This window comes from Euprymna scolopes, chromosome 7 (genome assembly GCF_053919585.1).
Source record: "Euprymna scolopes isolate OS-2025 chromosome 7, ASM5391958v1, whole genome shotgun sequence".
Taxonomy (NCBI): domain Eukaryota; kingdom Metazoa; phylum Mollusca; class Cephalopoda; order Sepiida; family Sepiolidae; genus Euprymna; species Euprymna scolopes.
Genome location: NC_136488.1, coordinates 97,738,540 through 97,810,628, shown reverse-complemented (window position 1 = coordinate 97,810,628; position 72,089 = coordinate 97,738,540). Strand labels below are relative to the sequence as shown.

General features: G+C 41.1%; 1 protein-coding gene across 1 annotated transcript; it reads right to left on the bottom strand.

Annotated features, from left to right (window-relative positions):
* Positions 1-23,234: 23,234 nt before the first annotated feature.
* On the bottom strand, positions 23,235-25,822 carry LOC145279853 (uncharacterized). The gene is made up of 2 exons (XM_080131298.1): positions 23,604-25,822; positions 23,235-23,560 (listed from the first exon to the last, which is right to left on the bottom strand). Exons 1-2 carry the CDS (start codon positions 24,257-24,259, stop codon positions 23,371-23,373), a joined length of 846 nt encoding a protein of 281 aa, XP_079987424.1. The 5' UTR covers positions 24,260-25,822; the 3' UTR covers positions 23,235-23,370.
* Positions 25,823-72,089: the final 46,267 nt, after the last annotated feature.

The following is a 72,089-nucleotide window of genomic DNA, read 5'->3' as shown; positions in this document are numbered from 1 at the left end:
GATCAATTATGATTGAAACGGCCCGCACATCGTAGCAAGATATGACTATATATATATATATATATATATATACATATATTTCGGGGGTCTTAATCTCCTCAATGGGGAGCAATAACTCACAGCTATATATACACTAATAAAAACAAGGTAAACCAACACACACACATACACAATGCCATGCTGCTAAATACTCACATACATTATTATTTACACACACATATTCATGCTATATGTACTTTTAAAGAGGATTTTAGTTGAAAATTATATATCCATATTAGTGATTGCTAAATAATAGATAATTTTTGTTTTAAGTGCAACAAAATGCATATTACATAAAATAAGCCCAAAGTAATTTTTAGATTCAATTTAAATTAAATTTTTATACTTTACTTTGTAAAGTTTATAAAAGTGAACTTGGAAAATTGATTAACTCAAATGAAATCTTTCATGACTTACAAGAAATGCTTTTCTAATCTGTATGTATGTATGTATGCATGTATGTATGTATGTGTGTATGTATGTGGTGTATGTATGTGGTGGTCAAGGTTTGGTGTAGACGTGTCTTAGCATTATACTGTGCTTCTCCCAGACAAATCAACTCCACGTGCACATTGTGACCACTGTCATGCAGACGGGGCTCTGATGAACGGCTAGTGTCCTGCGCCATATAACTGGACCTCCACTGCCTTGTGGGCCAAGGTTCTTTTAACCAAAGGCTAAGAGTGAGGTAACCCTGACAGAAACCTCCAGAGGAGCTTAGGCCCTCTAAGCTGTGGCATACATGACCCATCGGCAGGTGGAATATGCTCTGGTGCCCAGCAACCTAAGTCTGAGTCATGGATCAAATGGTGTGATGGGTGGAGAGGGTGTCGTAAGCCATGGTGAAGGCAACCTCTCTAGGAGAAGGAAAACCTTGATATAAAACCTGCGGTGACTGCTGCATCCAATGATGTTGACTTGCTCTTCTTTTTGGATCAATGTGGCAGTTGTTCAGAGAGTGGGATTGTCTCGGTGCAAAGTCTTTCCCCACTATAAAGAGCTTCAATCACAGGCATTGCTTGATATGTAATGGAATACACATTTTACCATCAGTGTGTATCAAAAAGGCTGACTCTAGCCTAAAACGGCTAACAGACACTCAATGAGGACTGATACGGATATGGGTGTCAATGGAAATAAAGGATCTGGAACACCCAAGGTCTGGACCGGTAGGGGTTCAGGGCACCACAGCCTAGACCTGGTCATCATCAGATGTGCAGGACTGTAGAAGGTTCATAGAAGTGACTGTCCGGCACATGCTGCTAGTGGTGCTCATATCTGCCTCATTTGAGCCAAAAATGTATTAAGTAATGGCAATACTCGAAAACGAGTTTGCTGCCATCATGTATGTATGTATGTATGTATGTATGCATGTATGTATGTATACATCTACAGCTTTCTGTTGTTGAATATTCTGTCAGACTGTAAACTGTGAAAACCTACCGAAACTGGAATTCATAGGTAGTTTCTTTTCCCTCTATTTACGTGTTAGTTGCACAAAAAGACGCCAGCCTGCTTAGTTAGGGTGGCTTTGCTTATTGAGTTTGAATCTACTTACACTGATGATTGCATAAGCATAAAACACGAGTGGATATAGGTACAAACATTGTTAGTCATTTTCAAATATTATATATATATATATATATATATACACATATATATATATATATACACATATACATATATATATATATATATATATATATATATATATATATATATATATATATATATATATATATATATATATTAAAGGATTGTGTTCCAATGTAAACCAGAATTTTAGGTTACCTGATACTGTAGTTACTTGACCAAAACATTAGCATTATCTTCGTCGTAATTATGTAAATTGTTTACTTGAAAATTAAATAAAAACATATTTTGCCCATTTTTATTGAGCACTATTAATAACCTTGTTAAATTCATTGGGTTTTTTTTATCTTTGGATATCTTTAACCTGGAATAATTATATATATCATTCAAACACTACCGTGTTTTAATATATGGTTAAGTGGCAGTTTTAGTCATTTAGAACTGCTTTAAGCTTCACCACCCACTTATTTTTCGACCAAATTTTAAACAATTATTACAGTTTAAAGATCACCTTCTCAGCTATATTGTGAAAAAAAAAATGTTCAATTTTCGTTCAGTAAAACAAAAGATACTGGTGTTAAAAATCGTAAAAAAACGTGACCAACGTTTTTATGGCTGGTTTCCATAGCAACCACGTCGCTTCAGCGACTACTGTTGCTACCAATTCACCGCTCTCACGAAAAGAGAAGTAGCAAATGAAACAGAGAATAAAGAATGAAAGGGAGATAATTGAGGGGATTTTATTGAAAGCAGACGAGTGTCGTACATTGTTATTACATATGTGTATGTTATATTCATGGGGGCAAAAAAATAAGACTGAAATTGAACAAGTGAATTTACTGGAAGTCTGGACAAATCATGGATTACAATAGGAAAAATGCGAGCATGAAAAGAAATGTGGTTAAACTTAAACATGGAAAGTAAAGGACTAGTTGTTGAAACTGGAAAACAAAATGACAAGATATTCTAGTAAAAAATATAATACGTTTATAACTTAAAATATTGCAGCATTAAGAATTGATTATATAATTTTATAAATTGAATTAAAAAAAAATCTTAATGCGACAATATTTTAAGTTATAAATTTCTTATATTTTTTACTAGAATATCTTGTCCTTTTGTTTTCCAGTTTTAACAACTAGTCCTTTCCTTTTCCCATGTTTACGTTTAACCATATTAATTTTCATGCTCGCATTTTTCTATTGTAATATATATATATATATATATATATATATATATATATATATATGAAAGAGAGGGGGGAAGTGGGACTTAATAGAAGTTTACAACTTCTGATATCTTGCATTGTAGGTAACTTGTAATTAATTAATTAGGTCAAATAAATTGTCAATCGATGGGGAAAGGTGTTAGTGGAACACACTCTTTGAGAGTTGAACTGCAAAGAATTGATTTCTTTTAATCCTATTATAAAAAAAAAACTTGATACATCAAAGATTATTTACCTTTTAAGGTTTCATTGTGCCTACAAAGTAGGTATCTTTGCTGTCACTGTAGGTAAAAGGAATCTAGATGTTTTTACAAGTTTTGGAAATTTGAAGAAAATGACTCACCTTGCTGACACATTTCATTTCATCTACTTTCGATTTAGTTGTTTTTATTTTTTTTAATGGCGGATCAACACTTTTTAGGTTGTTTGATGAAACTAATGAGGTTGTTGAGAAGTTTTATTACTTTGTGATACCAATGGAGCACAGGGTAGTAGAGGTGCTAGTTTGATGGTAAAAGTGTGGATAGAGTAAATTCAGGGAATCTGAGTTATTACTAACCAGCAGAGTGTTGTCACCATCGATAAAAGAGAAGAGTTTATAAGACATATGTATGCAGAAAGAGAAATCTGGCTAGGGATTAGGGTTAAGGACATGTGTTGCATGGAGAGAACTGATGTTAGAATGATATGATCGATGTGTGAGTCAGGCTTAGATCTGATGGCCTCAAAGGAAGATTAAATCTGGATACACAGCAGAGGGAGATGTGTGCAGAACAGGAGCCTTTGTTAGTTTGATCTGATTAATCGTCTCAACACTAATCCAGACTTTAAAGCAACTGGCATGTAACTAACATGGAAAAGTTAATGTTAGTGTAATTGCAAGAGTTCCAAGTGGAGGGATTAAATTTAAGAAACTTCTGTCATCACTAACCAGAAGAGCATTACCACCGTTGACCAAGGGAAAAGTCTATCAGACATGTGTATGGTGTGTAAACCTGCCCAGTAAGTGTTGAGGACATGCGTTGCATGAGGAGAAAGGATATCAGAATATTATGTTAGATGTGTACTCACTTCGATTCGATGACTACAGAGGAAGATTAAATATGAACAGTATAAGAAAATATGCGAAGAACGGGAGACTTTGTTGGTATGGTCATATTAAAGGAATGGATAAGTGTTTTTGGGATGATAGATGTAGAACTGTTGTGGTATAAGGGTCAATACACAGAGGAAGGAAAAGGAAAATGTGGGAGAAGGAATAAGGATTGAGAGAAAGAGAGATAATAGAGATCTGGTCAGAGATAGGTTAGTTTCGAAGTCAATTTCTAAAAGCCTCCCCAGTATGTAGGATATTAAACTGCTTCTGATGATGATGATGATGATGGTGATGTCAAAACAGAAACCTTTCAGATGAAATATCGACCCAAGAGGATTCTAAAATTCATTACACACCTAAGATTTATGATCAAATGTCCTTAAAGACGATCTATGTTCATTTAAAAACGCTACCCCTATGTAAACAGAAGAACTGTCTGTTATGATTAGATGTGATTAATCTCTAATACATTCTTTATTGTATATATATATATATATATATATATATATATATATATATATATATAGCATAACGCTTATTTTAATTTAAAATATGTAGTTTTGTTTCTTTTCCTTTTTAGCTCTGTAGCATAAGGACGACACCGATCGATTGTTTTTTTTTCCTTACAATAATGGATGATAAAATATGTCTTCCTTTCATACTTGGAACAATGAAATCTATATAGAACAAACTCTTATAAAGCATGCTATGGTGATTTACCTTATAGTGTCAGAACATGGACTCTTCCCGAGACTATGAATAGACAGAGCCGTTTTGACCAATCCAAAAGCAATCTCTGCCAACGCATTACTGCTGTACTTTCTGTAAATATATATTTCTTTTAATAACTTCTTTGTTGCAAGCTCTCAGTATTAATGCTGGAATCCTTCAGGGGTTCATCCTGGGCTCAACTCTCTTCCTGATCTATATAAATGATCTTCCAAATCACATCCTTACATCATTTGTAGACATTTATGCTGACAACACTACAATCTATGGTAGCACATCAAAGACCGTAAGCGACCAATTTCTCTCTGATTCTCTCTCCTCTGATCTTGAGCATATGATACAATGGGGAAAGAGATGGCTGGTTAATTTTAATACATCTAAAACCAAGCTTCTATCTCTACACCATCTATGCTCTGATGCCAATCTCGCATCGATTGAAATGAATGGCTCTTGTCTTGGGAAGGCTTCATGTTTTGACAAGCTTCTGGGCTTGACCTTTATTCCTAACCTGAAATGGAACACGTATATCAAATCCATTGCCAAGGTCGCTCAAAAAATGGTGAGATCCTTCCACCGCTCCAGTAGATATCTCACTGCTGATGCAATTCTCTACCTATATAAAAGCCAGGTATGGCCAACGATGGAGTACTGTTGCCACATCTGGGCAGGAGTTGCTAGAAGCAGCTTATCCTACCTTGACAGAGTTCCAAATATATTTTGTAGCTTAGTGAAGGATGCTCTTTCTCTTCAGTGCAACCTCTTTCCCACAGAAGAGACGTTGTGAGCCTGTCTCTGCTTTATCGTTAGTTTTATGGCAAATGCTCGGCTGAGTTTCAATCTACGGTCCCCACTCGTCAAACTTTCACGAAAAACACTTGTTTAGCCAAAACCACTATCAATAATTTCCCACACACTTTAGCTGTGCCTAAACCTAAATGTAGATTCCATGAACAAAGCTTCTTTCTTAGAACTGCCCGCCTGTTGAACTCTCTTCAGATTGCCTGCTTTCCAGCCAACTACAATCTGATTATCTCCAAGTCCAATGTAAACAAGTTCTTAATGAACCGTTCCCCTAAGTAATCCAATTTACAAAATTCCCACTACATATGTTTACTACGCTACAATCACATTGACTAATGTATACCCATTAACCCTATCCTCGAGTGGCCTCCGGGCCTTGATAAGTGGTGATTTCTGTGTAACCAAAAATAAAAGGCAAAAGTAAAGTAACGTCAAGAGGAGAATGACATAAGTAAAAGAAAAGAAGAGAGAGAAAGATGATAGGAAATGAGAGAGAGAGTCGGATGATGTCATAAAGATGTCATTTATCCTTTATGATATAATCTATTTTCAAGTAAATATATGCATAAACGAATTATTCTTGACAGATTCATTATTACATTGGAATATTTATTTATATATTATATATATATACATATATTTTAAACTAAACTTTTAATTAAAAATCTACAGAAGATATTTTGAAATTATTTTTTTACGAAACTGTAACAATTACGTAGATTTTCATATACAGATATCACTTTCTTAGAAATGAACTCAGAAAACACACACACACACACACACACACACACACACACACACACACACACACACACACACACACACAAAACTAAAAAAAAACAACAATACCAACAACAAACGAATGAAAACTCATAAAAAATAGGGAAATAATGACCCCAAATTTTTAAGTTTTAAATTATTTCCCCCAGCAACGCTGGCTATATTTGCTAGTATTCTAACCATGAACGAATAATTTTTTATACAATTATTCAAAAAGGGTTGATATGCTGCAAGATGTAGAATGCCTTCCCAAGAAAACAAGATGTAACAAATCAAGTTTACCTTCTAACTTCCTGGACACCATATTAAACCGTAATAAAGGATCTTTTACCTTCTATCATAACCCAACCCTCACCTTATTCTACGTCCATAAAAATCAAACCATCTCCACTCAATAATTAGATCAAATAGGATTTAAGGCAATTCGTTAAAAAGCTTACATTTGATAAGAGCTCATTACTTTGTAATAATGCTTTAGCAAATTCAGGATCTTCAGAAAAAAATATTATATGAATAAAAAAAAACTTAAACACGGCTCATAATCCAAAAAATTATAATCCACAATATGACATTAAGTAAACATGAACATAATAATAATATTAAACATATAATAATGATATTAAACATATAATAATAATAATAATGATATTAAACATATACCATAGCATCAGGGCACTATAACCCAGATAACGATAGCAATAATTTAGTGGCCAACAACAAAATCCTTCGAACTATCAAAAAAGAAAAGCAGTATAGTTTAATCCTCCTTGCAGCGACATTATTAAGACAGATATACTTAGAGAATTCTTTAAAAGAGTCGAAAAATCATTTAAACAAATATAGCTCCATATTGAATGCAAATGTGATAAAAAAAAATATCTTACTCCACAATGCCTAACCTAGCTAAAAAAATTATTACTTCTAACGATAATAAAATGAAATAAGCCCAGCTACTATTCTCGGTGTGGTTTCACCAAGACAACCACAACCGCCAAGACAGTCCACGCTATTTGTTATAAAATTATTACATGCGTAATGATGTTGTAACGCATGTACCATAGCATCAGGGCACTATAACCCAGATAACGTCAACTCATCCACTGATCAAAAAGATCCCACTTCTACAAATACTCCTCAGGTAGGCATATATTTTCTCTACCCAATACTCAATGATCCTATAACTCCTATTGTAAATTCTATACATAGTCTTATCTATATAAACCTTGAAAATCCTATTAAAAATAGCACGGTCTGTAAACTGCAGAAATCTCCTTAATTTGGGTTTGTTTTTCTTTTCTTCCTTAAATTTTTTGTTTATTTTGCTTTATCTTATTTCTCGGAAACTGATATTAAGAAAGAAAATGTGTATAATTCGTTATTTGTTTCAAACATAGTTACAAAAATGCCATATTCGATTTTAAAATTTAGTTAAAAAAATATTTTTTAAATTATTATTAAAAAAAATCACTAAATAATTTTTAGTTAAATTTATTGAATCTGTCGCGGCTTGGCCGCTAATCAACAACAACAACAACGACGGCATTACAAACGACCAGCAATTAATAGACTCTACCAAAATCAGCAGTAGCAAGTAAACAACAACAACAACAACGACGGCATTACAAACGACCAGCAATTAATAGACTCTACCAAAATCAGCAGTAGCAAGTAAACAACAACAACAACAACGACAGCATTACAAACGAACAGCAATTAATAGACTCTACCGAAATCAGCAGTAGCAACAGCGCGACAGACGACAACCAATTGAGGGCCTTTCGCCAAAAATCATCAGCAGCAGCAATGTCGGCGGCTGTCACGTGATTTCAGGGCCCCGTTGTAGAAAAGAAATTTAAAAAAAACATCTTTTCTACAACAATAACAAAAACAACAAACTTTAATTTCCTGAAAAAAACTTTGAAATACAAACAACGAAATCCTTCAGCATCGACCGCTGGTAGTTGAGACCTTCTCTTTTCATTTGTTGTTGCATGTTGTTTTTTTTTTTTTTTTTTTCTTCGTTTCGGTCTCACTTCTCGAGACTGGGATGGTCTAATTTCTCACCACTTAATTGCCTGAGCAGCACTCTGACCTGCCAGGCCCAAACTTTTGTCTATCTTCGCTGCTCTCCCAGTGGATCGAGCAGACAGGGCTTTCTTTCTCGCTTCCGTTGGGGTAGTTAGTGGGTAGGGTGACGTGGGGTAGGGCGGGTGCTTCGTTTCTGCTCCCCTCTGTGGGCAGGGATGCCTATCCCCTCTCTCTCTTAATTGCGACGCGGCACTCTGACCCGCTAGCACCCACTGCGTCTTTCTTCTCTGCTCTCCCCCCTCGCGGGGGGATCTGAGCTGCTAACCCGACATCCCCGTGAGGGGAGGTCAAAAACACTATTCTCTTCTGAGTCCGCTTCACCCCCTCCACTCCCCTGGGTTTTCTTTTCTCCCAGCTACACTTTGGGCAGCGGCCAGTGCTACCGCCACGATGCCAGGCAGGAGGGGCACGTCACCCCAAATGCGCAACATCTCCCCCGCAGACGACTCCCCATGTGAGGGAACCAATGCATCTCCCGGCAGGAAGGCGCCAGAAGACAAGGTAGGGCCCCAGCGCGCGGCGACCTTGGTAACTGACGAAGGGGTAGGGCCGCAGCCCGCGGCGACCCCCGAAAAACCACCTACACCTGCTGCTCCCCACGAGGGCCACCCGGCGGAAAAGGCTGTTGCAATAACGCCTGCAGAAGATTATGTAGCGGGAATCTCTCCAGCTGCACTCCTGAACTGCAAAGCAAAGGAACAACGCAACCCCGCTCCCCTAAAGGGCAAAGTTCCAGCAGCAAGAGAGAGGGAGGAAAACAGCACCACCCACCATACCGAGGGGCTGTTTGAAGACACGTTAGCCTCCCTCAAATCACTGTTCGAAGAAACCAGTGATCCGCCCTCCAGCACTCCCCAAGAGGGCAACAACATAAAGGGGGAATCCAGGGATGGGGAGGACGCGCCAACCAGTGTCAACAGAATCCAACTGGTGGGTGCGACACCCCGGTCTGGTGAACCCGCAACAGCAGCCACTAGGGACACATCCCCCGGAGGGGGGATACCTCCGTCTCCCCAAGAGGCAGCCACCCAGCAACTCAAAAAGAGGAAGAGGAAGGAGAACGATCCGGATAGCAGGGAGCGCCAGCACGCAACAACTTTAAATGCGGACTGGCCATCTCTGTCCGGAAAAGGCCAGCCTCCAGGGCCAGAAACACCCACAACGGAGGCAGTACAAGTTGCACCAGCTAAACCCCCCATTCCGGGTCTAGTAAACAGCCAAAAGGATGGAGGATCAGCATGGGGCCCCAAGGAACAGCAGAAAAAGAAGATGACACCGGAAGACTACAGGAGACTCTTTGACTCCACTTACAGGGAGTGTACCAGGGGAAACGAGATCCGGCCTCTCCCGGGTCAGGTGGAAGGACTGCAGCAGAGAGTCCTCTCTCTGATAACATCAGACACGAGGACCAGAAGCCTGACCGGTGTCAACAAAGACACAATGGTGAACATGCTGCTGGAGCAGAACATCCCGGCAAATTACATCTGCAGGAGGAGCTACGCACAATGGGATGTTCTGCTTCCTACCCCCGAAGAGGCAGTCAAGCTGTCCAGGACTTATCACCAGAGCAGAAACATTAAGCTACAACCAATTTACATGAATAAGAGGAGGGCAAATGTTTCTGTTCTAAACGTCCCCTGCTACATGGAGGCTGAACAACTGGGTGCCATCCTCAGCCAGTATGGGGACGTGGAAGAAGTGACGCCGGTCCGCGGTCTGAGGAACATCATGACCGGGGACTACAAGATCCAGATGGTCCTGGACAAAACAGGATTTTTCGGAATCCCCGCCACGCTGAAGTTCGGGGAATGGACGCTCTCCCTGATAGTGGAGGGTAGGAGGCCCCATTGCTGGCAGTGTCAACAACAGGGGCACATGGCCAAGGACTGCCCCAAGAGAAATGGGGGAAAAAACCCAGCCAAGGCAGCGGGTAAGTCGGCAGGACCAGCCAAAACACCCAACCAAGCCGCAGCACCCACTCAATCCACTAGTGCCCCCGAAACTCAAGCAGGGTGGACGACAGTTACCAAGAAAGGAAAGACCGCCAAAAAGCCCACACTGCAGACAGAGTCCACAGACCAGCCTGAGGCAAACCCAATCACCGAGGTGGACAATATGGACACTCAGACACCCCCCTCCTCCAACAAGAGGAAATTACAAGAATCTGAGGAGGAGGAGGAGGAGGCAGTGTCGGAGGAAGAGGAGACAACTCCAGCTCCAGCCAAACTGAGTGCAACGGAGATCAGAAGGGCCAGAAGGAGGAAGAGTCGGAAAACGCGTGCCGACCCCCCTACTCCTACTGAGGAAGACGCGGAAACAGAGGCACAAGCAGAGCACCCCGCCACCCCTCTACCCCAGCAACCAGAAAAACTATCCCCCTCCCCAGATCTCCCCGAAGCCCCCAGAAACCCTGCACCACCCCCATCCTGTGAGAAACCACCCCAGGAAGGAACTGTGACAGCTACACCCACTCCACCCCCCTCCCCTCACCCCCAACCTAAAAGCCCCCCTTCCCCAACAAGGCCAGTTCGCACGGAACGAACTAGAAAACTACCGTTCCTGCCAGGAGGTAGAATTTGCGAGCTGGACCCACACCAAACGATACCAGACCTCAAAGGACAACAAAAGGTCCGGTATAACAAGTTGAGGGGTCTCGCCTACGTGGATGGTGACAGCGTAGCGGACCCAACAAAATTTAAAGACGCTCCCATGTTGACCACCTTTGTGAGGGTCAACAAGGATACAAGAACTCAAGCCCTCTGGGCCATGATTAAAGCAGCTAAGGATGCGATCCCGGGCCAGCAGCTGGTGGACAGGGACCATCCGTCACTGAAAAACTTTTTCTATAAGTGTGAGGGCAGAGTCCCTGTGTATATACACCCCTCATTCTACAGGGCACTCAAACTAACCTTCCCCCTGGACGTGGGAGGTGTGGCCAAGGACGGAGTACCCTCAGCAGATTTACTTACCGGCAGCCTCGGCCAGGCCTGCCACGTCCTCACTGCCAAGGATTTCAGACCCGTCTGTGACACTGAATAAGGTAAGTGAGCATGGCTTTGAACTTGGCTACATTGAATGTGAGGGGCATCAGGTGTCGAAGCAGGGCCTCGCGCGTTGTGAGAGACTTGGTGTCCCTTAAGGTAGATATCGCCGCTATCCAGGAGACCCACTTTATTTGTGACGAGGATTGTCAGGTGCTGGTGAACGATTACGATGTTTACTCAGCATATGGCAATACTAATAGTCGTGGAATCTCCTTGCTAGTGAGTCGCACCCTGTCAGCGTCGGTGAATGTTGTTCACGCAGGCGAGGACGGGCGGCTAGTTGTTGTTGATGTTGCCGTTAATAGTAGTGTGTTTCGGATTGTCGCGGTTTATGCTCCCAATTCTGCTGTAGAGAGGGCATCCTTTTTTCGACGGTTGGAGGGCTTCTTAGTGGATCCGGAACGGTTAGTGCTAATGGGTGATTGGAATGCGATCCTTGATCCCCAAATAGATAAGGTCGGGGGGACTAGTAGGTCGGTGCGGTGTGACAGCACTCTGTTCGACCTGATGGCCTCGTGCGATCTCGTCGACAGATTCCGGCTGGACCATCCGGGGCGGGAGATGTGGACGTGGCATCTTGGAACGCCTTCCCATCCGAGTACTTACTTGGATCGGATGTTAGTTAGAAGAGGTGACGTAGACTTTCTATCGTGCCCCACGTTCCACTGGTTAGGACACTCGGACCATAAACTCGTTATGGCCCGTTTGAACTTAAGCGCTAGGCCTAAACTAGCCGGATACTGGAAGTTCAACAGCACCTTGTTGGAGTTGGAGGACTACCGGTTGAAGGTTACAGAATTAATTCAGCGGGCTTTAGTGGGGGCGGTTACAGGGAGTAAGTGGTGGGTTAGTCTTAAGGCCAAGATTAGGCGCTTCTCTGTCCAATACAGCCAACGCCTCGCGTTAGATAAGGCTAAGGCAAAGAAGCGCTTAGAGGATAAGCTGACCCGGGCGGTGGAGAGGGGGGATCCCCTAGAGGCAGCACTAGCTAAACAAGACCTCAACCGCTTGGCTAGCGAGCGGTATGAAGGTCAAGTAGTTAGGGCCAGATTAATGAAAGTTTCCAACGAGGCTGTGAATGTTGACGCTGTTGAGCGTAAGGCTGCTCTAAGGCGCGGTTCGGACGGGTACATTCGTAAAGTACATAACCTGGAAGGACACGCCCTAGCTTCGACTCGGGAGATCTGCGAGGGGTTTCGGGAGCATCTATCGGAGCGCTTCACCCAACTACCCGGACTCAGGGTCGATGAGTTTGGCAGCTATTTGGCTGACTCGCCCCGCCTCACGGCGGCTCGGGCAGCTAGCTGTGATGGTCTTGTTACTGAACATGAGGTCATTACTGCGTTGAAGCAGGTCGGCTACAACAAATCCCCGGGGCTTGATGGTTTACCCTACGAGTTCTACGTGAGGCTGTCGCCCATGTTGGTCCCTATTCTGAAGGATATGTTCAACCATTGGTTTGCCCAGGGTTCCATCCCTGGACAGGTGACCAAGGGAGTGATCACATTGCTGAGGAAAGGTCAACGGCATGGTGGGAGGGAAAACTTTGATGATTTTAGGCCCTTGACTCTGCTAAACACAGAGTTAAAGATTTTGGCAAAGATTCTTGCGAATCGCTTGCAGGTTGTCATCACTGACTTGATCGAACCGGACCAGACTTATGCTGTGAAGGGGAGATCGATTCAAGACAATTTGCACTTGATACGCTCGATCATAGAGGGGACAGAAGACGACGCCGAAGCCGCGCTGATCAGTTTGGATCAGTCCAAGGCATTCGATAGGGTCGACCATCGGTTCCTAGGATCTGTGCTAGAGGCCGCCGGATTTAATCCGGACTTCCGCAAGTGGATCTTTGTCCTGTATGATAGGCCGACGGTAGCGGTGCAGATCAACGGTAAGCTGTCGGAGTCATTCGCTGTCTCTCGGTCGGTGCGTCAGGGCTGTCCGCTGTCGCCTCTGTTGTACGTCCTGGCGTTGGAACCCCTCCTTCGCAAGTTAAGGGACGAGGCGGCTACACCAGTCCTGCGCGGAATAGCCCTCCCTGGAGGCACACGAGCCAGGGTTTCCGCGTTCGCTGATGACGTCACCGTGTTCGTGTCTTGCCACACGGACGTTCAAGCGGTGGTCGAGGCGCTCGCTCGATACGAAGAAGTTACAGGGGCCATGTTCAACCGCAGCAAGTCTGTCGGCCTGCGGTTGGGGGCCTGGACCGGGGTAAACTCGCTTCCAGGTATTTTCAGCTGGACCGATGGACCGGTCCGTATTCTCGGTATCTGGTTTGGACCGGGACTTCAGCTGGAAAAGAATTGGTCGGAAGTATATGGCAAGGTCAAATCGTCGGTGAAGACTTGGATTGGAAGGAAATTGTCCTTGAAGGGTCGGGCGGAGGCGTGCGCTACATACGTCTTCCCGCTCATCCTTTACCGATTGTCTGTACTTCCTCTCCCTGCAGAACGACTAACCCGCTTACAAGGGTGCCTCGATTCACTATTGTGGAAGGAGGGTAAGCATTATGTCTGCAGAGAGGTCTGTGTCCAGAAGCCGAGCGAGGGAGGCCTGGGTCAGCCCAGTCTCTTGTGTCATAGAAATGCCGAGAGATTGGCTTTCTTGGGTCGTTCGCTTGAAGAAGACGCTCCTTGGGTCCCTGTGGTTGAGAACGCGTTTCCCAATCTCAAATCCAACTCCTCGGTAGAAGGTCGTCGTAGGCCGAGGGGGGAGTCTAAGTTCTTCTCCGAATGCCGGACCGCTCTTAGAGCTTTGCCGGGGACCAGTGTCCTCGATCAGCCAAGAAAGAAACTATATCGGGAGCTAGTGGAGGGGACCGCGAAGGATCCACTTTGTAGGCGGATGGGATGGTCGATGGGGGTTGTCCGCTCTCATTGGAGTTGGGCGCCGGGACGGGAGATTCTGAACAACTCGGAATTTTCCCTCACCTGGCGACTGGTCCGTAACGCGCTGCCCCTTCTCGACGTACTCCGCCGGTATAAAGAAAATACAAGTGGCTTCTGTCCGCGCTGTGACGAACGCGAGCCCGAAACGATCGGGCACGCGTTTTTTAGTTGCAGCCGGATCCAGCCCTTATTGGAGTACGTCGAGGGGGTAACGGCTCGCATCGATGCCGAATGTCCGCTCGATCTCGACGAAGGGTTTTTTGTGTACAACATGGAGCCGCCGTTCCCCAGGGAGGAAAGAATGGTTTTCCTGGCGATCCTGGCAGTAGCGCGCATGGTGATTTGGATCACGCGCCTCAAGTTGGTCCACGAAGGGACATCTGTTCCAGATCGTGATCTGATCGTTTACTTTAAACATCAGCTTAAGGTGAAGATCAGATGCGATTGGAGGAGGTTGCCTAGAACGGATTTCGACAAGAGGTGGGTGCACAGCACTAGCTTGTGCATCCGTCGAGGAGTCAAGTTTCAATACGTGTTCCCTCCTTAAGCATGGCACGGGCGGTGCTGGGGCCTTCGGAACCCACCCCGCTTAGGTTCTAGCTAAGAAAAACTTAAGAAGACTCTTGACTGGTGGTATAAATGAGATCCTGCTCCTGATTTTATTTTTTGGTACTAGAGAACCTCTGAGTCTGCCCATCCCCTTTGTGCCACATCCTTGTTTTTTCAACATCCCCGGTCACTCCCCTACTCAGAGGTCACCTTCCAACCCTCCTCCACCCGTTGCTTTGTCTTCTCCCACTGCCATTAAGATATTTTCCCCAATCCCCAATTAGGGATGCCCTGCTTGTTTTCGGTTCCCCGGAAAACAGTGGGGGGTCTAGTCACCTAGATTAGGACAGGGGGGTCTCACTAACAACTCTGTAGGACTTATTGTTTGTTTTTCATACGAACACTTTTTAGTTTTTTCCCCACTCCACGAACAATCTTTCTCTCAATTCAAAAACTTTTTTTTTTCTAATGAAATTGAACTTTATTTTTTCACACATGCACACACACACCATAAAAAAAAAAAAAAAAAAAAAAAAAAAAAAAAAAAAAAAAAAATGCATACACAAACACACAGACAACTGTTCATCAATTGTAAATATAGTTTTCATTCTTAAACGCTGGGGATTTATTAGTTAGTTTAAGATCCATAGAGTGAATGAGGTATTTTGGTAAATGTTGCCAGTCAAGAGTAAGACTCCAAAGTCTACATTCATTACCTTTTTAATCACTTTAGTCACAAAGACCCTGAACCCTTCCCCTCCCAAACTTTGAGTAGGGCCTTGTGCCTAATTTTGTTGTTTAAGGAATTTTTTGTTAATTGGATTTTCAAGATTTTTTTATTAAGCAATAAAATACATAATCTCATGCAAAGCTCTGTCAAAGTGTAGTATCTCTACTAAACTTGACCCACCACCGGGCTCTCGGGCTAGGTTAAGGTGTTTTTTTATTACTAACCTTGGTTAGTTAGGACCGACCCCCTCCTTTGGGGAGTCAGGACCTAGAGGACCGACTCCACATTTGTGGCAGCTTGGACCCGGAAACCGATCCCCTCTTTTGGGAGACTGGAATCTCGGGACCAACACCACTATCGCTGGTAGTTGAGACCTTCTCTTTTCATTTGTTGTTGCATGTTGTTTTTTCTTCGTTTCGGTCTCACTTCTCGAGACTGGGATGGTCTAATTTCTCACCACTTAATTGCCTGAGCAGCACTCTGACCTGCCAGGCCCAAACTTTTGTCTATCTTCGCTGCTCTCCCAGTGGATCGAGCAGACAGGGCTTTCTTTCTCGCTTCCGTTGGGGTAGTTAGTGGGTAGGGTGACGTGGGGTAGGGCGGGTGCTTCGTTTCTGCTCCCCTCTGTGGGCAGGGATGCCTATCCCCTCTCTCTCTTAATTGCGACGCGGCACTCTGACCCGCTAGCACCCACTGCGTCTTTCTTCTCTGCTCTCCCCCCTCGCGGGGGGATCTGAGCTGCTAACCCGACATCCCCGTGAGGGGAGGTCAAAAACACTATTCCCTTCTGAGTCCGCTTCACCCCCTCCACTCCCCTGGGTTTTCTTTTCTCCCAGCTACACTTTGGGCAGCGGCCAGTGCTACCGCCACGATGCCAGGCAGGAGGGGTACGTCACCCCAAATGCGCAGCATCTCAACTGCGAACGACTCCCTATGGGAGGGAGCTGATGCATCTCCCGGCGAGACAGCGCCAGGAAACAAGGTAGGGCCCCGGCGCGCGGCGACCTTGGAAGAAAGCGGGAGGGTAGGGCCGCAGCCCGCGGCGACCCCCCGAAAAGCACCTGCAACCGCTCCCCACGAGGGCAACCCAGCAGAAAAAGCTGCCGCTAAGTCAATAGCTGGGGAAAGTGCAGAACCCAGCCAACCAGCTGCACCCCAGGACGGCAGAACCAAGGGAGGAAGACCGGGGAATCCATCCCCCGCTCCCCCAAAGGGCGACTCCCCCACAGAAAAGGAGGAGAACAGCACCGCGGACCAAACCGAGGCGCTGGATGAAGACGTAATAGCCTCCATCTGCTCACTATTCGGCGGGGAAGACAGTGATTGGCCCCCCAACACTCCCCAAGAGGACCAAATACGGAAAAGGGGTGACTCTCCGGCCAGTGGTAACAAAAGCAAGCTGGAAGGAGAGACACCCTTGACAGTACCCACTAAGGCTCCAGCTGGGAACACGGCACCAGAAGGGGAGACACCTCCGTCCCCCAAGGGGACAGCCACCCAGCAAAGGAAGAAAATAAGAAAGGGGAGCGGCCCGGAGAGCAAACCAAGCCAGGACGAAACAACGCCAAAGACACAATGGCCTACTTTGCCTGGTAACGGCCCAGTTCCAAAACCAAAAAGGCCCATAACAATGGAGAGCCCCACAACACCAGCTACGCCCCCCAACCCGAGTCCAGCTGACACCCACCAGGATGGAGGACCGGCATGGGGCCCCAAAGAGCAGCAGGGGAAGTTGACGCCCGAAGACTACAGAGCACTCTTCGACTCCACTTACAAGGAGTATACCCAGGGGAACAACATCCAACCCCTCCCGGGTCAAGTGGAAGTTCTGGAGAAAAGAGTGCTCTCACTGATAACTTCAGACACCAAGACAAGGGGTCTGACGGGCGTCAACAAGGACACCATGATGAACGTGTTGCTGGAGCAGAACATTCCCGCCAACTACATCTGTAGAAGGAGTTACGCACAGTGGGATGTTCTGCTCCCCACCTCCGAAGACGCAGTCAGGCTGTCCAGGACCTGCCATCAGAGCAGGAACATAAAGCTCCAACCCATCTATATGAACAAGAGGAGAGCAAATGTTTCTGCTCTAAACGTCCCCTGCTATATGGAGGCCAAACAACTGGGGGCTATCCTAAGCCAGTATGGGGACGTAGAGGAAGTCACCCCGGTCCGCGGATTAAGAAACATCATGACCGGGGACTACAAAGTACAGATGGTCCTGGACAAGGCTGGATTCTACGCCATCCCAGCCACACTCAAGTTTGGAGAGTGGACACTCTCCCTTATAGTGGAAGGGAGGAGGCCCCATTGCTGGCTGTGCACACAACAAGGGCATATGGCGAAGGACTGTCCGAAGAGGAATGGAGGGAAGAAGCCCACAAAAGCGGCGGGAACAAGCGTGACAACAAATCAAGCCGCTGCTCCCGCGCCGGCCGCAAATCCTCCAGAGGCACCGACAGGCTGGGTGACAGTCGTAAAGAAAGGCAAGACCAACAAACAGCCATTCTTACAGACAGTCACCCAAGACCTAGACCAACCGAAGAGCGAGACGGAGAAAATGGACACACAGACACCCTCCTCCTCAAACAAGAGGAAACTACCAGAATCTGAGGAGGAGGCCGCGTCAGAGGCAGAGGAAGAGACAACAACAGTCTCTATGGCCCTGAGCGCAACAGAGATCAGGAGGGCCAGGAGGAGGAAAAGTCGCAAGACACGCGCAAACCCTCCTACCCCCACTGAGACTGAGAAGGACTCCCTCGCAACAACAACACAGGATGAGCCCCCTGTGATCCCAACACCCCAGCAACCCGAACAACCTTCCCCCTCTCCTATAAAGGCCCCAAGAAACTCTTCCCGCCCCTCATCCCGTGACAGGAGTCAAAAAGAAGAAAATGAGCAGGCTACCCCCTCCCCAAGCGCTCAGCCTCCCCATCAACCAAAAGAGGTCCCCTCCCCCACTCCCAAAGTCCGCACTGAACGGACCAAAAAGCTCCCCTTCCTGCCAGGAAGCAGGATTTGTGAAACAGACCCTCTCCAACCGGCTCCGGACCTTAAAGGACAACAGAAGGTCCGGTACAATAAACTCAAAAACCTTGAAAAAGTCGGTGGAGACCTAGTAACAGACCCCACTAAATTCAAGGACGCTCCCTTGTTGACCACTTTCGTTAGGGTCGACAAGGACGCTAGGACTGGAGGAATGTGGGCAATGATTAAGGCAGCGAAGAATGCGATCCCAGGCCAGCAGCTGGTGGATAGGGACCATCCTTCGCTGACCAACATTTTCTTTAAATGTGAGGGTAGAATCCCCATGTATGTACACCCATCGCTATACAGGGCACTCAAACTAACCTTCCCCCTGGACGTGGGGGGCGTGGCCAAGGATGGATCACCTTCATCGGATTTACTTACCGGCAGCCTTGGCCAGGCCTGCCATGTCCTCACTGCCCAGGATTTCAGACCCGTCTGTGACAGTGCTTGAGGTAAGTGATCATGTCTTTGAACTTGGCTACATTGAATGTGAGGGGCATCAGGTGTCGAAGCAGGGCCTCGCGCGTTGTGAGAGACTTGGTGTCCCTTAAGGTAGATATCGCCGCTATCCAGGAGACCCACTTTATTTGTGACGAGGATTGTCAGGTGCTGGTGAACGATTACGATGTTTACTCAGCATATGGCAATACTAATAGTCGTGGAATCTCCTTGCTAGTGAGTCGCACCCTGTCAGCGTCGGTGAATGTTGTTCACGCAGGCGAGGACGGGCGGCTAGTTGTTGTTGATGTTGCCGTTAATAGTAGTGTGTTTCGGATTGTCGCGGTTTATGCTCCCAATTCTGCTGTAGAGAGGGCATCCTTTTTTCGACGGTTGGAGGGCTTCTTAGTGGATCCGGAACGGTTAGTGCTAATGGGTGATTGGAATGCGATCCTTGATCCCCAAATAGATAAGGTCGGGGGGACTAGAAGGTCGGTGCGGTGTGACAGCACTCTGTTCGACCTGATGGCCTCGTGCGATCTCGTCGACAGATTCCGGCTGGACCATCCGGGGCGGGAGATGTGGACGTGGCATCTTGGAACGCCTTCCCATCCGAGTACTTACTTGGATCGGATGTTAGTTAGAAGAGGTGACGTAGACTTTCTATCGTGCCCCACGTTCCACTGGTTAGGACACTCGGACCATAAACTCGTTATGGCCCGTTTGAACTTAAGTGCTAGGCCTAAACTAGCCGGATACTGGAAGTTCAACAGCACCTTGTTGGAGTTGGAGGACTACCGGTTGAAGGTTACAGAATTAATTCAGCGGGCTTTAGTGGGGGCGGTTACAGGGAGTAAGTGGTGGGTTAGTCTTAAGGCCAAGATTAGGCGCTTCTCTGTCCAATACAGCCAACGCCTCGCGTTAGATAAGGCTAAGGCAAAGAAGCGCTTAGAGGATAAGCTGACCCGGGCGGTGGAGAGGGGGGATCCCCTAGAGGCAGCACTAGCTAAACAAGACCTCAACCGCTTGGCTAGCGAGCGGTATGAAGGTCAAGTAGTTAGGGCCAGATTAATGAAAGTTTCCAACGAGGCTGTGAATGTTGACGCTGTTGAGCGTAAGGCTGCTCTAAGGCGCGGTTCGGACGGGTACATTCGTAAAGTACATAACCTGGAAGGACACGCCCTAGCTTCGACTCGGGAGATCTGCGAGGGGTTTCGGGAGCATCTATCGGAGCGCTTCACCCAACTACCCGGACTCAGGGTCGATGAGTTTGGCAGCTATTTGGCTGACTCGCCCCGCCTCACGGCGGCTCGGGCAGCTAGCTGTGATGGTCTTGTTACTGAACATGAGGTCATTACTGCGTTGAAGCAGGTCGGCTACAACAAATCCCCGGGGCTTGATGGTTTACCCTACGAGTTCTACGTGAGGCTGTCGCCCATGTTGGTCCCTATTCTGAAGGATATGTTCAACCATTGGTTTGCCCAGGGTTCCATCCCTGGACAGGTGACCAAGGGAGTGATCACATTGCTGAGGAAAGGTCAACGGCATGGTGGGAGGGAAAGCTTTGATGATTTTAGGCCCTTGACTCTGCTAAACACAGAGTTAAAGATTTTGGCAAAGATTCTTGCGAATCGCTTGCAGGTTGTCATCACTGACTTGATCGAACCGGACCAGACTTATGCTGTGAAGGGGAGATCGATTCAAGACAATTTGCACTTGATACGCTCGATCATAGAGGGGACAGAAGACGACGCCGAAGCCGCGCTGATCAGTTTGGATCAGTCCAAGGCATTCGATAGGGTCGACCATCGGTTCCTAGGATCTGTGCTAGAGGCCGCCGGATTTAATCCGGACTTCCGCAAGTGGATCTTTGTCCTGTATGATAGGCCGACGGTAGCGGTGCAGATCAACGGTAAGCTGTCGGAGTCATTCGCTGTCTCTCGGTCGGTGCGTCAGGGCTGTCCGCTGTCGCCTCTGTTGTACGTCCTGGCGTTGGAACCCCTCCTTCGCAAGTTAAGGGACGAGGCGGCTACACCAGTCCTGCGCGGAATAGCCCTCCCTGGAGGCACACGAGCCAGGGTTTCCGCGTTCGCTGATGACGTCACCGTGTTCGTGTCTTGCCACACGGACGTTCAAGCGGTGGTCGAGGCGCTCGCTCGATACGAAGAAGTTACAGGGGCCATGTTCAACCGCAGCAAGTCTGTCGGCCTGCGGTTGGGGGCCTGGACCGGGGTAAACTCGCTTCCAGGTATTTTCAGCTGGACCGATGGACCGGTCCGTATTCTCGGTATCTGGTTTGGACCGGGACTTCAGCTGGAAAAGAATTGGTCGGAAGTATATGGCAAGGTCAAATCGTCGGTGAAGACTTGGATTGGAAGGAAATTGTCCTTGAAGGGTCGGGCGGAGGCGTGCGCTACATACGTCTTCCCGCTCATCCTTTACCGATTGTCTGTACTTCCTCTCCCTGCAGAACGACTAACCCGCTTACAAGGGTGCCTCGATTCACTATTGTGGAAGGAGGGTAAGCATTATGTCTGCAGAGAGGTCTGTGTCCAGAAGCCGAGCGAGGGAGGCCTGGGTCAGCCCAGTCTCTTGTGTCATAGAAATGCCGAGAGATTGGCTTTCTTGGGTCGTTCGCTTGAAGAAGACGCTCCTTGGGTCCCTGTGGTTGAGAACGCGTTTCCCAATCTCAAATCCAACTCCTCGGTAGAAGGTCGTCGTAGGCCGAGGGGGGAGTCTAAGTTCTTCTCCGAATGCCGGACCGCTCTTAGAGCTTTGCCGGGGACCAGTGTCCTCGATCAGCCAAGAAAGAAACTATATCGGGAGCTAGTGGAGGGGACCGCGAAGGATCCACTTTGTAGGCGGATGGGATGGTCGATGGGGGTTGTCCGCTCTCATTGGAGTTGGGCGCCGGGACGGGAGATTCTGAACAACTCGGAATTTTCCCTCACCTGGCGACTGGTCCGTAACGCGCTGCCCCTTCTCGACGTACTCCGCCGGTATAAAGAAAATACAAGTGGCTTCTGTCCGCGCTGTGACGAACGCGAGCCCGAAACGATCGGGCACGCGTTTTTTAGTTGCAGCCGGATCCAGCCCTTATTGGAGTACGTCGAGGGGGTAACGGCTCGCATCGATGCCGAATGTCCGCTCGATCTCGACGAAGGGTTTTTTGTGTACAACATGGAGCCGCCGTTCCCCAGGGAGGAAAGAATGGTTTTCCTGGCGATCCTGGCAGTAGCGCGCATGGTGATTTGGATCACGCGCCTCAAGTTGGTCCACGAAGGGACATCTGTTCCAGATCGTGATCTGATCGTTTACTTTAAACATCAGCTTAAGGTAAAGATCAGATGCGATTGGAGGAGGTTGCCTAGAACGGATTTCGACAAGAGGTGGGTGCACAGCACTAGCTTGTGCATCCGTCGAGGAGTCAAGTTTCAATACGTGTTCCCTCCTTAAGCATGGCACGGGCGGTGCTGGGGCCTTCGGAACCCACCCCGCTTAGGTTCTAGCTAAGAAAAACTTAAGAAGACTCTTGACTGGTGGTATAAATGAGATCCTGTTCCTGATTTTATTTTTTGGTACTAGAGAACCTCTGAGTCTGCCCATCCCCTTTGTGCCACATCCTTGTTTTTTCAACATCCCCGGTCACTCCCCTACTCAGAGGTCACCTTCCAACCCTCCTCCACCCGTCGCTTTGTCTTCTCCCACTGCCATTAAGATATTTTCCCCAATCCCCAATTAGGGATGCCCTGCTTGTTTTCGGTTCCCCGGAAAACAGTGGGGGGTCTAGTCACCTAGATTAGTACAGGGGGGTCTCACTAACAACTCTGTAGGTCGTATTGTTTGTTTTTCATACGAACACTTTTAGTTCTTTCCCCACTCCACGAACAATCTTCTCCCTTGATTCAAAAACTTTTTTTTAATGAAATTGAACTTTCTTTTTTCACACATGCACACACACACCTTTAAAAAAAAAAAAAAAAAAAAAAAAAAAAATGCATACACAAACACACAGACAACTGTTCATCAATTGTAAATATAGTTTTCATTCTTAAACGCTGGGGATTTATTAGTTAGTTTAAGATCCATAGAGTGAATGAGGTATTTTGGTAAATGTTGCCAGTCAAGAGTAAGACTCCAAAGTCTACATTCATTACCTTTTTAATCACTTTAGTCACAAAGACCCTGAACCCTTCCCCTCCCAAACTTTGAGTAGGGCCTTGTGCCTAATTTTGTTGTTTAAGGAATTTTTTGTTAATTGGATTTTCAAGATTTTTTTATTAAGCAATAAAATACATAATCTCATGCAAAGCTCCGCACTTGCTCACGGTTCCCTAACCGTTCGACGCTCGCGCAATCACTGTGACTCCAGTCTCACCACTGTAGCAGTCCAGTCCACTACCACTACAGTGGCTCCGGTCTCCACGCCGTAGAAGTCCACTACCACTACAGTGGCTCCGGTCTCCACGCCGTAGAAGTCCACTACCACTACAGTGGCTCCGGTCTCCACGCCGTAGAAGTCCACTACCACTACAGTGGCTCCGGTCTCCATGCCGTAGAAGTCCACATCATCACCACGACTCTGGCCTCCATGTCGTCCGTACCTTTCATACACTGACTTCTTCCTTCAGTGTCAGTCCGATCCGAGCGTCCGTCCGTACTTGATGAACACTGAACCCTCAGTGTTGCCAATTCGCCGTCCGTACCTCTCATACACTGACTTCTTCCTTCAGTGTCAGTCCGATCCGAGCGTCCGTCCGTACTTGATGAACACTGAACCCTCAGTGTTGCCAATTCGCCGTCCGTACCTCTCATACACTGACTTCTTCCTTCAGTGTCAGTCCGATCCGAGCGTCCGTCCGTACTTGATGAACACTGAACCCTCAGTGTTGCCAATTCGCCGTCCGTACCTCTCATACACTGACTTCTTCCTTCAGTGTCAGTCCGATCCGAGTGTCCGTCCGTACTTGATGAACACTGAACCCTCAGTGTTGCCAATTCGCCGTCCGTACCTCTCACACACTGACTTCTTCCTTCAGTGTCAGTCCGATCCGAGCGTCCGTCCGTACTTGATGAACACTGAACCCTCAGTGTTGCCAATTCGCCGTCCGTACCTCTCATACACTGACTTCTTCCTTCAGTGTCAGTCCGATCCGAGCGTCCGTCCGTACTTGATGAACACTGAACCCTCAGTGTTGCCAATTCGCCGTCCGTACCTCTCATACACTGACTTCTTCCTTCAGTGTCAGTCCGATCCGAGCGTCCGTCCGTACTTGATGAACGTTGAATCCTCAGCGTTGCTAATTCGTTCGTCTGTACCTCTCATATACTGACTTCTTCCTTCAGTGTCAGTCCGATCCGAGCGCCCGTCCGTACCTAGTGGATGCTGAAAAACTCAGTGTTGCCAATTGTCCGTCCGTTCCTCTCATAGCCTGAGGCTAACGTATCAGTAACATCTCAGTCGGACCCAAGTCAAACAATCACCCGCATCAGTTACCACGCCGATTCCTCCGACGTCATTTCCAGCTTACGGCGAACCGACAAGCATCCCCCTTACCGAATACACCGGCGACGGATCCCGGACCAGCATCGCCCAGTGAACAAATTTGCATTTGCCACCCTTTCGTTTGTTTAAATAAAAGGCGAATCTTCGTCTTTAAACTAAACCACCAGAGTTTGTCATTTCTTCTTTGTCCTGTTGTTTCATTCCTTGTCCTTGTGTCTGATATATATTTAGTTGCACGGTCAGTTGGCTAACCACCTTCAGGCCTCCCCGCAACAAGTGGTGACCCCGACGTGATACTACAGACACAGGCTTGGAAAAATAGACAGGCAGAGAAGATGGCAGAAAGCACAGAGCCGGAGATTAACTTTTCTGCCCCGCTGGTCCAGTTACCGCCTTACAATCCAGTGAACCCCAGGAGTTGGTTCATCCAGCTCGAAGCAATTTTTGCAGCCCGGAGGGTCGTTCGCCAGGACTCGAAATACGCCTCAGTGGTGCAGGCACTACCTCCATCTATGGTAGAAGAAGTAGAGGACATCCTCCTCAACACTCCAGAGCAACTCCCATATACCTGCCTTAAGGAAGCAATCCTCAAGCGAACCGGCCGTTCAGACGAGGATCTCATCAGAGACCTATTTTCGAATGTGACTCTCGGGGACAGAACCCCATCCCAGCTCCTGCGACTGATGAAGAGCCGACTCGGCAACAACAGCATGGCAGAGCCCATTCTCCGCGGTCTTTGGTTGGATCGGCTTCCGCAAAACATTACCCAGGTCCTGGCACTAGTACCCGTAGAGACGCCCCTGGAAATAGTGGCAGACTCGGCCGACAAAGTATACTCACAGGCACACCAACGGATACATCATGTCGAGAGTGACCCCGGGCACCGCTCACGACGATTGGAAGACGAACTTACTCGACTGCGAGCAGAGCTGAGAGAGCTCAAACTCTCCCTACGCCAGAGACAACGTAGCCCAATACCCCACACCCGGAACCGAAGCCGTACCCGCTCCCCAAGCCGAGGACAAAGGAACCTCCCAGGCACATGTTGGTACCACCAATCCTTCGGTGACCGGGCCCAAAAATGCCAACCTCCTTGCAATTACAATAAGGCCCAGGGAAACGAATAAACCGACAGACAGCGACGACTACTCCTGTCGGGACACATCCACACAGTCGTCTTTTCTATGTGTGGGACCGTAATAACAGTCTCAAATTCTTAGTGGACACCGGCGCCGCTATCAGTGTTATACCACCCACCAACAGACCCACCCTGAAACCCACCTCCTTTCAACTTCGAGCGGCAAATGGATCAACCATACAAACCTTCGGCAACAAGGAACTAACCCTCAACCTCAACCTCAGGCGGGATTTCAAATGGTCATTTACATTGGCCGATGTGAAAACACCATTACTCGGTGCCGATTTCCTGGCCTATTACAACCTGTCCGTCCACATGAGGACAAGGACCCTGTCTGACGGCGTGACCTCGATAAAAATCATAGGAACCCCTTCAAGCCTCAACACGACGGGAATCAGCGTGGCAACACAACACGATCCACGGTACGCAACCATCCTGCACCGGTACAAGGACCTAACTCAGCCCATTAAATCTACCGATGCAGGGGAACACCAGACGCAACACCACATTAAGACGACCGGACAACCAGCATTTTCCCGACCCAGAAGACTACCTCCACACAAACTAGCTTACGCCAAGAAAGCATTTGAAGAGATGTTGGCGGACAACACCATCCGCCCATCGGACAGCCCATATGCTTCACCACTGCACCTGGTACCCAAACCAAACGGCGAGTTCCGTATATGCGTGGACTATCGGAAACTAAATTCATCCACGGTCCCCGACCGGTACCCCGTTCCTCACATCCATGACTTCGCCGCCGGCCTACAGGGAGCCAGAATTTTTTCGAAAATAGACCTGACTAAGGCCTACTATCAGGTCCCAGTGGCCTCAGAGGACATCCCAAAGACAGCAGTGACAACTCCCTTTGGACTCTTTGAGTTTACCAAAATGCCTTTCGGATTACGCAACGCAGCCCAAACATTTCAGAGACTCATAGACGAAGTCTTGCGTGGACTACCTTACGTCTATGCTTACATTGACGACATCCTGGTGGCTAGCAGAGATGCTGACCTACACGAGAAACATCTGGATGAAGTGCTCCGCCGCCTAGCACATTACGGCCTCCGGATCAACCCAGACAAATGCGAATTCGGAGCACAACACATTGACTTTTTAGGCCATCACACCGACGCTCGTGGAATCACCCCTCTGCCAGAGAAAGTAGAAGCTGTCCAGAATTTTCCGGTACCCACATCAATCAAGCAGCTGCGACGTTTCCTGGGAATGATAAATTTTTACCGAAGATTCATCCCAGGATGCTCAAGTCTCCTCACCCCTCTGACGAATATCATACAGAGAAAAAACAAACCCATCTCTCTGGAAGGCGACCAACTGAAGTCCTTCCACACAGCAAAAGCATCACTGGCTAACTTCACGAAATTAGCACACCTTGACCAGGACGTCCGAACGCGGATATTCCTCACGACAGACGCTTCAGACACTGGAGTCGGGGCCGTGGTAGAACAAGAAATCGATAATCAGCGAAGTCCAATCGCATTCTTCTCAGCTAAATTATCGTCGGCACAGTCGAGGTACAGCACCTTCTCAAAAGAACTCCTGGCAATATACCTTGCCATCAAGCACTTCCGGCACCTATTGGAAGGAAGACATTTCACGGTTCTTACAGATCACAAACCGTTAACAACCTCCCTGTCAAACAACTCTGACAAGTATTCGACACGCGAAATCAGGCATTTGGACTACATTTCGCAGTTCACTTCCGACATCCAATACGTGAAAGGAAGAGACAATGCTGTTGCCGACGCCCTGTCCCGCTCTGACGTCAACTCTATTGAAGACGGCCCACTCAGCCAAGAGATGATAGCGACAGCTCAGGAATCCGACACAACCCTCCCTGAGGCTTTAGAAAACACATCTCTGCAACTAAAGGAATTTCCGGCACCGTTCAGCAGTAAGACCTTGTACTGCGACACAAAGTTGAGCAATCCCAGGCCCTACGTACCACCGGCACTAAGGAAACAAATCTTCAACCACTTTCATGGATTATCACACCCCAGCAAACGGGCAACCGTTAAACTTATCGCTGACCGTTTCGTCTGGCCTAACATGAACTTCGATGTCCGGAACTGGGTAGCGACTTGCCTTGAGTGTCAGAAATGCAAAGTCCAACGACACACGAAATCTCCACCAGGCACATTCAACAACCCTGACGCACGATTTAGCCATATTCATGTCGACATCGTCGGACCCCTCCCGATGTGCCAGGACTTTCAATACCTCCTCACCATAGTCGACCGATTCTCCAGGTGGCCAGTAGCAGTACCCATCAGTGACACCTCTGCTAACACTGTAGCAAAGACAGTACTGCGAGAATGGATAGCCATTTTCGGCGTACCCGGTATCATTACCACAGACCGAGGTGCGCAGTTCCAATCCTCACTTTTCCAAGGATTTACGCAGATGCTCGGCGTTAAACATATAAAAACCACCGCCTATCACCCATGCGCCAACGGTCTCGTCGAACGATTTCATCGAACACTCAAAGTTTCTCTATCTACGAAACACCCCACTAACAACTGGGTGGATGAACTCCCCCTAATACTCCTATCTATCCGGAACTCTCTCAAAGAGGATTTGGAATGTTCACCAGCGGAAATAGTATTTGGCACACCACTCTCCTTGCCCGGTCAATTTTTCGATGATACGAAGCTTGACCTCACTGCTACAAACTCTTTCACCCAAGAACTACGCCATAAAATGGCCCAGTTAAAGTACTCACAGCCAAGGCAACCCACACCAAACACCCACGTTCCACAACAGCTCCGGGATTGCGAATTTATTTTCATCCGTAATGACGCGGTCAAGAAGCCCCTGACACCGACATACCAGGGTCCCTTTAGAGTCCAGAAACGCTCGGACAAGCACCTCACCATCGAGCGAGGAAATCGAACAGACACCGTCTCGATCGATAGAGTAAAACCTGCTCGACTAGAGAAATCCATACACGAGCCTGAACGCAGCTCAATCCATAGAGATCCCCCATCTGCACCAGAAAGCATCCGGGTACAACCTGCTCCACCAGAGCCAGCAGCGGATCATGAAGCACACACCATCCCACCAAGAAAAACCCGTGTAGGAAGGAAAGTCACCTTCCCAGAAAAATACAAATCGTACATTTACTTTAATTGATAACGATCAATTATCCAGGGAGGGGGCCTTGTCGCGGCTTGGCCGCTAATCAACAACAACAACAACGACGGCATTACAAACGACCAGCAATTAATAGACTCTACCAAAATCAGCAGTAGCAAGTAAACAACAACAACAACAACGACGGCATTACAAACGACCAGCAATTAATAGACTCTACCAAAATCAGCAGTAGCAAGTAAACAACAACAACAACAACGACAGCATTACAAACGAACAGCAATTAATAGACTCTACCGAAATCAGCAGTAGCAACAGCGCGACAGACGACAACCAATTGAGGGCCTTTCGCCAAAAATCATCAGCAGCAGCAATGTCGGCGGCTGTCACGTGATTTCAGGGCCCCGTTGTAGAAAAGAAATTTAAAAAAAACATCTTTTCTACAACAATAACAAAAACAACAAACTTTAATTTCCTGAAAAAAACTTTGAAATACAAACAACGAAATCCTTCAGCATCGACTGCTCGTAAAGAACACATCCGGGAATTAATATTAACTGTTGTTTATAAATAGAAACAATTTCCTGCCCGTCCCCGGTATCTAGCAGCCCTCTGAATATTTCGGCGATATTTTCGCCGCTCGTCGGCTTGGTTCTCATGCGAAGCTCCTTTAACTGTTCACGTTTTCTATTCTTTTTGCAGATTGTTCAGTGTCTGGAACCGACTTAAGCAGCCGGCAGGACTAGAGGTTACCCACGTACCCTTTTGTGGTGAAGGCCCTCTAGCTTCCAAATCGGCGGGTCGGGGAAGGGCACTGGGCCAACAAATCAAGAGGCAGGCCTCTGCCTCTAACACCATGGGGGACGCCCCTGGTGTTGTGCCGAGAAGGGGGGGGTGTCACATCCGGTGACACCCCAGTGCCGAGAAGGGGGGGTGTCACATCCGGTGACACCCCAGCGCCGAGAAGGGGGGGTGTCACACCCGGTGACACCCCAGTGCCGAGAAGGGGGGGTGTCACACCCGGTGACACCCCAGTGCCGAGAAGGGGGGGTGTCACACCCGGTGACACCCCAGTGCCGAGAAGGGGGGGTGTCACACCCGGTGACACCCCAGTGCCGAGAAGGGGGAGCGTCACATTCGGTGACGTTCCAGTGCCGTTGACGGGTAACGTCACAATGCCGTCGAGTGACGTTACAGTGCCGCTGTCGGGGGAGACCACGCCCAATGGAATCCCAGTGCCGTCGAGAGATACCACACCCGGTGGAGTCTCAGTGCCGTCGTCGTTGTCAGGGGATGCCACACCCAGTGAAATCCCACTATCACCTGCAGCGTTCATGGTAGAAATAGAGTCTCTAGCCGCGGGGTATTCACCATCACCTCCTGTATACCTAGTAGAGGGAAAACACTCTAGGCCCGGGGGCGCTGAACCAAGGGAGGACAGCGACACAGATTTTCTCAACCCATGGGCAGTTGTCGGGGGAAAACCACGGACACGGGAAGAGAAAAGAGCAATCAAGACAGGCTGGGCCATACCTCAAAGGCCCATCAGGAAATCACACCCTTCCACAGAAGGAACGAACAGAGCGGTCAAGTCGGCAAACAACAGCCCGAAGAAGAGGGAACCAGCTTTGAGGAGATGGAACTCTCTTGAGTTTGAGAAACCTACTGCACGGCAACCCATGACTCACGAGAAGAAGCAGAATCCGGGAAAAAGCCCAGAAGCAAGACCGGAGAAGACGGGTCACGAGGGATCACAGCAGCAGAGCCCAGGAAAAAGTCCAGAAGCTGGAAGCAGCTGGGGACCAAATCAAACAAGTCCAGAGAAGACCTGGGGCCCGAAGGAGCAAAAGAGCCCGGAAGCATACCGAAGACTCTTCCAGGAAAAGTACCGGCACCTCACGGACGGAAATGAAATCAAGCCAGTCCCAGGGAAGCTCGAAAGCCTCAGAAGAAGAATTGTGTCCCTAGTGACTTTCGATGAAAAACAGAAGGGGCTCACCGGATTGAGCAAGGAGAAAATGATAAGCTTGTTGGTGGAAACAAACATCCCAGCAACTTACATAGTGCGTAGAAGTTACGCAATGTGGGATGTCCTGCTACCCACAGAAGAAGACGCCATCAGAACATCGAAAAGCGACACAATATGGAAGGGGAGCCGGTGTAAGCCAGAATACCTGGAAAAAAGACGAACAACGGTGACCATTCTGGGAGTCCCATGGTGTTTCGAAGAGGAGCAGGTCGGAGCCATCTTATCACAATATGGGGACGTGGAGGCAGTGACGGCAGCGCGAGGCCCCAAAAATATAATGACCGGAGATTATAAGCTCAAGATGAGGGTCAACAGAGCTGGCTTCAACACAATCCCCGCCCAACTGACATGGGAGAAATGGACAATGTCCATAATCGTCGAAGGCAGAAGGCCACACTGTTGGAGCTGTAGGATGCCGGGCCACATGGCGAAGTTCTGCCCGAAGAGGGATCCAGTGCCCCCACCGACAGCGGTGCCCCCGGTGAAAGTGACGGAGAAAGCAGTCACACCAACAGCGGAGACACCAAGGAGCTGGAGTACTGTGGCCAAGAAGGGAAAGCAGAAGACAGTGGCCCCGGAAAAGCCAAAAGACCAGAAACAAAAGGAAGAGAAGTCGGGAGTGAAACGAAAGTTGGCCCCCGAATCAGAAGAGGAAGAAGAAGAAAAGAAGACGGAAAAAAGAAGCCTGGCAGCCACAAACAAGAAGGTTAAGGAAGACCAGGAAGACGACGACGAAGAAGACCAAGAAAACCCTGCCCAACCGTCAGACCCCATGGATGAGCAGAATACCCCTCCCCCTACCACTACTACTCCTACTACCAACGAGGAGACCTCTGAAGCCCAAACTTCCGAAGACGTAGAAGCCGGGTCCCCAGAGGACATGGAAGCAGAAGAGAACAAAGAGACGATCAGCACCACCACCACCCCGGTAGCCCCGATCCGGACTGAACGAACACGGAAGAGGCCTTTCTTACCCGGGGAGAGGATATGCGAGGTGGACGTGAGCCAGGGACCGGTGGACCTCAGCGCAGGCCAGAAGAAACACGTCCAAAAGCTGGAAAAGCTCACCGAAGTGGACGGGAAGGAAGTGGAGAGGCCAACCAACTTCAGTGAAGCACCGATGCTCATCACGTTCCTAAGAAAGGAGAAGGGGGCCAGAGTAAAAGCATTATGGAGGATGGTTGCCGAAGCGAAACTGGCTTTTCCGGGGCTGAAGATTGTGGATGAGGAGCACCCGTCCTTAATGCAAATAGCAGTCAAGTGCGAAGGGAGGGTCCCCATTTATGTTCACCCATCCCTTTATAGAGCCTTGAAAATAACCTTTCCCTTAGACGTGGGGGGACTGGTCCGAGGAGGTCAGTTCACAACAGAGTTGCTAACTGGCAGCATCGGTCAGTCTTTCGGCGTTCTAACACCCGAGGACTTTAGACCCGTTTTTGAGGGATACTTCTAGTTAAGGAAATTATGGCAAACTTGAACCTAGCTAGTTTAAATGCGAGGGGCATGAGATCTCGAAGCAAGGCTGCTCGCGTGCTGAGGGATCTCATAGCCCTGGAGGTAGATATAGCTACAATTCAGGAGACCCACTTTGTTGGGCCCGGGGATTGCAGTGTGCTGGTGAACGACTTTGACGTTTATTCAGCATACGGCAATTCCTTTAGCCGTGGGGTTTCTGTGTTAGTGAGTCGCACCCTAGGTGCGGCGGTTACTGTAGTTCACGCGTGCGCTCATGGAAGGCTGGTCGTGGTCGATGTTGCCGTTAAAAGCAGTAAGTTCCGGATTTTGGCAGTTTACGCGCCCAATATCGCTGGGGAGAGGGTTTCCTTTTTTCGGCAGGTGGAGGTGTTCCTTTCGGCGGGTCCGGAGCGAGTAGTTTTAATGGGGGACTGGAATGCCATCCTGGACCCCAAGATAGATAAGGTCGGGGGGAATAGAGGGTCGGATCGGTGTGAAAGCAGCCTGTCTGACCTGATGGCCTCGTGCGATCTTGTCGACAGGTTCCGTCTGGATCACCCAGGGAGGGAGATGTGGACGTGGCAAAGTAGCGTGGCCGCCTGTCCAAGTACCTACTTGGACAGGATGTTAATTAGAAGAGGCGACATAGATTTCTTATCGTGTCCCACGTTCCACTGGTTAGGTCATTCGGACCATAAATTAGTAATGGCCCGTTTGAGATTAGGTAATAGGCCTAGGTTGGCTGGCTACTGGAAGTTGAACGCCTCCTTGTTGGAGATGAACGACTTTCGGGAACAGCTGACAACACTAATTCAGCGGGAGTTAGTGGGGGCGGTTACCGGGAGTAGCTGGTGGGTTAGACTTAAGGCTACCATTAGGCTCTTTTGTGTCCAATACAGCCAACGCCTCGCGTTAACTAGGGCACGGACCAAAAGGCAGCTAGAAGATAGATTGACCCGGGCGGTGGCTGGTGGGGATCCCCTAGAGATAAACATAGTTAAGGGGGACCTTCAGCGCTTGGCTAGCGAGCGTTACGAAGGGCAAGTAGTTAGGGCTAGGTTAAAAAGAGTCTCTAACGAAGCCGTGAACGTTGACGCTGTTGAGCGTAAGGCTGCCTTAAGACGTGGTTCGGACGGGTACATTCGGAAGGTGAAAAACCTGGAAGGACATACCCTCGTATCGACTCGAGAGATTTGCAATGGGTTTCGTCAACATTTGAAGGAACGCTTTACCCAACTACCCAGACTCCGCGGCCAGGAGTTTGGCAGCTATTTAGCCGGCTCGCCCCGCCTTACTGCGGACCGAGCAGCTAGCTGTGATGGGGTGGTTACAGAGCGTGAAGTCATTACTGCGTTGAAGCAGGTTGGCCAGAACAGATCTCCAGGGCTCGATGGTCTGCCCTACGAATTGTATTTGAGGCTGTCGCCCATGTTTGTTCCTCTTCTGACGGGTGTGTTTAACCACTGGTTTTCCCAGGGATCCATCCCTGGGCAGGTAACCAAAGGAGTGGTCACACTACTGAAGAAGAAAGAGCGGCATGGTGGGGAGGACTTAGATGATTACAGGCCCATCACTCTGCTAAACACAGAGTTGAAGATTTTGGCCCGCGTTCTTGCAAACCGACTGCAGGTTGTCATCGGTGATTTGGTCGAACCGGATCAGACTTGTTCTGTGAAGGGGAGAACGATTAAAGACAATTTGCACTTGGTGCGCACGATCATAGAGGGGTTAGAAGACGACACAGGAGCCGCGCTGATCAATTTAGATCAGTCCAAAGCTTTCGATAGGGTCGACCATGGTTTCTTGGAGTCTGTTTTGGAGACCGCCGGTTTTGGTCCGGACTTCCGCAAGTGGATTTCCGTTTTGTATCGTGACCCCACGGTAGCGGTACAAGTAAATGGTAGGTTGTCGGAGTCCTTTGGGGTCTCTCGGTCGGTGCGCCAGGGGTGTCCGCTGTCGCCTCTGCTTTATGTCCTGGCGTTGGAGCCCTTCCTTCGCAAGTTAAGGGACGAGACGACGAGACCAGTCCTACGCGGGATAGCTCTACCTGGCGGCCGATTTGCCAGGGTTTCCGCGTACGCCGATGACGTCACCGTTTATGTAGGGCGAAGGATCGATATTAAAGCGGTGATAGAGGCGGTCGATGAGTATGAACGTGTTACAGGGGCCATAGTCAACCGCAGCAAGTCCGTTGGCCTGCGGTTGGGCACTTGGACCGGGGTAAACTCGCTTCCAGGTGAGTTCGGCTGGACAGATGGCCCGGTAAAGATTCTTGGAATCTGGTTCGGGCCTGGGCTCCAGCTGGACAAAAATTGGTCGGAGGTACAGACAAAGGTCGAATCGTCAGTGGGGACTTGGATTCGCAGGGGTTTGTCCCTGAAGGGTCGTGCGGAGGCGTGCCAAACTTACGTCTTTCCGTTGATCCTTTACCACTTGTCAGTACTTCCTCTGCCTGCGGACCGCTGTAAGGCTTTGGAGCGACTCCTTTTCAGACTCCTCTGGAAAGGGGGAAAGCCGTATGTCCGTAGACAGGTCTGTACACAGAAACTCAGCGATGGAGGCTTGGGAATGCCTGACTTGTTAAGTCATAAGCACGCCGAAAGATTGGCGTTCCTAAGTCGGACACTGCTTGAGGAATTGCACTGGGTACCAGTTGTGGAGCACGCTTTCCCACAGCTCATACCCTCCCCTGCCGCCGAAGGTCGCAGAAGACCGGCGGGGGAACGGCGGTTCCTCTCCGAATGCCGAGCCGCCCTTAGGGCATTGCCGGGGTCCAGTGACCTTGCACGGCCTAGGAGGAGACTGTATCGGGATTTAGTAGTGGGGACCGCAAAAGATCCGCTGGTTGAGCGGCTGCACATGTCGAGGGAGGAGGTCCTCTCTCAGTGGAATTGGGCGCCAGCCAGTAGCTTTCTAAATAATTCAGAGTTTTCAATCACATGGAGGCTAGTCCGGAATGCGCTGCCACTTTTCGGCGTACTAGCCAGAGACTGCAGAGAGGATGAATACGTTCCTTTCTGCCCCCGCTGCGAGGAAGACGAAGATGAAACGAGGGAGCATGCCTTTTTTCTTTGCAGCGGAGTTCGGAGGCTCTGGGAGTACGTCGGAAGGGTAACGGCTCGCATCGACCCCGAGCGGTTGGTGCCACTTGATTTGGCGTACGTCGTCGACAACATGGATCCGCCGTTTACTGGGGAGAGACGATTGGTGTTTCTAGCGATCCTAGCAGTAGCTAGATTAGTAACGTGGATTTCACGTCTTGAAATTGTCCATGAGGAGCAATCTGTTTCGGATCGGGATCTGGTTGGTCGCTTTAAACATCAACTTAAAGTAAAGATCAGATGCGATTGGAAAAGATTGCACCGCATGGACTTTGATAGGAGATGGGTGCACAACACTAGTTTGTGCATCCGACGAGGCGCTAGGTTTAAGTTTGTTTTCCCACCCTAGTGGTATCTGTCAGGCGGTGCTAAGGTTCTACGGAACCCAGCCCCAAACAAAGTAACAGAGTAGGGATAGTTAGGTCCTAACCACCACGAGTGGGAAAATTCTTTATTAGATACTAGACTAGGGCAAGTATGAAAGTTGATCCCGTCCCTGAATTTATTTTTATCGGCAATAGGAGAGCTTCCAAAAGATGCCCAGTCCACCCTTTGTTTTGTCCCCGGTCTGTTGCCCCTATACGTACATTTATCTTGGAAGACGCCGTCCAGTCCTTATGTTACCCATCCCTATCTAATTTATTTTCAAATATCGTCCCTAGGTCCCCCACTCCCCACTAGGGAACGACCTGCTTGCTTTCGACCCTCGGGACCGAAAGACAGTAGGCGCTCCATATTTAGAAATAGGTTGGGGGGATCCATTACTAACCCGACCCCATAGGCATTTTGTTAATTTGTTTTTGCTTTTCTTTTTGGGTGTATCTTAGTTTGCCCCCCTCCCCATCATCTCATCCCTCATTTTTAGAAAAAATTTTATTTCCATAATCATCTTTTCTTTTTGTTTGTACATATGATTTTGTTTTGTTGAATAAAAACATTTATTTCTTTCAGTTAAAAACGCCAACGCCATACGCTGGGGAGATTTTAAGTAGATAAACTCCATGGTAAGAATGATAATATAAAAAATAGTGTCTTAGCATAGGAATTTTAATAAAGTCTTCAAAGACCTAGCATAGTTTAGAATGACCCTCGACCCCCCCTTTCCCCCTACTGGCTTCATGCCTAAGTGTCTCTGGACCCCAAATGAGGGCCTGGCAGTAGATAATGCCAGGTCCGGGGCAGAACACTAAATAAACGGCTTGGTTCTCATGCAAAGCTCCGCACTTGCTCACGGTTCCCTAACCGTTCGACGCTCGCGCAATCACTGTGACTCCAGTCTCACCACTGTAGCAGTCCAGTCCACTACCACTACAGTGGCTCCGGTCTCCACGCCGTAGAAGTCCACTACCACTACAGTGGCTCCGGTCTCCACGCCGTAGAAGTCCACTACCACTACAGTGGCTCCGGTCTCCACGCCGTAGAAGTCCACTACCACTACAGTGGCTCCGGTCTCCATGCCGTAGAAGTCCACATCATCACCACGACTCTGGCCTCCATGTCGTCCGTACCTTTCATACACTGACTTCTTCCTTCAGTGTCAGTCCGATCCGAGCGTCCGTCCGTACTTGATGAACACTGAACCCTCAGTGTTGCCAATTCGCCGTCCGTACCTCTCATACACTGACTTCTTCCTTCAGTGTCAGTCCGATCCGAGCGTCCGTCCGTACTTGATGAACACTGAACCCTCAGTGTTGCCAATTCGCCGTCCGTACCTCTCATACACTGACTTCTTCCTTCAGTGTCAGTCCGATCCGAGCGTCCGTCCGTACTTGATGAACACTGAACCCTCAGTGTTGCCAATTCGCCGTCCGTACCTCTCATACACTGACTTCTTCCTTCAGTGTCAGTCCGATCCGAGTGTCCGTCCGTACTTGATGAACACTGAACCCTCAGTGTTGCCAATTCGCCGTCCGTACCTCTCACACACTGACTTCTTCCTTCAGTGTCAGTCCGATCCGAGCGTCCGTCCGTACTTGATGAACACTGAACCCTCAGTGTTGCCAATTCGCCGTCCGTACCTCTCATACACTGACTTCTTCCTTCAGTGTCAGTCCGATCCGAGCGTCCGTCCGTACTTGATGAACACTGAACCCTCAGTGTTGCCAATTCGCCGTCCGTACCTCTCATACACTGACTTCTTCCTTCAGTGTCAGTCCGATCCGAGCGTCCGTCCGTACTTGATGAACGTTGAATCCTCAGCGTTGCTAATTCGTTCGTCTGTACCTCTCATATACTGACTTCTTCCTTCAGTGTCAGTCCGATCCGAGCGCCCGTCCGTACCTAGTGGATGCTGAAAAACTCAGTGTTGCCAATTGTCCGTCCGTTCCTCTCATAGCCTGAGGCTAACGTATCAGTAACATCTCAGTCGGACCCAAGTCAAACAATCACCCGCATCAGTTACCACGCCGATTCCTCCGACGTCATTTCCAGCTTACGGCGAACCGACAAGCATCCCCCTTACCGAATACACCGGCGACGGATCCCGGACCAGCATCGCCCAGTGAACAAATTTGCATTTGCCACCCTTTCGTTTGTTTAAATAAAAGGCGAATCTTCGTCTTTAAACTAAACCACCAGAGTTTGTCATTTCTTCTTTGTCCTGTTGTTTCATTCCTTGTCCTTGTGTCTGATATATATTTAGTTGCACGGTCAGTTGGCTAACCACCTTCAGGCCTCCCCGCAACAAATCCACAATGGAAACAAAAAGAAACATCATCATATAAGCAAGACATCCTCTTAAATTAAGTGAACAACAGCCACGTCTTTTGTTTATGAAGTAATTAGAAACCTATTCACGACATGCAGGTGACATGGAAGAGAAGAAAAGAAAGATATGCGCTTCATGGTGTTTGGTGGGAGTGGGGGTGGGGGACTGAACATGGTGATGTGTCTAATGGTGCGTACTGACAACATGGGTGTGTAAAGTTCTAATCTAGTCGGTTCCATAACATCTCTTTCACTCATGGATGTTGGCAACCTCTATGTGACCCTTTCTCCTAAGTAAGTACTTGATTCTAAAAATAATCAAAGGAAACCGATACCAGCAACAAAATTAAACCGGTCAAAACAATAGTACCGCTTTGATTCCTACGAATATTTTATTGTGTGACCAATGTCAAACTCAACTCTTATCAGATCTATTGCCTTCAACTGCATACACTATCAATGTGAGGAAATGTATGCACTAGTGTTGGGACGGTTAAACGCAATTGAAATCGGGAATTGGAAACATTCATGATACAGTGAAATACTGTCTGTGGATGACTAATATATATATATATATATATATATATATATATATATATATATATATATATATATATAAACTCTATAGACTGTGCGCCCTTGAATCTTGTCTTTGACGATCGGACGTTTCTATATTTTAAAAAAGGGATGCGGGATGCCGGGTGATATTAATCAATCAATTTATTTATTTATTTATTTATTTATTAATTATGCATGCGTATGGGCATGGCTCAGAGGCTAAAAAATGAGGGAGGAGAGTTGTACGTTTTGGTGTCAATTCTCGCTGATGGCACCCAACTCATATTTTTAGTTTTGATCTCACTACTATATATTACACTCAATATAATTATCGATAAAATTGTCTCCATAATAATAAATAAGCAATTTGCATAAATTAAAATATCATATTTAAGTGGATCTTACAACTGAGCAACGCTGAGCGGCCTGCTAGTATATATATATATATATATATATATATATATATATAAAGCTGAATGTTTGTGTGTGTATGTGTGTGTGGTCACGAATAGGCTCCTATATGGTTGACTATTTGAAAAAACTGATTACATATAATGATAGAAGATATATCGAGACACAGGAATGGATATGTTTGATCTGGCAGAACAGTGGTTCATTAAAATTGTGGGGTCTGCGTTCGCGCCTGGTCCAAAAAGTATGGAAATAAAAAATTAAAAAAAAAAAGTTTACAAGTGTTTTTGATATAGATGTACATAAGAATACTTTGATAAGTATGTTTTAACTTAAATAGGGATGATATAATAAAATTGTGGGGTCTGCGTTCGTGCCTGGCATCCATAGAATGAAAATAGGCACAAACTTTAATAAAGACTTTTCATATCTATTTGCGTAAGTATAGTTTGATAATTATGTTTCAGTTTGAAGAAATATAGTATAATAAAATTATGGGGTGTTCGTTCCCACCTGACCTCCATAGAATGGAAATATGTCACAAAGTTTAACAAGGTTTTTTAATATAGATCTACAGAATATTGTGATAAGTGTTTCAGTGTGAACAGGTATGGTATAATAAATTATGGGGTTTATCTATTTTATTTTTACTTTCTCTTTATAACCCTTCCTTTTCATAACCTATCATACTTTCATAAATGAGAGTCCATTTTCTGTAGGCTGTTTTTGAACCCAATCAACGATGAGTACTTTTTCTAGTATATATATATATATATATATATATATATATATATATATATATATATAAAATTGGATATGTGTATTGATTTATATATATGTACAACAGTATATTCCCCCACATTAATGACCAGATCATAATGAATTTTGGAATATATATAAAAAATACGATCAGTAACATGTCCAAATTGAATTTTTCATTAAGTTTACCATTTAGAAAGACCCACTAACCAGAACTGGCACCCGCATAACGCCAATCTTTTAAAAAAGTTACTTACAAAAAATTGATATAGATCAAGTGTTTATTTATATGAAGTCGGAAGTTAAAGGAAGCAGCTATACAATACAGTTGGACATGTTATTTGAAACTGAAGCATAACAGACCAGTGAAAATGTTATTTGATTCAGAAACAAGACAGAGCAGTGAAATTTTTTATTTGATTCTAAAGCATGACAGACTAACAAAAATGTTATATGATTCTGAAGAATGACAAACCAACGAACATGTTTTTTTAGTTCAGAAGTATGACAGACCTGTGAAAACGTTATTTGATACAAATAAAATTTACAGACTAGTAAAAATGTTATTCAATTCTGAAGCATGATAGACCAACGTAGATTTTATTCGATTCCGAAGCATGACAGACCAGTGAAGATTTTATTTTATTAGAAGCATGACTAACTAGTGACAATATAATTGTATTTTGAACCATGACAGACAAGTGAAAAATTTTATTTCATTTAGAAACATGATTGACTAGTAAAAATTTTATTGCATTCTGAAGCATGACAGACCAGTGGAAATGTTATTTTGTTCTGAATCATGACACACACGTGTAAATGTTATTTGATTCTGATGCACGACAAATCAACGGAAATTTTATTTGATTCTTTAGCATGACAGACCAGTGAAAATTGTTTGATTCTAAAGCATGACAGAACAATGAAAATGTAATTTGATTCAGATACATGACAAATGAACGAAAAAGTTATTTGATTCTGAAGAATGACAGACAAACGAAAATGCCATTTCAAACTGTTACAGACCATCAAAAATATTATTTAAAACTGAAACATGAATTAACAATGAAAAATACTTTTTAAAACTGAAACATGAATTAACAATGAAAAATACTTTTTAAAACTGAAACATGAATTAACAATGAAAAATACTTTTTAAAATACTTTTTAAAATATTTTTTAAAACTGAAACATGAATTACCAATGAAAAATACTTTTTAAAACTGAAACATGAATTACCAATGAAAAATACTTTTTAAAACTGAAACATGAATTACCAATGAAAAATACTTTTTAAAACTGAAACATGAATTACCAATGAAAAATACTTTTTAAAACTGAAACATGAATTACCAATGAAAAATACTTTTTAAAACTGAAACATGAATTAACAATGAAAAATACTTTTTAAAACTGAAACATGAATTACCAATGAAAAATACTTTTAAAAACTGAAACATGAATTACCAATGGAAAATACTTTTTAAAACTGAAACATGAATTAACAATGAAAAATACTTTTTAAAACTGAAACATGGATTAACAATGAAAAATACTTTTTAAAACTGAAACATGAATTACCAATGAAAAATACTTTTTAAAACTGAAACATGAATTACCAATGAAAAATACTTTTTAAAACTGAAACATGAATTACCAATGAAAAATACTTTTTAAAACTGAAACATGAATGAACAATGAAAAATACTTTTTAAAACTGAAACATGAATTAACAATGAAAAATACTTTTTAAAACTGAAACATGAATTAACAATGAAAAATACTTTTTAAAATGCTTTTTAAAATACTTTTTAAAACTGAAACATGAATTACCAATGAAAAATACTTTTTAAAACTGAAACATGAATTACCAATGAAAAATACTTTTTAAAACTGAAACATGAATTAACAATGAAAAATACTTTTTAAAACTGAAACATAAATTATCAATGGAAAATACTTTTTAAAACTGAAACATGAATTACCAATGAAAAATACTTTTTAAACTGAAACATGAATTACCAATGGAAAATACTTTTTAAAACTGAAACATGAATTACCAATGAAAAATACTTTTTAAAACTGAAACATGAATTAACAATGAAAAATACTTTTTAAAACTGAAACATGAATTAACAATGAAAAATACTTTTTAAAACTGAAACATAAATTATCAATGGAAAATACTTTTTAAAACTGAAACATGAATTAACAATGAAAAATACTTTTTAAAACTGAAACATGAATTACCAATGAAAAATACTTTTTAAAACTGAAACATGAATGAACAATGAAAAATACTTTTTAAAACTGAAACATGAATTACCAATGGAAAATACTTTTTAAAACTGAAACCTGAATTACCAATGAAAAATACTTTTTAAAACTGAAACATGAATTACCAATGAAAAATACTTTTTAAAACTGAAACATGAATTAACAATGAAAAATACTTTTTAAAACTGAAACATGAATTAACAATGAAAAATACTTTTTAAAACTGAAACATGAATTACCAATGGAAAATACTTTTTAAAACTGAAACATGAATTACCAATGAAAAATACTTTTTAAAACTGAAACATGAATTAACAATGAAAAATACTTTTTAAAACTGAAACATGAATTACCAATGAAAAATACTTTTTAAAACTGAAACATGAATTAACAATGAAAAATACTTTTTAAAACTGAAACATGAATTACCAATGAAAAATACTTTTTAAAGCTGAAACATGAATTACCAATGAAAAATACTTTTTAAAACTGAAACATGAATTACCAATGAAAAATACTTTTTAAAACTGAAACATGAATTACCAATGAAAAATACTTTTTAAAACTCAAACATAAATTATCAATGAAAAATACTTTTTAAAACTGAAACATGAATGAACAATGAAAAATACTTTTTAAAACTGAAAAATGAATTACCAATGAAAAATACTTTTTAAAACTGAAACATGAATTACCAATGAAAAATACTTTTTAAAACTGAAACATAAATTACCAATGAAAAATACTTTTTAAAACTGAAACATGAATTAACAATGAAAAATACTTTGTAAAACTGAAACATAAATTATGAATGGAAAATACTTTTAAAAACTGAAACATTAATTACCAATGAAAAATACTTTTTAAAACTGAAACATGAATTACCAATGAAAAATACTTTTTAAAACTGAAACATGAATTACCAATGGAAAATACTTTTTAAAACTGAAACATGAATTACCAATGAAAAATACTTTTTAAAACTGAAACAGGAATTAACAATGAAAAATACATTTTAAAACTGAAACATGAATTACCAATGAAAAATACTTTTTAAAACTGAAACATAAATTACCAATGAAAAATACTTTTTAAAACTGAAACATGAATTACCAATGAAAAATACTTTTTAAAACTGAAACATGAATTACCAATGAAAAATACTTTTTAAAACTGAAACATGAATTACCAATGAAAAATACTTTTTAAAACTGAAACATAAATTATCAATGGAAAATACTTTTTAAAACTGAAACATGAATTAACAATGAAAAATACTTTTTAAAACTGAAACATGAATTAACAATATAAAAATACTTTTTAAAACTGAAACATGAATTAACAATGAAAAATACTTTTTAAAACTGAAACATGAATTAACAATGAAAAATACTTTTTAAAACTGAAACATAAATTATCAATGGAAAATACTTTTTAAAACTGAAACATGAATTACCAATGAAAAATACTTTTTAAAACTGAAACATGAATTAACAATGAAAAATACTTTTTAAAACTGAAACATGAATTACCAATGAAAAATACTTTTTAAAACTAAAACATGAATTACCAATGAAAAATACTTTTTAAAACTATAACATGAATTAACAATGAAAAATACTTTTTAAAACTGAAACATGAATTACCAATGAAAAATACTTTTTAAAATTGAAGCATGACAGACAAACGAAAATGCTATTTAAAACTGAATCATTTAACACGAAGTGACACACAAAACCTCTCACAGAGGAGTAAGGTCGCATGTATAAATGTAATTAGCTTTGACACAGTTGTTTATTTTAAGATTGAAGGACCTTTAAGATTGACGAAATAATTTACACTTAATTTCTCCAAAACAAAACATGTCTTCAACGGTTTGTCTTTGAAGAATAAAAAGAGTTAAACAATGGAAATTTCAAAGAAATTCCCTTCAAAATATAATCAATTAGTTCAACAAAAATAATATAACTTTGTTTTAATTCACGGTAAACATCAAATATTCAACATGTGTTGATTCTTTTGTTTGTTTATATATTATGAAAATTATTTTTGTGATGTTTTAAATGAGATAAATAAGATAGAAAAAAAATCTTTGAAAATCTTGTAAAGCAAAATAAATTATATTAGAAAGACAAAGATGAAAAGGATTTTCTGAAACAATTTTTTAACATTTTTGTAATTAATTACTAGCAGAGAGATCCGACGTTGCCCGGCATTAAATGATGATCAACGAATGTTTCACACTCTCATATTTTTTATTGTCATCAAAATCAGTGAATTCGTCCATTTTTCAATCAAATCGATTTTTACCTACTCTACATTACACTGTAGAGAACTTATTGTTGGTTTTATAAAATTATTTACAGAAAAAATAGCTTGAATTAAATTTTTAAATGTAAAAGTATCATGCTTCAATTGTACACGAAACGGAAACATTCATTGGAATGCGCCCCTGTCATATCAAAGAACATACTGTTGATTTTATAAGCCTGGCCTTACTGCTTGTGCGGTGATAATGGTTTAAATTTAAGTTTAAAATAAAAGAATCAATTATCATAGTACAATTCTGCTTCAAACAGAAACATGCATTTCAAACGTGTTCCTGTTATATCAAAGAACCTACTGTTGATTTTATGTCGCGTCTTTTGGCTTGTGTGATAATAACCTTTTCAGATGCACTTGTGATGCCAGGCATGTATTGTGTTAACTTTACTCAAAATCGCCTGTTTCTTCTTTCATCGGATTATTTTGATTATCGATACTCATCTAAGATATTCCGATACAAGGCCTATCTAAGAACACTTTCAGGTACATAATGTAACTTCGTGTGAAATTTCATAAAAATCGGACCTTTCTGTTTTTGAGTCCATAAGGAACTCACACACACACACACACACACACACACACACACACATACACACAAAGTTCCTTTTATATAATACTAGCGGGAGTACCTGGCGTTTCCAGGGTGTTTGGAGGTGTGTGTGGTGTTAAATAAAAAAGAAACCGGGGGTGGGGGGGGGTAGGATCGAACCCGAAGCTCTGAGGCGAAGTTTGAAAATAAAATCGGCCAGCCAGAATGAGTTACAGAAAGATGTTTGAATTTATTTAAGTAAGAACCAAATTGACAGGTGCACGCCCGGAAGTCGTCGAGCGTTACGACGACGACGTCAATGACCAGGTTTGTTTGTTATAAGCGAAGTAAAAAAAGAAAACAGCGTTAAAACTTAAGGGGGGGGAGGTAATCAAAACATCGGAAAAAAACACAAAAAAACTAACGTAAGGCAAACGAACGATGAAAACAGTAAAAACGAGCACATGAAAAATGACTTAAATAAGCCTGTTTCGATATTAAAATTTAAAAATATCGGTGGGTACCCGGGTGTTTTGGGGTGTGTGGTCGGGGGTGGATAAGCGAAGTAAAAAAAAAAACAGAAAAACAATCGTTACGTGAAAAATGGCTTAAATAACACTGGTTCAATATTTAAATTTAAAAAATTGAAAAAGAAAAAAAAAAGACATCTCACACCACGATTCGGAACCAAACGTTTAGATAATCAACCAACACGCTAATTAACTGAGCTAACGCAACATACATGAAATTTGTTAAGTTTTTCAACTATTTAAAGTAAATCAAGTTATGACGTCATCTGGCACATGCGTAGAAATGGTCGTCGTCACGAGGGGGACCGTTTTTCTTGACCCCCTCCTGTCGAAAATTGTCGATTTTGGGGTGAAAAAATGAACGTTTATGGACAACTTTTCGATATTTTTCAAGCAAAGGATGGAGCTTCAATATGATACCGAGTTTGTGAATTTTTGTTCTGTCTTTTGAAAGTTTTAACAGACACACAAACATACACACATACATACATACATTTTCGCTTTTATATATATAGATTTATATTATAGATTAGCTTGAGAAGAAAGTTCTTGCGGAAATTTTAATTTTGATTTCAAATGATGTATTTTATATGTACTATATGTATTTTCAAATAAGTTTTCATTATAATAGCTTTACTTTATATATCATTTTAAAAACATTTTTCGCTCTATCTAATCGTTTAAATTACAATCGTTTTAAAATAATTATGTCTTCTTTTCAAAACGGTGAATACAAAATGGAAATAAAGCAAATTCATACAATTTTCTTATTTCAATGCAACCTAGATCGAAAAGCTGCTGAAACAGCTCACGATATCAACGAATCGTGTATGTGTCTGTGTTACCCAGGAACCACTACTTAATGCACAGCACAATGGTGGTTTAAGAAATTTTGTGGCGGCAACAAGAATCTTGAAGATTATAAGCGTAGTGGTTGGCTATCACATGTTGACAACAATCAATTAAGAGCCTTAGTCGAAGCCAATCCATGCAGAACTGTTCGAGAACTTGCTTCTGAAATAGTTGTAACGTATACGACGATTTCCAACCACTTGAGAGAGATTGGAAAGACAAAAATAATTGATAAATGGATGCCTCATGACAACCAAAAGAAACCGCTCTTATGAAGCATCATTTTCCCTTTTTTATGCAACAAGAATGATCCGTTTTTCGACCAGGTTGTGACTTGCAAAGAAAAGTTGGTTCTTTATAACAAATGGGGGCATTCAGCTCAGTTGTTAGATGCTAATGAAGCTCCATAACGCTTTTTGAAGCCAGAGTTGCACTAAAAGAAGATCATGTTGGCATTTTGATCTGTGACCGGTCGCATTTATTGCAGTTTTTTGAATGCAGATGAAACCATTACGGTGGATAAGTACTGTCAACAAATGGATGAAATGCATCAGAAACTTTGATAACAACACGCAGCATATGAAAACAGAAAAGGCCTAATTCTTCCCCGCGACAATACCTGCTCGCACGTTGCTAAATCGACCCTGCAGAAGTTGAACAAATTCAGCTATGAAACTTTGCCTCATCCGCCATACTCTCCAGATATCTCACCTACCGACTATCACTTTTTCAAGCAACTTAACAATTTTCTGGATGAGAAGTGCTTCAAAAACTTAAGTGATATCAAAAACGCCTTCAGCGATTTCATTGCCACCAAAATGCAAGATTTTTACGTTACTGGCATAAACACACTTTAGCAAAAATGTGTTGATTCTGATGGTGCTAATTTCTATCAATAAATTTTTGTTTGAGCCAAGATATGCTCATCTAAATTTAAAAGTTAAAAACCACAAGAACTTTCTTGTCAACCTGATAATAGATTAAGATAGACATTAGTTAAATTTGAGAATCATAAATAGTCTACCTTTTTAATTTAATTTTTTATTTTGAAGTAGCTATTAACTATCAAATTTTATTTCCAACTTTTGTTATTTTCATTGGAAGCTATATTTAAAAAAATGTGTTGATTAAGCCGTACATTATTATAAATATAGAAGTTAAAAAGGTGCTTCTCTAGTGTTACACATAGATGGGAGACAAAAAATAGCAAGCAACATTTATGATGCACTTCTCAGAAAGAAAGAAATACTGTTCAACAAAAATTACAGAAATTCACGCAGAAATTTTGTTTAAAAAAAAAAAAATTCAAATTTTAGTTATACTTTGAATATCACTGCCAATATAATGATATTCAATGGAGATAAATTCTTTTTTTTTGTGTATGTTTGACACCATTTAAAATCTATATGTATGCAGAGGTATATTAAGAGGTGATAAGAGATGACAACATTGATTTAATGTCAACAATGGCGGCAATTTACAGCATACTACAAAACGTGTTTATTTTATAAAGAAAAAACTACTGGAAGAATTTATGTAGCTTTTAGTGAGTAGTAAGGTCTTCCATTTATTTGTGTAAAATCAGCGACTTCACCATTTTGTGTGTAAATAAAATTGTGTATAAATTTGACGGATGAATAATGGAAGTAACGTCTTTTTGCTATTGTTTTATTCGGTTGGATTTTTTTTTTTTTTTTTTTTTTACAAATCTTTTTACTTATCAAGGCCCGAATAAGGGTTAATGAGTGTACAGTAATCAATGGGATAATATCGTAGTAATCATTAGTAGTGGAAATTTGATAGATTGGATTTCTTAAGGGGATATACAAGAACTTGTTTACATTGGACTTGAAGATGACCATATTATAGTCAGTTGGAAAGCAGGGAAACAGAAAAGAGTTACACAGGCGTGCAGTTCTAAGAAAGAAGCTTTGTTCATGGAATTTACGTTTAGGTTTAGGCACATATAAGAGTGGTGGAAATTATTGATAGTGGTTACAGCTAGACGAGTGTTTTTGTGAAAATTTGCTGAGGGGGATGATAGATTGGAGCTCAGATAAACACATGCCATGAAAATAATGATAGAGCAGAGACAGGCTCGCAATGTCTCTTCTGTGAGAATGAGGTTGCACGGAAGATAAAAGGGCATCCCGTAGTAGGCTACAAAGTCTATTTTGAACTCTGTTCAGGCAGGATAAGCTGCTTCTAGCAGCTCCTGGTCAGATGTGAAAACAGTACTTGATCCTAAGACGTACTTGGCTCAAGTAGAGAATTACATCAGCAGTGAGATATCTACTAGAGTAATAGAACGATCCCACCATTTTCCAGCAGTCTTGGCAACAGATTTGATGTACGTGTTCCATTTCAGATCAGTAGTAAAGGTAAGACAGAAGGTTGTCAAAACATGGAGCCTCCCCAAGATGAGAGCCATTCATTTCAATTGATGTCAGACGGGGATCAGAGCGTTGATGATGTAAAGATAGAAGCTTGGTTTTAGTTGCATTAAAAGTAACCAGCCACCTCTTTCTCCATTGTACCACATGCTCAAGATCAGAGGGGAGAGAATCAGCAAGAACTTAGTCATTTACGGTCTTTGAAGTGTTATCATAGACGGTACTATCGCCAGGATAAATGTCTAGGAATGATCTTAGGATGATCATTGATGTAGATCAGGAAAAGTGTTGGGCCCAAGATGGACCCCTGAGGGACTCCAGCATAACTACTGTGAGCTTCTGATTTCTAGCCATCAACCACTAATCTTATGAACCTATCAGAGAGAAATGATTTAATAATTGAGAAAACACATCCAGCTATACCGTAACTGGAGATCTTGTGAAGTAGACCTTTATGCCATATCCTATCAAAGGCCTTTTATATGTCGAGCAATTGCCCTAGAAAGGAAGCCTCCACTGAGAGATTCGCTAATCTTATGAAATATAACTGTTAGCTTTTAGCGCATCCATTGATGATGGTTGGGATAGAGCACACACTTCTGTTCAGGACCCTGTTTGCTATTTGCCAACACTGGTGGGAACCAAGCTGCTGCTCAGCTATTTTGGACTTAACGGATTGAGCATACAACTCTCTCTCTCTCTCGCATTCTTAATTACTCTTTTGTAGTGATTGCTGGCAGTTCTGAAAGCAGTTTTGGTCTCAGTACATCTGTTACGTTGGAAGCAATGGAAAAAGTGATTTCTGTGCGCAATGGCAGCAGTACATTCTGGAGAGAACCACAGCTGACAGTTAGGTTTTTGCTGGAATTTTTTGAAGGGTATGAAAGGGTCTATACCGACAATTAACCATTTCGTCAGGTCTGATACTATAGAGGATACGTTCTTTTCAAACATGGATTTTGATATCTACACAAATATTATATTTATGTATTCATTTGTTTCTTATACAATAAATATGTGAATTCATACAGCTAACATATTACTAAGTTTTACGCTATGCTAACATATAAATAAATTATCCGTTATAGGTTCCCATATTTTCGAAATTATCTAATTTAAATCATCTAAAAAAATATTTTTGGAAATGTTTTTTTTTGTAATTTAATTGATTATATATTGAGAAATAATGTTTTCTTTGTTTTGTTTTTTTTACAAGACAATAATATTGCATTAATTTCCATTTTCTATGCACGGATTCAAAGTAAGTAAAAAAGAATGTGACTATACATAAAAAAAATATTATAATTTTTTATAACTCTTCAACTTTATTACATGTAAAATTTTGCCCACTTCTAATATATTTTATTCAGAGACCGTGCAATGAAATATAGAAGCTGGTAAACATGTAACAAAAAAAAATTCCTCTGATATTTCCTATGAAAACTGCATTTTAAATATAAATTAATGCAAAAACCAATAAGCATAAAAAAATTTCATGAAAATCTGATCGCTAGTTGATTTTTTCTAGATTTATTAAACACGTGTATGTCTACACCTTCAAAAATGCTGACTACATGGAAATGCTGTTTTAAGACGTCGATAATGTAAACACAATTTTACTCTCCCATTTTCATGGTTTTCGTATGCTGAAACTAAAATGATTATTATGAATTTATTTTAGGCTTCTATTAAATGGTACAAAAGTTATGATGATAATATTAAGCTATATTAAAATTAAATCGTGTAAGAGAGAGGGAATTAAATTTGTTGGTATTATTATAGGAGTTTCTTACTATGTTTTGTCTAACAGTCATATTCCATTGAAATGTAACACAGTAGAAGCATGGCTAAAAACTATTTTACAAAATGTTCAACAAAACAAGTAGTGATGGGACGATTCCAATATTTTCCCGGTTCCGATACAATTACTGATTCTGATTCTTTTTAAATTTCTTGATATAGATTTGTTTTTGGTGTGTGTTTGGGATCGGATTATAGCAAAATAAATAAATTAAACAATGTAATATGTGAATATATATATATATATATATATATATATATATATATATATATTCACATATTACATCGTTTTATGTAAAAATGCACCTGCAGATGCGATGTATGTTTTACTGGGAGTTTAAAAATCAATAAATATTTATTATCTACACGAGCTATGGAAAATAAAGTCTTAAACAAAAAACAAACAAATACAGACAATAAAAGAATCGCTTTGGGCATTGAAAAATCAGCACAATTTTTTCCAATTTTGATACCGATTTCAGATCTGCCAAAAGTTCCGATCATTTTCATTAATCGTCCCAACATGTTTTTCTCTATATATACTAGCAGTTCAGTCCGGCTTTGTACTGTTCATGACTTTATGTGCATATGTATATATATATATATTAAAAAGTTTGACTCATGTTGAGGTAACCTACATCTAATATTTCAAGTGTTTACGCCCAAAATTGGCGGATGAGTTTGGTAGAGTCTTCAATGGTCAACTCTTTCAACTTTGACCTCTTAGCAGCCAAATTTTCGTCTAAAAACTGATTAAAAAGCTTGCTGCATGTCTGAATATCCTTTATGTAAAATTTCAAATGTTTAAACCCAAAAGTGGCTGAATAGTTTGCTAGAAACCGCAAAAGTCAAATCTTTTGAACTTTGGCCACCTGGCAGCCAAATTTTCGGCCAAAAACCAATTAAAAACTTGCCCTATTTCTAAACAGGAACAGCAGGGGTCAATTTTTTTTTTAACTTTGACCCCAATTTTGACCCTGTAACATTTATTCTTTTGGGCTCACATCAAATTAAAAAGTCTGATCCCTGTCCAAGTAACCTACATCTGAAATTTCAAGTGTTTAGACCTAAAATTGTCAGAGGAGTTTGGTATGTTCTCAAAGATTAAATCGTTGAACTTTGGCCCCATGATAGCCATATTTCTGCCCGAAAATCGATTAAAAACATTTTCCCAAATCTCAATATGCCTTATGTCAAATCTCGTGTCTGTAGACTAAAAATTGACAGAGTAGTTTGGTAAGGCAATGTACACACACACACACAGACGCACACACACAATTTCACTTTTAAAAATATACTAGCAGTTAAGCCCGGCTTTGCTCGGGCCCTATATACTGATCATAACTTTATGTGCACATATATACACACATATATATATATATATATGTATATATATATATATATATATATATATATATATATATATATATATATATATATATATATATATATACTTGTTTATTGTTATATAAACATGCTCACATCCCGCTGCTACAAATAGCCACTTGTTTCAATCAAACAACAGATATCATCAGGCAGCGACTTGACTATTCAAAAGTTCAATGAATAATGGATTTTTATTTTAGGTAGGAACTCTTTAAAAGTTGGAGTTAAAAACTTAAAACACAGAACTTTAATTATAAGATGTAAAGAGGGAGGGGCAATTTAAATAAAGTTAAAAGATTATAATGGAGAGAGAGTGATTGAAAAAAAAAAGGAATAAAGAAAGAAATAGAGAAAGAAAATAGAGAGAAATATATATATATATATATATATATATATATATATATATATATATAGTAATTTATAAAATATATATGGCGATTAAGCTACACTGAATATTCTGCATTTCTATATTTTTTGTTATTCGGGTTTTCTTTTGCAAATACTGTTGCTTGATAGACTACGCTTTTTGTTAGACATTTGTTTTGGACTGGGCAAAGTGTGCGGTGTCTACAATTGCATTTATCTTGTTCGTTATTAGTATTTTTATTTATGGTATGGTTGTACTTGTCCGGGGTTGGTTTGTTATTATTGTTATTATTATTATTATTATTATTATTATTATTATTATTATTATTATTTCTGCTAGTGTTGTTTTTATTTCTGTCCTGGTGTCTACTTTTTTTATTGTTTATTTTGTTGTTGTTTACATTGTTTTCATTTAGTATTTTGTTATTATGTGCCTTAATTATCATCTCTAAATTTTCGCAACAACTGTAAGATAACTTCAAGGTATTTTTATTGAAGATTTTGTGTAAGGGGTTGGTTGCGGGAAAGTGTTTTTCAATAAGATCTAGAAATTTTTTGCCAAGTTTTGTTTTTAACATTTGATTGTATGGGGCCGTATACCAAATTATAGTTCTTTTTCTTCTGTTTTTAATTTTATTATAGTTGTTGGTGTTTTGTTGTTTATATTTGATATCTATATTTTTGTATCCACTGTTTTTTAGGGCTGTTTCGTAAATATTGGATGACCTGTTAAATGCATTTTCATCGCTTGAGTTATTACTGAGTCTACTTACGATCGAGTTAGGAATATGTTTTATAATTGATGGTGGGTGGTTGGACTTAGGGTTTACGTAAATTGGAGTAGCGTTATCTTTTAAGTATGGTTCATATGTGTTTTTATCTAAGTTTAACGTGACATCCAGGAAGCTTGTTATTTTTATGTTAGCTGATATGTCCGCTTTTAGGCCTAATTTTTTCATTTCTTTGTGTATGATTTTCTTAAAGTTTTCTCCCTTGACCTTGTTGGAGTTTTTTATTATAGCTAGTCCGTCATCTCTATATAGGCCGATATCCGTAGTATCGAATATGCTTGCGAGGGTATATAGAATGAATAATCCCACAAGATCTGATGCCTCTGCAGAGTCTCTGGCACCCATCGCCAAATCGAATGAATTTTTCATTTTATTTTTTATCCATTGGTTATTGTTATTTATTAGAACTGATTTTCTACACCGTATAAAAACAACACTAGCGAATAAATACTGGGAACTCAAAGAAAGCGGACATTCGCCGGTAGTCGAATGGAAAATAATAAGACAAGCTACCACATGCAGACATTTAGACGACCCATGTAAATTATGCCTCCATGAAAAATTTTCTATCCTGTACTTTAAAGAACCTCAAAATCTATTAAACTGTAGGCGGGAAATAGCAAACAACTGTGTTCACAAAATAAAACTTACTCTAGGATAGCGATACAAAATAGCTTTAAAACTAACAATAACAATAGAAAACAAACAAATAAATAAATAAACATGAATATACATAAACGATCACACGCATATGTATATATATATATATATATATATATATATATATATATGTATGTATATATATGTGCATTATTCTGTACACATAGGTATATTTATATGTATATAAAAAAAAAGAAAAAAAAAGAAGCAGAACGGCCACCTAAAACCACTAACCTAGCTCTAAAACAGATCCTTTGTTTGATAAAATGCATGCCCATTGGCTGGTAGGAAGGGGCGCGGTGGATACTAGAAAGCTGATTGGCCAACTAGTAATCCCCAACATGTATAAAAACAAGAAGCAACGACAGAATTCGCGCATAAGCCTGACGAATCCTATAGTTGGATGAAACGCAGAATATTCAGTGTAGCTTAATCGCCATATATATTTTATAAATTACTAACTAGCTCTACCTACGTATTGAGCACTTTTGAAGTAAATACTTAAAGTTTACGCATAAATCTATACTTTCGTATAGTAAATTTATGTGAATAAATGAAATAATTATATATATATATATATATATATATATATATGTATATATAATATGGAGAAGAAAAGAAAAAAGATATAAATTGTTATTATAAAGAGAATAAGGACTAGAAGGGAAAGGAAAGAATGGTGAGATCTAGTTAAAGAGAGAAAGAGAGAAAGTAAGAATTTGACAGTATATAGAAAAAGAAAAAGAAAAAGATCTGCGTGTCAACCGATTTATGAACAATTATACAATTCAGTAATGAAACATGTTATTACAAATACAAACAGAAGATACAATCCAAGCGTCAGAAATGAACATGTCAAAAAAGACAGCGAATGTATCCAGCCAACATATTTATCATCTCACATACGTCCACGAGTAATATCAACGCAGTTCAAACATACGTCTAAAATTAATTAAGCCCTTTATGCTAAATGATATAAGTTTAAAGTTTTCGCGTTTTTATTAGATAAATATATAAATAAAAGAAAAAAATAACGATAAAACAATATTAAAATTATTATTAATAATAATAATAATAGTAATAATGAACATAATAGTAATAATAATAATAATAATAATAATAATAATAATAATAATAAAAACAGAATAAAATTAATATTTATTATCTTTTTAATATAACATATTTAGCCATAAGAGGGGATTAAATAAATTAAATAGGACCAATAATTATAAATAAAAATCTACTAATATTTATGTATATAAAAAGAATACAATACATATATATATATACACACACACACACACATATATATATATATACATATGCATACATATATATATATATACATGCACATAAGTAAAGGTGTAACTATACTATTAAGTTGAAAGTTTAAGCTATTTAAGTATAGATATAAAGTCATATTAAATCACATATTAATACATTCAAGACAAGATTACTAATAACACAGATACAAGTACACTTACATATAAATATATAAATATATTCAGGCAAAAGAAGTAATTAAATCAACGAAATACTCAAAAGTAGCGACACACAGGTAGATAGTACCCAAATTAAAAATAATAAAATACATATGTATATACCCACAGAGAACCAACAGACATACAAATAAGCATATATATATATATATATAATTTTATGTATACACATACATACAAAAAAATACACAAATATATGTACACAGTCATATACTAATATACAACAACGCACACACACATATATATCCGCACCCATAAATATGTATAATTTACATAAACTATATATATAGAAATACATAAGAATACAAATAATTTAGCAAGAGTACAGATAGATGCATACACACATAAAAACATACAAATGGATTGAATAAACATGGGAGGGTATACAACATAATATAGAAATATATAAATCTAAGTACACACGGTCATAAAGTAAATACATAGACACATACATATACACATAGACACACAGGTATATAAGATAGGGGAAGTAAAGAATGAAATCAGGCAAGGAGAAAGTATATTAATAGTATTTTAATAAATTATAGAAATCAGTGACAATTTTAAATTTATTTAAGTTTTATATCTAAACTAAATTACTTAAAAGATGGTTTTTATAATGTTTGCAATTAATTGAATTTTCGTGCTTCTTATTTAATAATTTATCTCTTTCTCTAAAAGTAAGTATAAATAATTTCTCATAAAGACATAGGTAGCAAGGCGAGTTTAAAGATGAACAGGTTTTAGCTTTCTTTAAAATTTTCCAATTTACTATTGGGGAGTAACCTTGCTCTACTAGTTCATTGTAATATTTAGACAAGGAAGTTCTATTTTTGTACTCATTATTTTCAAAAGAGCACGTGTGACCGGTAAATCTTTCTTTAAAATTGTTATTTGTCATTCCTATGTAATTTTTTTTTTCATTCGGATTTTCCTTAGTAGAAATAGTTGCTTGGTACACTACAGAAGTAGTTTGACAATTTCCTTTAAGAGGGCATTTTGATTTAATTCTACAGTTACAACTTTCGGTAGCAATGGGTGTGCTATTTTTGTTTAATATTTTGTTATTATGTTTTTTAATTATTTTTTCAAGATTTTCATTACAGCTATAACTAAGTTTTATTGTATTTTTATTGAAAATTTTATGTAGTATGTTATTAATAGGGAAGTGCTTTTTAATTAAGTTTAAGAATTTCATTCCTAGATTTGTTTTAAGTTTCAGATTAAAAGGTGGATTGTACCACAGGATTTTTCTCTTACGGTTTCTATTTGTATTTGTGTTTGGGTGTGTTGGTTCTATGAACTCAATTTGCGTGTTTTTGTATCCACTGTCCTTAAGGGCCCTGTTATAGAAATATTTATGTTTATTAAATGTTTCAAGATTGGAAGAATTTTCACTGATTCTTTTACTAATGGATTTGGGGATATGCCTAATGATAGATTTTGGGTGATTTGATAGGGGGTGTACATAAATTGGGTTTGAGTTTTCCTTCCTATATGGTTGGTAGATGTCTTTCCTTAAATCAAAGTTCACATCCAAAAAATTTACAGTTTTAACATCTGATATAATATCCACTTTTAATTTAATTCTACGGAATTCATTTAAGATAATCTTTTTGGTTCTTTCACATTTAGGGCCGTTGAATTCCTTGATGATCATCAGTCCATCATCACGATACAAGCCTATATCCATGACATTGATGTCTTTGGTTAAGTTGTATAGTATGAATAGACCTACTAAGTCTGTCATTTCAGCAGAATCCAAAGACCCCATAATCTTGTCTTGAATGTATTAATTTGTGATTTAATATGACTTTATATCTATACTTAAATAGCTTAAACTTTCAACTTAATAGTATAGTTACACCTTTACTTATGTGCATGTATACATATATATATATATATATATATGTGTATATGTATATATATATGTGTGTGTGTGTATATATATATATATATGTATTGTATTCTTTTTATATACATAAATATTAGTAGATTTTTATTTATAATTATTGGTCCTATTTAATTTATTTAATCCCCTCTTATGGCTAAATATGTTATATTAAAAAGATAATAAATATTAATTTTATTCTGTTTTTATTATTATTATTATTATTATTATTATTATTATTATTATTATTATTATTATCATTACTATTATGTTTATTATTACTATTATTATTATTATTAATAATAATTTTAATATTGTTTTATCATTATTTTTTTCTTTTATTTATATATTTATCTAATAAAAACGCGAAAACTTTAAACTTATATCATTTAGCATAAAGGGCTTAATTAATTGTAGACGTATGTTTGAACTGCGTTGATATTACTCGTGGACGTATGTGAGATGATAAATATGTTGGCTGGATACATTCGCTGTCTTTTTTGACATGTTCATTTCTGACGCTTGGATTGTATCTTCTGTTTGTATTTGTAATAACATGTTTCATTACTGAATTGTATAATTGTTCATAAATCGGTTGACACGCAGATCCTTTTCTTTTTCTTTTTCTATATACTGTCAAATTCTTACTTTCTCTCTTTCTCTCTTTCTCTCTTTAACTAGATCTCATCATTCTTTCCTTTCCCTTCTAGTCCTTATTCTCTTTATAATAACCATTTATATCTTTTTTCTTTTCTTCTCCATATTATATATATATATATATATATATATATATATATATATATATTTTCTTTCTCTATTTCTTTCTCTATTCCTTTTTTTTCTCTTCTCAATCACTCTCTCTCTCCATTATAATCTTTTAACTTTATTTAAATTGCCCCTCCCTCTTTACATCTTATAATTAAAGTTCTGTGTTTTAAGTTTTTTAACTCCAACTTTTAAAGAGTTCCTACCTAAAATAAAAATCCATTATTCATTGAACTTTTGAATAGTCAAGTCGCTGCCTGATGATATCTGTTGTTTGATTGAAACAAGTGGCTATTTGTAGCAGCGGGATGTGAGCATGTTTATATAACAATAAACAAGTATTATCAGCTCTTTTTATTGAGCACTATCTAACAACCTCGTTGAATTCATTAGTCCATTACTTTTGAATATAAAAAAACCCGAGTATATATATATATATATATATATATTAAAAGTTTGACTCATGTCCAGGTAACGTACTAAAATTTCAAGTGTTTACACCAAAAATAGGCAGAGGAGTTTGGTAGAGTCTGCAATGGTCAAATCTTTCAACTTTAACCTCTTGGCAGCCAAATTTTCGTCTAAAAACTGATTAAAAAGGTTGCCCTATGTCTGAATAAACTTTATGTAAATTTTCAAATGTTTTGACCTAAGATTGGCTGAGAGGTCAAATTGTTTAACTTTGACCCCAATTTTGACCCCTTAACCTTTATTGTTTTGGGTTCCAATCAAATTAAAAAGTTTAAGCCATGTCCACGTAACCTACATCTAAAATTTCAAGTGTTTAGACCCAAAATTTGCGGAGAAGATTGGTAGAGTTCTCAAAGGTTAAATCGTTGAACTTTGACCCTTTGACAGCCAAATTTCTGGTTGAAAACTAATTAAAAAGTTTTTCTCAAATCTCAAATAACCCTTATGTTAAATCTCGAGTCCGTAGACTGAAATTGACAGAGTAGTTTGGTAGGGAAATGTACCTACAGAGACAGACAATTTCACTTTCATAGATGTATAGATAGATTAAAATAGAAACGTTTGGGAATTAAAATCAATGTATTATTACATAGACATTCGAAAACCTGAAATCGGAAACTATGAGTACTAGGTCGTTAAATTTGAACTCAACCTCAGATCAAAAGTCTCAAACTCAAACCCAACTGTTCTCTTCTCTCTGCACTTTCTACACTGACGTCCAAAATAAAGAGGACGGCTCTTTTATAGAGAGACCAACTACATCTCATTTGCATACCCCCTCTCCCCTCTCGTCACATTACGTGATTTTCAGTCCATAAATACCAGGGGGCGGCCATTTTCATTTTCTCTTTTTTTTTTTCTTTCCTAAGACGAGCCGCACGATACATGAGGTAAGGTTCTTTACTTTTAATCACACGCCCCCTTGATCTCTAAGATCAATAATTAGTATTTCAGTCTGCCATCCACGCTGGGCGTCTTCGTTAACGGTGCGATCGTCGAAGAGGCTCTTCTTCAGACACTTCAACATCAGCATCAACTTCCCCTTCCTCTGATGGCAAGGAGACTCTCCGTATATCTAAAATGTGACGAGGCATTCCGTCAATCGCTACCTTGTTTTTTGGAGAGTACTTCAGTCACAGTACCTTTTCCCCAGCGAGTCGTGCAACGAGAATTGGGTGGTTTCACCCACACCTCTTCACTAACTGCGATGTCCATGCAGGCCTGTTCTTCTCTCTGTGTTACAGTCAATGGATGTCACCATTCATAAGAAAAAAATAGACCGGTGCGGCACTGAATTTTCGTCTTGACCAGCCTTCGGCATCATATTGTACCAAAAAACTGCTTCTTGGGGCGAAATCTGGCTTCTTGATGCCACAGCTTTTATAGTGCGATGGTGCCTCTCTATAATTCCATTTCCACTTGGACGGTATGCAGCTCTAAAATATAGCCCCACATTCCACTTTGCACATAAGTCTCTAAAAACTTCCGAGCGGAAAGACGTACCATTATCCACCAACACCTCTTCTACTGGCCCCCTTTCCATAAAAACCTCCTCGACAACTCTTTTTACCTTTTCTGCTGTTTCATTCTTGATTTTCCGCCATATCGCTACTCTCCCAGGCCCACAATCTATCATAGTTACATGCGGTTCATGTTGATAATGTGTGATGTCAATGGCCAATCTCCGCCAATTCTCTTCAACATGCAGTTCCCCTTTTTCATGTCTAGCCGGTGCAGGGTTGATTGATTGGCATTCCCTACATTGTTCCACCACCTTTTGGATGTCTTGCATTGTGATGTGCGGGTTTACTTTTCTTGCCAGGTAAAGGGTCCGTTCCTTTCCAAAATGATGCAGGTTATACAGGTCTTTTAAATTCTCTACTGCACAACATGCTGGAGCCCCGTCTCTTTCCTTGTGTAGTCAGGCTTTCTTGACTCTTGTCAGCCCATCTGACTTATTTTTTTGTGACGGAACTAAGGTAATAATTACCTTTAGTACGAATTCTCGAACCAAGTCTCCCAGCACTCCAAGTCTACGCTTGATAAGCATCTCCGCTGCTCCTTTTTTTTTGATCCGCTTATCACCAGACAGCTTCGATTTAATCCACGACACCACTATTGCAGAGTCTATTTTAACGTTCACTATTTGTAGCCCCCATTTTAGAGCTAGATTGATGCCTTTCATCACAGCATCAAGTTCCGCAACATTGATATGGGCGCTATCATCCTTTTTGCATAGCCAAGCAGCATCTTCAACAGCCACTTCTCCTATTTCCAATAATACCCCTAATGCTACACTGCTAGCATCAGTCCATATCACCCCTTCATGGCCCTCCTTTACATACCATTCTCCTCTCACAGGGTCCATTTTTTTCACTTCTGCAATGACTTCTTGTATCATGCGAAGCACTTCTTGATACAACTGCATCTTCCCAACTGTTTGTTCCAGTCTGCCTTTTAATAAAACTGCATGCAGTTCGCAGCCATCCAGCTATTGGGTAGTGGCCAACCAGCTTTCCACATATAGAGAAAAGCTCTCTCTTGGCTAGGTCAACCTTGGCTTCAGGGATTTCATTTCCTCGCCCAAACATCAATTTTCCTGCCTTATTGTTCTGTAGTCGAAATCCCAAAGCCATTCCGTTTTCCAGTGACTCAGGCGGTTTTGTCGTCAGTCCATATGCTTTGATATGCTCTCTCACCCTTTCCGCAGTCACCTCTGTTTCGTCCACTAGTACATCGTCGATGTAAGAACAGGTGCCTCTCTTCACTGCATCATCTTTGGCCAGCACTGTCTTAAGAACTGCCATCATTATCTTTGGTGCGGAGTTACTGGTCAGACAATAAACTTGACCTTTGTACACTACCAATTGATATTTCCACAATTTCTCATCCACATGAAGTTGGAGGTAGGCTGACTTCAGGTCCACAATTTTAGTTGCCTGCTTCATCCTCCTCCATTTCCTTAGGACTTCTTCACACACGTCGATTCTGCCCTTTGTGTGACAAGTGACAAACTTGTTCAGCTCACAGAATCCAACACTGGCCTAACTTTCTTAATAGGTTGGACCACAGCCATGAGTGGCAAAATTCCTTCAACTTTCCCTGACCACGGCATTAATATTCCTTCATCTATCCATCTCTCAACTTCTTTTTCAAACTGCGACTCCGCAGCTCCTTTCAGTGTGCTTTTGTAGCAGCTGACCTGATTCGTCAATACAGGTGGCTCCATGGTCCATCGCCATTCTACCATCCATTTTTCGCCATCGAAGCAGGCTCGAAAGTCATCATCCTCAATCAGACATGGTCGGGGTTTCGACGGTTGGTTGGTATCACTCCTGGTTACACTTCCTGTTATTCTCGGTGCACTCTGATTGTCAAATTTCACCTGGCCTTTAGCAATAGTAGCTCCTCCCAGTCGGTCTATCGTGTCCAGGCCCAGCACCACATCAATTCCTGCAACCAGTCTATCCAGCACGATCACTCTTAGTCGCAATGGCATATTCCTTACTACAATCTCCGCATCGGCCTCTCCACAGCATTCCATTTCTCTGCCATCCACCGCTCTAACGTTGCTGGTTCCATTCCAAGAGTTGGCGACGCTCGTAGTAATGAGTATTGTTGTATGTCCAGTATCAACAAGAGCTCTTTCCATTGATTGTGATCACTGTGGCAACAAACTCTCATACGCCTGTTCAGTATAAAAGGGGTGACTACTGGCGCAATAGCACCCCTTTACTCGTTTCCCGGAAGTGAAGGGCAATTCCTGCTAATGTGCCCTACTTGGCCACACCAAAAGCAGATAATGTCTGGCTGTGGCTCCCTACAGTCTCTCAAGTGTGGTCCTTGACATCGAAAGCATTTACCGGTAAATCCACGGCCTTGCTTCATCACTGGTCGCTCCTTTCTGCTTGCTACAGCAGCCGCGACTGCCCCCAGCTCACTGGACTGTTTTGCCAAAACTCTAGCAGGCCTTAGAATCTCCTCCACCTCCATGGTTTCAATATCAGTAAGTCGTTGCAGTTCCATGGAGATGCGATCAGGGAAACTAGTTACAAGCGCCAGCTTTACAGTCTTCTAAAGGCTGCGTCCCTCATATCCAGCCAATCCTACTAGTCACCTTATCTCTGCCACATACACAGACTCCCCAGTTCAGGTGACTCTTTTGAGCTTGTTGTAAGCCTCAAATGCGCTCTCGGAAAATGCAGTCTTTAACTGGTTTTCAATGCTCTCAGCAATGGCTCGATCCGTCTCTCCCATTTCTAGATAGACCGCTAGAGCACTTCCTTCCAAATACATTGGTATTAACGTGGCTATATCCTCGATCTTCTGCAGCCTTGCCACCAACTTCAGCTTGTTAAGCCATGTAACCACGTCACCTTCTCCAGTAAATGGCCTCAGGATATCGCTGCTCAATCTTACTCGGTCACTCATTTTTTGTCACTGTGCCGAAATAGCTTGACGTTAAATTTGAACTCAACCTCAGATCAAAAGTCTCAAACTTAAATCGAACTGTTCTCTTCTCTCTGCACTTTCCACACTGATATTTATTTTCAGAAAATTTACAAGGTAAAAAATCAGAAAAATTTGGCACAAGGCCGAAGATAAGGGAGGGGAAAGGACGGTCTTCTCTGACTAGTGCTAACTAATCTGACCTAACTAGTTCCTACTTTCACTCTACTTACACCATAATACCACATTCATACTATACATCCATCAGCGTATACATCCTTCATCAATCACCATAAGAACATCATACAAGATATCCTAATTAAAACCCATAAGAAAGGGGGGTTTGGGAAGATAAAAATTTTATATGCAAAATAAAAATGAAATATTTACAATGTTAGTAACAAAAGACTCCCCCCCCCGTTGTTAAACTATGGCAGATACACCGATTCGCCAGTCGAAAGGGTGATGCGAGTCCGAACGCTTTATTTAAAACACCTCTTACGAAAACTTCGAAAGGGAACCCGCATCTCTGGCGAAGCAAGCGATCTGTCACCTAATTGGGGAGGGGAGTGGGGTTAAAAAAAAAAAAACGCAGGGACAAACTTAAAAAGGGGCCTAATGATCGCTATCACACACTAGCTAGGTTATGAACAAAGAAGCCTAAATAATGGTCCTACTCTTGCCTATATCGTGACCTACTCTGAACTAAAAACGAGTCAGAGCTGACGTTCGTTTCTGTTACCCAAAATTTTTTTTCCTAAGGAACATCCAAGAACCAGTCAAGACTTGCTTCTCTCACCCGACACACACGCGCAACTGACACCCACCTTTCAACAAAGTCTGACGAAGAGAGTTTAACTCTCTCGGCCTTGATATGATCCTTTAAATAATGACGGAAGAGTCGTATAAGGTCGAGGGGAGCGAAGTCCTCAGATCCACAGACCACTTTCATACGTGTGTTCCAGATAACACCTCTCATCACTGCTAGCAAGGTCAAACACAAATCTTTTCTGAGCTTATCCGTTGTCGGAGCCCAATTGCTATAGACATTAATAGGAACCAAGGTTAATGAGGATGTGTTCAGTATGCGGACCATGAGACCTGTAACAAACTCAATCAGCAGCGCCACGATGCGACAATAAACGAAGGCGTGACATAAAGTCTCGTCCTCATCGCCGCACCGTTTACAAATAGGCGAGTCCACCAAGCCAGCTGAGTGGAGTCTCTTACCGACCCAGAGAGCATCCCGAATTACCAGCCAGGTCAAGGAAGCCTCATCGTTAGTGAGGCATCCTGACCCAGGCGCCCAAGGCCAGATTGAGCGGAGCTGCTCCTTCATCAAAGGGAGCCTCCCACCGATGACATCCGTTACAGATCCCCTCACTAAAACCTGATATAATGCCTTTCGGGACAACAGCAGCGTGTTAGAGAGGCTTTCCTTCACTCTTAAGAGGGACTTCAGTGCACGCCGGCACTCGCGATAGAAGGGACATTCACCTTGGGGCAACCTGTGTGCCTCCCCCTCGGAGTTGTGCACTCCCCTCAAAGCCGGGAAGGCTTTCTTGGTGTCCTCCATCCAGAGGCCACCGTTTTCCCTATCTTGTGTGCACATTCGATCTAGGTAGTAGAGCCGTAGCATGTATAGCCAAATCTCCACGTTTGGCATACCTAGATCGCCTTCAGAAGGATGTAGGTAGCAGACATCGCGAGAGACCTTAGGGGCCCTTCCAAGCCATAAGAAGTTGAAAAGAGCCCTCTGCAAATATAACAGTGTATCTGACGGGATTGGAAGCACTGATAGACGATAAATAGCGATTGGATAGATGTGGGTATTACACACCTCCTCTCGCCCCTTTAATGAAAGGTTTCTACTGATCCATCGTGAAGCTGCAGACCGTACCGCTTTCAGAACCTCCGACCAATTTTTCTCCAGCTGGAGGTCAGGACCAAACCAGACGCCGAGTATCTTGCAAGGCCCATCGCTCCAACTAAAGGGCCCCTGAAGGGGTATGCCCCTTCAGGCACCAATGCGCAAACCCGAAGACTTGTCGCAGTTAATTTTGGTCCCTGTTACTGTTTCATACAATCTGATTTCTACACCGACGACACTAATCTCAGCACTGCTCGTTACAAGCACAGTTACGTCGTCGGCATAGGCGGAGTACTTCGCCTGGGCATCCACACCTGGCAAAGTGATTCCGCGTAGGACCGGATTCACCCTTAGCCTGCGCAAAAATGGCTCGATCGCAAGCACATATAGCATGGGTGATAACGGGCACCCTTGACGAATGGAACGTGACAAACTGAAGGGTCTCGACCTCTTCCCATTTACTTCTACCATCACCGCGGGGTTAGCATAGAGAAGATGAACCCAAGAGCGGAATTGCGGGCCAAAACCGGCCGCTGATAAAACAGCCCCCAAGTACCGATGGTCAACCCTATCGAAGGCTTCGGACTGATCTAAATTGATCAGCGCGGTCTCAGTGTCGACTTTTTCTATCATCAGGCGTATCGAGTGCAAGTTATCCTGGATTGTTCTGCCCTTCACGGCACACGTTTGCTCGGGGCTAATAAGACGAGCCAGGACAAGCTGCAGACGATTTGCGAGAATCTTGGCCAAAATCTTTAACTCAGCGTTAAGCATCGTTAAGGGCCTGAAATTACCTAACCCATCCCCACCATCTTTGCTTTTACGAACAAGTTTTATCACACCCATGGTAAAGTACTTGGGGATTGAGCCGTTCCTAAACCATGAGTTAAACAAAACCGTCAGTAAAGGGACAAAGATGTGCGACAACCTCAAATACACTTCGTAGGGAAGACCATCGATCCCCGGTGACTTATTAAGGCGACCCGCTTTAAGGCTTCAATGACTTCATCCTCCGTTATGCCACCTTCGCACCTAGTCGCTTCGGTCGTCGAAAGATGAGAAAAGTCAGCCAAATAGGTGTCGAACTGTTCTAATGACAGACCGGGTTCCATGGAAAAAAAGCTCCTGGAAATGAGATCTAAACACCTCCAGCACACCCTGGTTTGTGGTCACGGTACGCCCGTCCGGCAATGTGACACGAGCGATGTGCCTATCAGCCGCTTGACGCCCCAAATAAAGAAGACGGCTCTTTTATAGAGAGACCAAACCACATCTCATTTGCATACCCCCTCCCCTCTCTCGTCAGATCACGTGATTTTCAGTCCATAAATACCAGGGGGCGGCCATTTTTAGTTTCTCTTTTTTTTTCTTTCCTAAGACGAGCCGCACGATGCATGAGGTAAGGTTCTTTACTTTTGACCACATACTGAAATGAAATAAAATCTTGTACTGAATTATGAAAGTAATTTATTTATATAATTTCTTGAATAAAGTTTCTTATAGAGAATATTTCAACAAACAGTAATGAAACATTAAATTATGTATAATACTAATCACAAGTTTTTTATAGAGTGCCTATGAAACAAACCTTAATTTTTTAAATTTCGTTAAAGTTTTGTTTCAGTTTAAGTGCTCTCCACTTTTACATAGTATTTCCGGTTTATTCATCTCTCTTCTTTTTTTTTGTAAATGTTCAACTCGATTTTCATAGCATACTAACACATTTCAAACGTGTTTTTCTTCCGATTACAAGCCTTAATAATAGATTTTAACTGAAGTGGTTCCTCATTTAATAATATTAAAAAGATAAAAACAAAAAAAAAAAAAAAAAACATAAAACCATTTAATCGCCCATAAGAAATCTTCTTTCATCGCAAATCTATATAATTACCGAATTATTTTTGTGATGTCTACTTGCTTCTGTTATATATTAGTATTTCTCATCGTTTCAAAATTATTTTCCTGATTATTTTATTTCTTCACACAAACTTCCACCTACCAATAATAAAACATGTGAATACTATTGTTAAAACTCTGACAATTTGTGAAAGATAAATACAACTAGTTACCACTTGAACTTAAAAAAAAAAATTAAACCGAAATCGATTTGGCGTCATCTGCGTCCGTTCCAATAATGGCCGACTAGAGAGAACAAATATATAAGACCAAACATATCTTTTTCTAACGTCATCGCTGACAATCGGATTTTAAATCAGAAAATTCGAATTCCACGCTAACAACACTTTGTACACCAAGTAATAAAGAAAATTATTGGGGGGGGGGAATGGGTGGTAGTGCACTTATTTTTAAAATAGTATTTTCAAGTTTTATGACATTTTTTTTTTTTTTTTATTAAATTGTAAGGTTAAAGTACAGAATTGGTACAAAATACCCTCCTCTCCCCATTTTAAGAATGGCTTTCTAAATAATAACGTTAGTATTTCTAGCACAGATCAATAAGTGCTATGAGAAATTATCTCCTCATCTCTTTTTGCTCCAAGACAGTGGCAAAAAATAAACATAACAAAGCATACCTCTAAAATTCGACACAAATTTTATTCAATCTTCGTTGCAAAAAAGGAGATGCCTGATTTGCCTCTGAATAGAGCTAGTAACACCTCGAAAGGTGATAGTTCTTTTATCTTCATCAGGAACTGGAATACGGGTTCAGCACTGTTCGAAGATCGGATTAATTACAGCCGTTTGAAGGCGTTTATATGATGCCTTCTGATGAAAGATTCAATTCTTGACTAGAGTCGTCATCACAGAAGTTCATAAATGTTTATTTGAAGGAAAAGTCATTAAAGACTGGCCAATAATTCTGACCATAAAAAGTTTCTGAGAGACATATATAATAATTACTTAAGCCTAATCATTTAGGCTTAACAAATAGTCTCAACGAGAAGAAAGGTGGAGGTGCACAAATGCCTCATATCCGAAGAGAGTTGAGTCTCATCCTTCTACTACGGCTACCTGTCTGGAACTGAAAGGAAACAGCATTCACAAACCTGCCAAGCCCAACACTCGGCGGTTAAAATCTGCGACCAATCTGATTGGTAATGAGGGGCTTGCTTATGATTGTAGAATTTCACACAGTTCACTGGTACCAAAAACTGTTATTCAATATTTTCACATACTTGTAAAAGTTTACAAGCGGTGGAGAGAAAAAAATTACATTGTATTGCCTTCAAAAAAAAAAAAAAAAAAAAAAAAAAAAAATCCTTTAACGCTACACACAATGTTTTGAGCAAACGACAACATTCTCCTCACAAATGTAACTATAATTTATGAATGATTTTTATGACTTTTAATGTTTTTTAATCATTAATTTGTGGAAAATGTTAGTTTATTTTCATCAGAGAAAAAATTCCTGTCAAATAATTGTACATAGTGAGGATTCGAAAAAAAAAAAAAAAAAAAAAAAATTCTCCAGACGCAAATCAAGCGTTTCTTTTTATATATATATATATATATATATATATATATATATATATATATATATATATATATATATATATATACACTTTCTAGCAAGTGTTTATTTTGGCAAAGAAAAAGGGGCACTTGTCCATAACATTCTCATAAAAAAAGAAAGAAAAATCGGCGCTTCTATGTTATACAAACGAAAAAATATTGAATATAAATATATATTGGTGCTAGTGCACTTACTGATCCGCGCTATTTTTTAAATCGTATTTCCAAGTTTAATTAAAGTTTTATGATATGTTTTTTTTTTATTCAATTGTAAGGTTAAAGTACAGAATAGGTACAAAACACCCTCCCCTCCCCATGTTAAGAATGGCTTTTTAAATTATAACGTTAATATTTCAGCACGGATCAGTAAGTGTACTAGTACCTATATATTAAATAAAGTGAAGCAAATTGTACCTACGTAATTTTTATCTCTCAAAGAGTAACATATCCACAAATTACGGAAATGATGAGGTAGAAAAATAATTATTAATGAAAAACTGTTTCCGATGAAGTGTATATGGAGAACAAATTATGTCCGATATTTTGAATTACATTTATCACGTGATGTAAGTAACAAAACTTAATTATCTTCCCTGTAAACTTATCGCTTTTTAGTAATAAGCGTAATATAGTGATTTTGCTGCCTTTCACAAATTTCTGTTTTCATTAATAATATTTTTTCTACCTCATATTTCTTTCGTGCTTTTTGGATATGTAACTATTTGGGACTTGAAAATCACTTGAGATTTAATATTTTTTCGTTTGCATAATATAGAAACGCCGAAAAATCTTTATGGTGTTCGTATCCGTGACGGAAAGAAAATATCATACACCAAAAATCATGTAAATTGATCAAGAATTTTTATTTTTTATAAAGAAATTTATTTTTAAGCGAATTTCGATTTTTCCATGTCAAGAACGGCTTTCTAAAATCTCCGAAGCGTTGTATTATTCGAAATTATTTCACTTGCCCTGCAAAATGGCGTTGACTTATCGTCGATCGTTGTTTAGCTGTTAAATTTGATTTGATTCCCTTATTTATTTATTTTAAATAAAAGTGCATGGTCAATTTACGTAATTTTAAGGTGTACGCAAATTTCTTTATGCCACGAGAGCGTAAAATTTTTTTTTCTTTATCTTTAGTATTTTTTTTCATGGTTGGGTTATGGACTTGCACCCTCCCCCCCCCCCCAAATGTCACAATTAATTATTATAGTGGTAATGAAGTTATAGAAAAGGTAACAATTTTTACGAGGGATCAAAGTGAGAAACTCGAGCAAAAATATTTGAATCTTCGAAATGGAAAAAAATAAAATTACATAAATTAAAGCTCAATCAACAAAAATTGTCATTTGTTAAAATTAACAGAGGAAGTATATTCTTAGTTTTAATATTTAAGCCACAGAAAAATTTAAAAATAAAAAGAAGACAAATAAGGCAATAAAAATTCAAATAATAAATTTATCTATATATCTAAAAGTGAACGTGTCTGTGTCTGTTTGTCTGTCTGTCTGTGTACATTTCCCTACACAATAACTGTCAATTTTTAGTCTACAGACTCGAAATTTGATATACGGGGTACTGAGATTTGTGAAAATCTATGTGATCGGTTTTCGGCCAGAAATTTGGCTGTTAAGGAGTCAAAGTTCAACGATTTGACCTTTGAGAACTCTTCCAAACTTCTCCGACAATTTGGGGTCTAAACACTTGAAATTTTAGATATAGGTTCCTTGGACATGGATCTAACTTAATAACTTGATTTGAGCCAAAAACAAATGTTAAGGAGTCATAATAGGGGTCAAAGTTTAAAAAAATTGACCGTTTTTTTTTTCCTCAGCATACATCTCCAAACACCCGGGCAACACCGGGCACCTATACTAGTATATCTATAAAAGTGAAATTGCCTGTGTGTCTGTCTGTATGTGTACATTTCCCTACCAAATTACTCTCTTTTTCAGTTGACAGACTTGAGATTTGACATAAGGGGTATTGAGATTTGGAAAAATCTTTTTAATAGGTTTTCGGCCAGAAATTTGGCTGTCAAGGGGTCAAAATTCAACGATTTGACCTTAGAAAACTTTACCAAAAACTCCTATGCTAATTTTCGGTCTAAACACTTAAAATTTTAGATGTATGTTACTAGGACATGGATCAAATTTTTTTAATTTGATTTGAGCTCAAAACAATAAATCTAAGGGTTCAAAATTGGGGTCAAAGTTTAAAAAAAATTGACCTCTGCGGTCTCTGTTAAATTACTCAGCCAATTTTTGGTCAAACCATTTGAATTTTTACATAAAGTGTATTCAGACACAGAGCAAGCTTTTTAATCGGTTTTGGCCGAAAATTTGGCTCCCAAGGGATCAAGGTTGAAAAGATTTGACCTTTGCGGTCTCTAGCAAACTATTCAGCCAATTCTGGGGCTAAACATTTGAAATTTTACATAGAAGGTATTCAGACATGCAGCAAGCTTTTTGATCAGTTTTTGACCGAAAATTTGGCTGCCAAGAGGTCAAAGTTGAAAGAGTTGTCCATTGCAGACTCTACCAAACTCCTCCGCCAATTTTGGGTGTAAATACTTGAAATTTTAGATGTAGGTTACCTGGACATGAGTCAAACTTTTTAATATATATATACATATGCACATAAAGTTATGAACAGTACATAGAGCCCGCGCACAGCCGGGCTGAACTGTTAGTCATAAATAAATCCGAAAAGATACTGGTGAAAATTAATCTCCGTTTTGTTTTTTGTCACATATGAACCATAATGCTTGACCCTTATCTTTAAACATTCAGTTCAAGTCGGAAATCATCCTCTGTTTATCAATTTAATGGCTTACAATTACAAGTTTCTAATTTTTACTATAATAGAATCAAGTCTGCCATTTTAATTCATTATTAATTGACTGAAGAATGGTTTCTTACACACTGCAACATGGTCGTTTTCAAGTTCAATCTCAACAAATATCTGGCAAGTCGTCTTGTAAATTAATCACACTTCTCAATCCTTTCATATTGCTGTCCCATCATCCAGTTGAAAATCTCACTAACCCTTATCCTCAAGTGGCTTTTAGCCTTGGTAACTGATGAATTATTACTATTAATTTTTAACAATTATTGTGCCACTTCAAAATTCGAAAATATATCGAAACTGGAAGGTGAGGACTAAAGGACAAAATAAGGGAATAGATTGTTACGTGGTTACCAAAAGTAAACCCCAAATCCACTTTCTACTCTCCTTAAGAATAACCTTTTTTTTTTTTTAATAGAAAGCCATTCTTAACATTTGGGACGAAAGGAACACCACGTTTTTAATTAATCGGCATGTTTCACTTTGCCATCCTCTGGATGGTTACATAACCTGTCAAAAGATACAGACATGAAGTCAGATAAAATGTTCGCATTGAACACTCGGCTAGCTACAATCACTGTCAACGATTTAATTTTGACTCTACCAGTGCCTAAAACTAAACGAAAATTCCACAACAACTGCCCGTCTGTGGAACATAATACCTCAGGGCTGCTTCACGTCGAATTTAAACACGTTATTGTAAATCCGTCCTCTTAAATAATAAAATCTTACTCGATTTCTAACATTACCGATCAGCTCTGTGATGTCTAATCCGTATTCTCGAGTGACCTGTGGGCTTTGATAAGCGGTGACCCTCTAAAAAACAACAGCAAAGAACCCCAAAAAACTTGTGTGGTAAACTGGACTGAGGTATCTATATAATTCTGTGATGTCTGTGTATAAATAACTAGTATTATTATATCTCGGCATTTCAAAATTCTTTTCCTGAGTAATTTATTTCTTTACATAAACTTCCAGTTCCCAATTATTTTGATTTCGTTTATTTAATCAAGTTCTTTTAACAACGATATTTTTAACTGAATTAAAACAGTAGTTCTCCACGAGCGGCCATATTAGATGAGTGTGTAAAATTGTGTA

Excerpts from the sequence above, each read along its gene's own strand:
- LOC145279853 (XM_080131298.1), bottom strand. The coding sequence starts at position 24,259 with ATGAGAGGTACGGACGGCGAATTGGCAACACTGAGGGTTCAGTGTTCA. Across the intron at positions 23,561-23,603 it reads GCCAGAGTCGTGGTGATGAT|TGGACTTCTACGGCGTGGAG; the intron begins GTGGACTTCTAC and ends CTGTAGTGGTAG.